At 44.8% G+C, this 61,422-nt stretch overlaps 4 protein-coding genes across 4 annotated transcripts; 1 reads left to right on the forward strand and 3 right to left on the reverse strand.

The window, feature by feature from the left end:
* Positions 1–19,664: 19,664 nt before the first annotated feature.
* Positions 19,665–22,601, reverse strand: LOC133923630 (SUMO-conjugating enzyme SCE1-like). Its single transcript, XM_062368910.1, has 5 exons — positions 22,472–22,601; positions 22,299–22,382; positions 20,466–20,612; positions 20,246–20,359; positions 19,665–20,123 (listed from the first exon to the last, which is right to left on the reverse strand). Exons 1-5 carry the CDS (start codon positions 22,541–22,543, stop codon positions 20,064–20,066), a joined length of 477 nt encoding a protein of 158 aa, XP_062224894.1. The 5' UTR covers positions 22,544–22,601; the 3' UTR covers positions 19,665–20,063.
* Positions 22,602–24,950: 2,349 nt separating this feature from the next.
* LOC133925590 (uncharacterized) lies at positions 24,951–25,901 on the reverse strand. The gene has a single exon (XM_062371464.1). The coding sequence runs from the start codon at positions 25,899–25,901 to the stop codon at positions 24,951–24,953; it is 951 nt and encodes a 316-aa protein (XP_062227448.1).
* A 14,870-nt stretch (positions 25,902–40,771) lies between these two features.
* LOC133924832 (MADS-box transcription factor 17-like) lies at positions 40,772–45,657 on the forward strand. The gene is made up of 8 exons (XM_062370559.1): positions 40,772–41,048; positions 42,912–42,993; positions 43,723–43,784; positions 43,912–44,011; positions 44,228–44,269; positions 44,829–44,870; positions 44,972–45,117; positions 45,219–45,657. The coding sequence occupies exons 1-8, from the start codon at positions 40,867–40,869 to the stop codon at positions 45,316–45,318; spliced, it is 756 nt and encodes a 251-aa protein (XP_062226543.1). The 5' UTR covers positions 40,772–40,866; the 3' UTR covers positions 45,319–45,657.
* A 13,632-nt stretch (positions 45,658–59,289) lies between these two features.
* LOC133924833 (E3 ubiquitin-protein ligase EL5-like) lies at positions 59,290–60,637 on the reverse strand. The gene has a single exon (XM_062370560.1). The coding sequence runs from the start codon at positions 60,626–60,628 to the stop codon at positions 59,780–59,782; it is 849 nt and encodes a 282-aa protein (XP_062226544.1). The 5' UTR covers positions 60,629–60,637; the 3' UTR covers positions 59,290–59,779.
* Positions 60,638–61,422: the final 785 nt, after the last annotated feature.

The raw sequence follows: 61,422 nt of genomic DNA on the forward strand, positions 1-61,422 counted from the left end.
GGACGGGATGGTCAACATAATTTCCCTACCCAGAGGAACAGGCATGATAGTCTCCTCACCTCCTCCTGAAGAATTCAATGGAGGTTGTGAAGCTTTCGTACATGAGGTTCGGTCGATACGGTGGCCTAAGAAGTTCAAGGCGTGCCTAATCCAGAAGTACGACGGGAAGATCAACCCCCAACGAGTGGTTATAGCTTTATACCATGATTATTCGAGTAGCGGGCGACAACAATAAGGTAATGTCCAATTATCTGTTGACTGCACTCGATGGACCAACCATGTCCTGGCTATTGAACCTATCTCCTAACTCGATCCTATTATGAGTCAAGTTGAAGGCTCAGTTCATATCCAACTTCTAAGGAACATTCGAACGCCCGAGTCCTCGAAGGACAGGGGGAAGAAGAACAGACTCGGTGACAAGCGCAAGGGTCTAGATACGACCATAGCCACGGTCGATAGGAGTAAGTTGCGCAACACTAGGGCTTAAGTTGAGGTGAAGGGAAGTGATGTCCTATTCATCAGACCAGCTAACTCGACTTCGACGAATTCCATGTCATCAACAAAGAAGGTTGATGAAAAGATCAAGGTTGTTGTTGCTGAGCATAACAACAAACAGGTCAATCCAAACGTCAACTATGATGAGCCCGAATTCCACGAGGCCGACCAAAGTCTAGCACACATCTTCAGAGGATTCATCGTGTATGAATCTAAGAGGCAGTACAAGGCGGTCGAATGAGAGGTCATTTGGCTATGACTAGGCCTACTCGATACCTCAAGTGGTTGGAGGTTCCGATCACTTTCAATCAGTTGATCATCCAACTACGGTTCCACATCTTGGTCGATACCTGATCATGGTCTAGCTGACTATCTTCAACATCAAAGTTTCATGAACCTTGGTCGACAAGGGTAATTCGCTTAACCTCATCTTCACCAAGACCCTAGACAAGATGGGGGTTCAGAGGTCGGAGCTTAAGACGGGAGTCAAGCCTTTCCATGACATAACCCCTGATTCATCGACCACGCCCCTAGGCCAGATTGAGTTACCGGTTACATTTGGCATGCCCGACAACTTATGTACAAAGAAGCTTACATTCGATGTCGTGGACATTGAGACCATGTACAATGTGATCCTGGGCTGCCCAATGCTAGGTAAGTTTATAGCAGTGGTGCACTATACGTACCAGACACTCAAGATCCCGGATCCCAAAGGGATCATAACTGTCAGGGGAGATCAGCATGCAGCAGTTAAATGCGTAAGGCGGAGTCTGGACATGGTCAAACACCTCAGTCGAGTGGCAACCACTTCTAAGGGTGCGGATTCCAAGCGTCAGAAGCATCAAGCCACCGTTGAGATCAAAGACTCCAAGCTTGTAAGTCTTGCTTAATACTTCCAAGTCCAACGATGTCGCCAAGGGTGAGACCAGCGACGGTGCCGACAAAAAAGGGTTGATGGTGGCGTCAAGGTAATGGCCCTCGATCTGTCTAAACTAGCCAAGATGGTTACGGTTGGGGCTAACCTCGACCCTAAATAGGAACTCGAGCTCATCACTTTCCTCCGAGCAAACCAAGACGTGTTTGTGTGGCAACGTCTGATATGCCTGGAGCCCCTAGGGAGGTGATTGAGCATCGACTATCTGTTAAGCACGACTCCAAACCAGTGGTGCAGAGGCAGCGAAGGTTTGCGGAGGATAGGAAGCATACCATCCAGGAGGAGGTCGACAAACTCCTAAAGGAGGGCTTTATTCGAGAGGTTCGTCATCCTACATAGCTCACGAATCCCGTCCTCATCAAGAAAACCAATGGTAGATGGAGAATATGTGTCGACTTCACTGACCTCAACAAAGTTTGTCCTAGTGATCCTTTTCCTCTTCCTCGCATCAACCAGATCGTCGACTCCATGACAGGTTGTGCATTACTATGTTTTCTAGATGCCTATTCGGGGTATCACCAAATTAGCATGATAATAGAGGATAAGGAGAAAACTACGTTTACCACTCCTTTTGGTGTATTCTGCTATGTAAAGATGCCTTTTGGTTTTAAAAACAATAGTGCTACTTATCAACTATGTATTCAGAACTACTTATAACCCTAAATTGGGTGCAATGTAGAGCGTATGCCGATGATATTGTAGTCAAGTCCAAAACCGAAGATGCATTGATTGCCGGTCTCAAGTAAACATTCGACATACTCAAAAAGTATCGTATGATGCTTAATCCCGAAAAATGCACATTCGGCGTTCAGTCCGGCAAGCTTCTCGGGTTTCTGGTGTCAAGTCGAGACATTGAGGCTAATCCTAGCAAAATCGAAGCACTTGACCAGATGTGGTCGCCTCGAACACTGAGAGAAGTTCAAAAATTAATAGGATACATTGCAACTCTTAGTCGATTCATCTCTAAGATGGGAGAGTGAGGGTGCCATTCTTCAAGCTATTGAAGAAACATGACCTGTTCGAGTGGACAGAAGAAGCGGAGCGCGCCTTTCAGGATTTAAAAAGGTATTTATCATTCTCGCTAATTCTTACACCACCTAACGAAAAAGAAGAGCTCATTTTGTACATTGCAGCTACCCCACAAGTTGTAAGCATGATCCTGGTGGTCGAGCGGGAAAGCCCCAAGAGGAAGGCCAAAGTCTAGAAACCTATTTACTATGAGAGTGAAGTCCAACACGACACTAAGCTACGATGCCCACAAGTGCAAAAGTTGTAATATGCAGTCTTGATTTCTTCCTGAAAGCTACAATACTATTTTCAAGCACACACGATCACCATCGTGATGACGTATCCGCTGAAGGATATCATACGCAATAGGGAGGCTACTGGATGAATCGCATAGTGGGCGATCGAGCTCAATGAGTTCAACGTTGGATATATGCCATGCATAAGTGTGAAGTCGGGAGTACTAGTAGAATTCATTGTCGAATGGACAAGTATTGAAGAAACAAGGCCAAATGTGGCCGAAGACTACTTGACACTCTTTTTTGATGGATCACTCATGCTTCAAGGCTCGAGGGTTGGCATTGTACTTAAATCTTCAACGGGCGATGAACTCAGGTACGTTGTTTAATTTGATTTTAAAGCTTGTAACAATGTAGCAGAATACGAGGGACTGGTAAACGAGCTTCGCATAGCTGAGTCACTTGAAATCAGGCGACTTCTCGTGAAAAGAGACTCACAGCTAGTCGTAAACTAAGTGCAAAAGGAGTACCAATGCTCAGACGATAACATGATATCTTACCTGAACGAGGTGCGGAAGCTCAAGTAGAAATTTGAAGGGTTACAAGTAATGCACATCATGAGGAGTGACATCTCCTGTGCGGATGAACTTGATATTGGTGATATCCCTAAAAGCGATCACATATGCAGATTGAATCTATGAATGGGATTTAATATGATTGAATGTCCATTAGGGTTTAGAGTCATAATGTGTTTAATTTTATTAAAGGCTCATTAGCGTACTCTATATAAGGGGAGGCAGGAGCCGTGAGCGTATGAGTTAATTCCACCACCAAAACCCTGGCCACCGCCTCTTCCCGAACTCCCTACGAAACCCTAGTCAGATGCGTGGTGCTAGCACACATGCGTACGACGTTCCATCCCTGTACGTGTGGATACCGTAGAGGCGTTATTGCTATTGCGGTGCTTATCTCCTTGGCATGAAGACTGTGGTGCTGGTCGTGCTCTATAGTTGAGGAGCATGACGTGCCTGCTTGGGCGTGGTTGAGGAGTGCGAGTACCTAATCGATGAGGTGGTCGACGAGATTGACTACTTTCTCTTCCTGATCGAGGACGTGGTCAAGGCCTACTCTTCGCGGTCAAGGACATGATGTACTTGCTCGGAGCTAGTCGAGGATGCGGTGCTCGTGGTTGGAGCTAGTCAATGACGCGTTATACATGGTCAGAGCTGGTCGAGGACGTGGTGCATGCGGTTGGGGCTGGTCGAGGACACGCGTAAAGTTAGATCGGTCTACTCCAACTCTTCTTCCGATGCGTTGCACATCTAGTGGTAGCGATCTATGATCCCCTACTCGCATGGTTCCTTAGTTGAACGTAGCAGAGAAAATTGTTTTATGCTAGCGTAGCCTACCTGTTACCCAACACTTGCTAGACTCTCTTCTTCTCGAGCTCCGATACCTATAGGAGTCTTCATTGAGAAACTCCCGAAACCATCTATCCCGACCGTTCGGTGAACGGATGCTGCCTAAGTCGACCATAGACACGGATGCTGCACTACTCAAACGTGAACCGACTTGGATGACTATGTACCAAGCCTATGTCGAAGGTTGAGACATCTCTGATGACTATGCATTTGCAGAGAAAATAGCTCGTAAGTTCAAGCTCTATGCTTTGGTAAACGACAAGCTCTACCAAAAGGGGAGTAACAAAATTTTGATGAAGTGCATCACGCAGGAAGACAACAGTAAAATATTGCTCAATATCCATGGAGGCATGTGTGGTAATCACGCGTCTTACCACCATAGATTCTATTGGCTGACTAGCCTCCAGGATGCTTCCGAGCTGGTCAAAAAAATGTAAGAGCTGCCAATTTTTTGGAAGACAAACTATTCAACCGGCCCAAGCTCTACAAATAATCCTCTTTCTTGGCATTTCTCCGTCTGGAGCTTGGATATCTTGGGACCATTCCTAAGGACCCAAGGTGGTTATAAGTTCCTATTCGTAGCTACCGACACATTCACTAAGTGAATCGAGGCTGAACCCGTGGGAAAGATAACCGTAGAAGCGGCTAAGAAGTTTATGAGGAGTATAATTACTCGATTTGGTATTCCACATCTGATAATTATAGATACTAGTAGCCAGTTCAGAAGTGGGACCTTCACCGTGTTCTGTGAAGAATTTGACATCAAAACCTATTTCACCTCAGTAGCTCAACCACAAAGTAACGGTCAAGTTGAACGTGCTAATGGTATAGTCTTGCAGGGTATCAAAATCGAGTCTTCGACAAGCTAAAGGCTTACTCAAAATGCTGGGTGAAAGAACTTCCCTCGATACTATAGGTCGTTCATACATCAACTAACAGGGGCACTAGTGAAACTCCGTTCTTCTTAGTTTATGGAGCAGAGTTGCAGTTCGGATCACAACGAGTGTAAAGTTACTCGGAGTAAGGGCAAGAGTAGTTACGAGCGGACGACATCAATTTACTTGAGGAGTATCACAATCGAGCATCTATTCAAATGACTAAGTATCAACAAGCGTTGCGTAGGTATCATAGTTAAAAGATTCATCCCATGAAACTCACTGCTAGGGATCTTGTTCTATGAAAGGTACAGAAACAGGCTAGGCGTCATAAGTGGGAAGGACCTTATATGGTGCTCGAAATTACCTGACCTAGATTAGTGCAACTATCTACTCTAAACGGTGAGATACTCGAGCACTCATAGAATATCAACAAAGTCTGAAAGTTTCATTCATAAGAAAAGGTAAATTACATATAAGTCAATTACATTTGATTCGATTAACTACTCGATTACATACTTTTCTGTCTAACCTGCATGGCTAGTGCAAAGTTGATAGAAAGCATTCGCCTAGCTGTTGCAAATAGTGCATGTCTTACTCCCCCTTGAAAGAGTCAAGGAACCTTCTATACAGATCCCTTGGACAGCAGCCAATCACGCCGGGGTCCAGATGCTGACTAGCATAAGGGCCAGGGAGAGTGGCTGAGGCGAAGATCCTACTAGAGCTGCTGACCGGTGTTGATGATGTCGAGTGGCCATCCGCAGGGCACGAAGGCAATATGACAGTTGTTGATGGAGAAGACGACCGCACTTTCCCTAGCACCAGAGGTTCGAAGGCTCCATCACTGAAGACTTTATCGGCAAACTAGTCAATGACCTCATCAAGATCACCACCATCTTCATCTCCCTCCTGCACAGTTCATGTCATTGACTCCTATGTCGCTCGTTTCACAATGTCGGCGTCAAGGAAACGCCAGACGTTGTGGGTGAAGGGTCGGTGACCTCAGATGGACATTCTGTTCTTTCTCCTCTTAGGCTTTTCGATTGATTCCTCCTCATCAGAAGAAAGGATGATGACTCCAAGAGGAACCATGGCGAGAGGACTTAGGATGAGAAATCTTATCTCTTCACTTTCTGGACTGGGATCGAGAGATGATGGTGGAGTGAAGGCCATGGCTTCAAGCTCTACAAGTTCTGCTGGGTGTGTGGGGAGAAAGGAAGGAGACAGGGTGCAAACCAACAACCTCGGTTTTTTTTCTCTATTTATAGTCATGGAAATGGGTCATACTATACACACGGAGCTGTTAAGATCTGATATTGCTGGGCTTGAGAGCAAGGCCGCCTCAGTTGCGTGGCACGTCTGGCGGAAGTCAAGGCGTTGCTGAGACTTTTTGACTTGTCCAATCTCTGTAAAGAGGGGTGCATGATTATTATTGCACGTCAAAACGAGCATGAACGGGAGTGGGTTTTTAATGCTCACCTAACCGGCTGTTCGAATACACCTAATGACCATAACATGATCTCAACCGCCCGCTTAGGGGCTGGAATCATCGAGTACATGGTCGAGAATCGAAAATCGATGCTTATGCTCTACTCTCCACTTGATCTAGCTATTGAATGGAGAGTCGGGGGTCACATCATACTTTTTCAGTGTTTCTTGCTTTACTTTCTATTTTTTTTGTTATCATAACAAACTGAGAGTTGGAAGTTATATCGTATAATGTCAGTGCTTATGTTCCACTTTCTACTCGAATTCAGTCACGGAGCAAAGGGACAAGGGTCACGTAGAGTATATGTTGGTGTATATGCTCTACTCTTTGCCTTAATTATCACATCAAACATAAAGTCAGGGGCTACATCGCATACTTTCGATGTTGCTTTACTCTTTACTTGATCCAATCATCAAGTAAATAGTTAAGGGCTACAACACCATACACTTTCAATAACACAGGTATGTTCCTTTCTACTCTTAGACCGAGTAATCTTCTCCTCGACCATGGAGTCAGGAGCTACATAATAATACCATATTTTTCGTAGATTTTGTATATGTCTTTTGCAAAAGTTTATCTGACTTTGCATCGACTGCTTTGGATAAGAGCCAATAGAGGTATATGTTGGGTTAATGTTTGACAACTACACCTAATAAAGCATAATGGCACAAGAGAATATCAAGCATCTCACGCCTAATGGCTAAAAAAGGTTGTGAGTTCTAGTCTATCCTATGTGTGTTCTCTAATGAGTACATATCCGTACGCTAGTCAAGTGCGCAAGTCAGTGAAAGTTTGCAAAAAAGGCCATCATGTTTTCTATTTCTAGTTTTACACTAAGTACTTTGTTTATTATTGCGGTTTCCTCGAGTATTAAATCGAGAGCCATACATCTAACAATTTATCTAGTCGAGTTTTCAGATATTGACATACATTCGATAGGTTAGTCAATTACGAGGATGATCATAACATTTGCTAGTTGATTTTGCATGTACTAATGCTGACTCTATTTCATCGATAAGGAAATAGCAAGCAGTAGCATATTGGACTAGAAAAATAATAACAGTGTTCATAAACATCCCTAAATTACGGATCCAGTTCTAAATGTTTTGAGTTAGGAATCGTGAACCATAAGTTAGAAGGGCTACCCTCGCTTCTGTAATCAAACAGGTCGAGCCCTAAAGACTTGACAAAGGCAGGGATCAAAGTTCGACACTTTCCATAATTTGTGCTGCCTCCTTTGCAGAGCATCCGAAACCCGCTGTCACCACTGAGGTGTTAAGATTTGGGTCGTAACACTTGAGGTGACCAAGCATCATTTTGGCGCTGATGGAAGCCAACTGGGTCATGCGGTCGATGGTCTACTCCCTCGGCTCTTGGAGTGCTGCAACCACAATATCCCAACTAGCGATCGTGGCATCTCAATCAGTCTCTGCCTTCTTTAAAGTGTCGGCCACCGCATCTCGATCAGCCTCTGTTTTATTCAAAGTCTTAACCATTGCATCTTGATTAACTTTTGCCTTATCTGAAGCATCTTTGAGCCCCTTCTAATACTTGTGCTTCTCGTCGAGGACTTTCATCGTATCATTGAGAAGGGTTACTTTTCTCTCCATGGAGGACTCAAGATCTAGAGATCAAACTATAAAAGTTATCATTAGTTGCCCAATGTACGAATCACATATTAGTGATCAAGGAGTAAACTAACCTTCAATTGTCTTTTGTCGAGTAGCTAGCTCGCTATATTTCTCTTTGAGAGCCTTCTGATAGCTCATGGGTTCAATTGACAGAAGTTAGGACCTGCCGCTGCTGCCAGATCATAAATAGCTTTGATATGAGACTTCATTGTTGCATAGAGATCGACAATAGGAAGGCTTGCATGAGCTTTAGGTCCATTGTGCTTCAAGCTTGGTGTGGGAACGTCTATAAGAGGTTATTCTACTCGAGAAGGCAGTGGTAGAACAACTATGGAAGATAGGTTCGGTTGGATGACAAACCACTTTCAATCTGTTCTTTGAACTTCTCCAGAATCAACAAGCTGAAAGAAATGGGATCAGGAACACAATAGAAGGATGCAGATTAATACAAACACTCGAAGCGAACCTTTTGGCAACTAGGATGAGTGCCTTGGCTTTTGATTTCTATCTCTTGGTTACTATCTTCCTTGTCGTACCAGCGGTAGGGTTTAGTTGCGTAGGAGTGATGATCAGGGGATTAGATGAAGCCAAAGTCGCCAGTGCCTACAAGAAACTAGCCCCATAATGATTCATCATCATTCTGGACTTATCGAACCAATGCTCAGAAGAATGGCTAATGTGAGGAAAATGAATCGCTAAGAGTTACCTCATTTACCGAGTCATCAGACGCGTCAGTTGCATGAAGAGGCGATCGAGAGGGAGTTCCAGATGTTCCCTGTCAAAGGACCACTCATACCAATCGGACATCAGCAAGTGAGTACTCGGTAACTAGAATAGAAAATACATAGTTATTTAATAACTCGATATCGATACCAGTTGGCTTCTTCTCCGAGAGCGCTTGAGGGGCTCTGAATCATGTAGCAGATTAAATGACAAGGACGATCTCTTTGATCGAAGAGACCCCTTGGTCGCAATCGACTAGTATTTTCCCCTTGTCACCGGCACTATAGGAGGAAGAGCCATCAAGCTCATGGACCTCGGTCATAGGGATGTTTTCTTAATGGAAAACTAGAGCTTGTTATCAGAAAAATGAGTCAGGATGATTATGGCAGCAATTAACACTACTCTTTTACTCGAGAATCCCCACCTCTAGTCAAGGATTTGAATGGAAGTAAGGTTGAATAGAGCACTCTTGAGCTTCATCGGAGGAGAGCTTGTTCAATCGAGCCGTAGTGTCCTGAAGAGACAAAGCTGAAAAAGACAAGGTAAAGTTACCCGAAAGAATTCAACTACGATAATAGATGCAGCAAAGTGCCATGTGCTCTTACTTCCAGCCGCATCCCTAGAGCTGTCTTTATCTCTAGAATACTCCCAGGCAAAGCGAGTTCACACTTTCAAAGGACTCAATCTTCGATACTGAAATCCTTGGCTACATGCCACCCGGCTAAGCCATTCTGCCCAAGTTCACCAATCTTTGTGACATAATAGGCAGTGTGGTCGGACTCACGGTGCTTTTTTTTTTGTCCAAGATGGATTTTGGCGGGGCAGAAGGTTCTTATATATTAGGGGATAATGAATTGGGTCAGGGTTGGAGATGTAAAACCAGAGTTTTTTTTCCAATCCTTCTGCCAAGAAGAGGTTAACGTAACTGGAATATAGTAGTTCTTCATTCCAGACTGCAACTGGAAACCACAACCTCGAACACATTTATTCTCCTTATTCCTCTTCAAATGATAGAAGTATTGGAACAGATTCAAGTTGAGCTCGATGCCAAGGAAGGCTTCACATAGGTGAACAAAAATGCTAAGCATTGGGATTTAGTTTGGATTCAAGTGGTGGAGCTCAATTTGGTACCAGTCGAGTACATTGAGGAGAAACTTAGAAGGGGGAAAGTTGAATCCACAGTGGAAAAACAATTCAAAAGCCACAATCTCATGATCAAATCGGTAGGAAGGGAATTCCTCACCCTCTGTAGGCCTCCAGCTGACTAGATCTTGACGAGGCACTATTCCTTTTGTTTCGAGTTCCTTCAACCTTGACTCTTGCATCGTTAAGATTGCCCAAGATTCGGTCAAGAGCTTCATCTCATCTAGATACTCAGGGGTGATATCTTAGGCCTTCATGCCGGATTCTCTCTGTAGTAAGGAGGAAGCAAAGGTCTTTGAAGGGGAACTTGAACTCTTGAACCTAAGTTTTTTTGGTGGAAGCATGTGTTTAGGGTGAGAGAAATTGAAGTTTGTATGAGAGGACTAGCGACAAGGCAAGTAAGAATTGCAACAGTTCAGGTTCGTACAATTAAAAAGCTCAGGCTTAATGTTTTTTTGGTAACCAGACCTATCACTATGGTGCTTCAATCGACGTGAAAAACGGGATGATGGCATCAAGTGAATCTCTGCACCCGCATATGCATTCTGGAAGCATTTAATGCTCCTATACCCGTTGTTTCAAATTTCAAAAGTTTTTTTTAACTTTACTCAGAGACAGATATCGAGAAGTCAATATTACTGGCCCTTATTGAGTCTCGAGTGTGGATAATAATAGGGCACTCGATCCAAAAGTGTTTCCACTTGATTCTTTCGACTATGAGTTCGATCTACCTTACTTGACCAGGCTTGGACTTAGCGGTACTCGAGTAGGCGCTTACAAAAATCCTCCCTGTTAAGTAGAGTTAGGGGGCTACTATCAAATATATAACTATGTGATATATACACATAAGGAGTATACCATATATGGACGGGGTATGCTATGTGCATACTTAATAACTGCGGATATTATAGAACTGAATCCACGATACCTGATACGCCCAAAATCTAGAAGGTGTATACTAGGAAGGCCTCAATTGTTTACCCAATTCGAGAAGATTAGTATCCATGATAGATATATCTACTTAGACTACAAGAAAAAAAACTCTTTATTGACTACGTATGGATAGGAGACGGTACATCACCTCTATATATAGCGGGGACCCAGATCCCCCAGGAGGGACTTCTTTCTTTTGGCTCGACTATAAGAGGCAGACATCAGAACCTTGATATAGGAGAAACTCGATGACTTTAGCCCTATGTTAGACTAGATCTGATCTACTCATTGTAATAGGTTAGCTATATTATCTGTACTCGATTGAATACGTATACAAAATCGTCCATACAAGACTTATGGTATTATTTCAATCAAAGACTTAAACCTGTATATATCGTGTGTGCTTTGTTTCATATTCGATTTTTTATTCATGAAGATAACTCGTTAGTTTCAAACATATTATCAGAAATAAATATTCAGCTCCAACCTTGAAACACTCTCGATCCCAGAACGCAACGCCGCAGCGGCAGGCTCGCTCAAGTAGTGGTCGGCAGTCGGCACCTTGGCTGGCCATGAACGGAGCCATCACGAACTGTGCACTTGACAGGGGCCAGGCATGCACTCCATCAGGCCCTGGAGGAGGGAGCTTTATTGAATGAGCCGCCGCATGTACTGCACCCCACTTGGTCCAACTTGGCCGGACACGGGGGGTCCGGCGCAAGGGCGAGGCCGCGTGCGATCGACTGGCCGGCCGGGCCTCGACCGACGTCGAGCTGGGACGTGCACAGCCAGATACCTGCGTCGCCCAAGCTGCCTTCGAACAGTCCCCATCGCGTACGGACCGAGCATTCATGGAGTGAGACGAAATAAAGCTTAACACCTACTGAATGCTACACACAGGCTATAGGTTGAACATATGCCGTTGCATGTTCTACCGTGTGCTTGGACGATCGCGTGCTTCTTGGACTGGATTGTGCAGGAGTAGTAAAAGAGAGTGGTATTTTCCAAACGACCACTTCGCAGCCATAGTCATGAATGAACTAGCTAGGTTTTCGTTGCCACGTACGGCGCTCCGGCTGAATTGGAACCGGTTCTGGAAGAGAAAGGCAGCGGCGACCGACGAGGAAGAAGATGCAAGGTTGGCGAGAGGCTTATACGAGTCAAGTACTCCAATGCGATTCATCTCGCCTTAATTGAAGCAGGAGTCAGTCCACTAATAGTGGGGAGATTCTTCCAACGGCTTAAATATTCCCTAGCTTCGTCGACGGCGTCTACCAACAAATTGTACGAGAGGATCGAATACTTATATCTCTGGACAGTCGGTGCTCTCGAAAGAGTCACATGCAACTTGCGGGTGTGGTACCCAGTCCCCAGTTCCCCACCCATTGCATCTCAAGCTTCTCAACAAAAACCATTCTAAGGAGTATCTGTAACGATATATATTTTTTCATTAATAATGGAAGTACAACTTTCATCTCTGCAGCACGCTACCGATATATATTTTTAATAATAGAAGTATACTTTTGGCTTTTGCACCAACAGGGCACTAGATATATTTTTTAATAATAAAAGTACAATTTCGGTTTTACAAGACGTCTAAAACATCCAAGATACACACATATATTTTTTAAAAAATAAACACTCAAATTCATGTTCAACAAAACTCAAATTTAGTGGTTTAGACATACATTTATATCCTCAACAACTAAGCTAGACTTAGTTCCTGCTTTACATATAGATAAGCTGCTATTTATAATAATTATATATGTTACCAATAGATAACACTATAGACAATATCTCAAATAGCTTAACTATATCAGTGTTTATAAAATTAATATAGGTACAAATGCTATAGACTGTAGTATCATTTTATTCAATAAGTAGACTATCTACTATATAGTAGCTAGTATTTCTCTCCTTTCATTCATTCATTCTCTCCTTCATGTAGCCAATAAAATCTAACCGTAGCCTCACTTATAATTAGCTAATATGGATTTGTTGAAGATTATCCAGAAGAAACACGAGTAATAAAGCAGGATCTATGGTTGTTGGAATAATTAACCACGCTAGTACTAGTACTGGTTTGGTGCAAGAGATATTGCACGGATGATAGCATAAATGAGAGTAGATCAGCATTCAGGTTAAGAGTACTATAAGGATAGCACAAAGTTGAGAGATATTGCACGGATGATAGCATAAATGAGAGTAGATCAGCATTCAGGTTAAGAGTACTACTATAAGGATAGCCGAAAGTTGCTGAAGAATGTGTGTAAACTTTAACATTTTCGCTTTAACAACCATGCTGCCCACACCTCTGAAATGAACCCAATAAAAATCTTCCTGGTTGGGTAGGACCATGCGCTCTCGATCGCTTTCCGCACTTGTTATTTTGGCGAATTGTACCCTTCATCCTGTTCTTTTTTTCTCTCCCGCCAACTATTAAAAGATGAAGGGTTAAAACAGCCAGCAGCCTGCCAAGATTCTATTCGAGATATTTGAAGGTATGCTTTGGAGTTGCGTTTTGGTTTCCAGGAAGTAACTTGCCAATGATGAAGAAACAAAGGTCTGACTTAACTTAGATTTATTTGACAGGAGTATCTCTTACAAGACTATAACAAGATGGAGGTGTTTGGCAAAAAATAGCTCATCCTTTAGAAAAAGAAATATCACTTTTATGATTCAGGAAACTCAACAGCGAGGTACATGTGCCTTATTCCTCCAGTACGTTACCTGAAGATTCTCTCGGAAACCCCAGCAGATAATTTTCTTTTGGGTACAGGGGGTTACACTTGTTTGGCTAAGGTGGTTAGTCTCAAAGTAAGCTGCCGCCCGCCCAAAATATATACTCCGGAAAATTGCTCAGTTATCTAGCAAATGAAGCATACCTTTCCACACTCATATCCACTTGAATAGGGAAAAGAAATGGACCATTTCTGATCTGCTTCATCGTGCTGATAGTAATAGCTCGGCTGCTGTTTCATTTCTGACGCAAGTGGTATCTCAGAAAATGTTGGGTTCTTTATTTTTGTTCGCTAGCTGGTCAGGAAAGGCCAACATATATAACTGAACGTTGTACTAGATGAAAACTATAAAAACAAAACTGCAAAGAGCTCGTGAATGTTCACTAAAAAAATAGTAATTAGTGCTAGCTCAAAAATATCATCAGAGATAGTTTTTAACTAACACTAATTATTTAGTACTGACAGTCATGAACTATCAATATCGATTTAAGAATCGGTATTTGTCGATGTATCAGGAACCGGGGGTCCCTGAGTCCCGAAGCCAGGCCAGTCGTCCGCCACGTATCACCATCCCGCGAGGTTCCTCCCGCAAGGTGAGGAAAGTCTAAGTTTCGGGAGAAGGTGTGTGGCCCCGAGCATCCTAGTTCTCCGATGACCCGCAGAGTCTAAGTACCGGGAAGAAAATGCTCGGGGAGGTGCCCGGTCACCCCCGAGCACCCTAGTCCCCCGACGATCAGAAGAGCTAAGTTCCGAGAGAGAGCTCGGGGGCTGTGCGCAGCAGTCCCCGAGCGCACGGTTCCCCGAGGGTCAGTGTGAAAGCGCTCGGGAGAGAGTGCTCGGGGCTGCAGCCCCCGGGCTCTCGGTTCCCCGAAAGATCTGTACAAAAAGTGCTCGGGAGAGAGTGCTCGGGGTTGCGCGTGGCAGCCCCCGGGCTCTCGGTTCCCCGAAGGTTCGTACAAGAGTGCTCGGGGAGGTAAACGGTACCCCCGAGCACCCGGTGCCTCGAGGACAAGGATAAGCATTCTCGTGAGAGAGTGCTCGGGGAGGTGAACAGTACCCCTGAGCGCTCGGTGCCCCGGCGACCCGGAGGGGCCCCCAATGAGGTGTCAATCAGTCGGATGTCTGAGGCCGCATTTAATGAGCTTGCGCGGTCTGACATTCCCAACTGCTCACGTCGCAGTGTCAGTTCCTGCCACGTTTTGGCAGAGAGGCGTGGTGCTATTAATTGCACGGGTCCCGTCCCGTGTCATCCGGTGTGTCTCTGGATAACATCGTCAGGATCAAGGCATTCCGCCTGCCGCCCTGCCGTGGCAGAAGAACAAGACAGGGCGGGCACGCCGGGTAGCTCTGTGGCTGCCCGATGGGCCCTCTCAATAGCGCCCGTTGCCAGGGCATTTATGGTGAGAAGTGATCGGGCGTGCGCCGCGTTTTCCACCTCCCCGGTCACTTCGGCCAGAGAAAATGATGACACCTTTCCCAGTCATGGTGTCTTGGAACTTGTGCCCCCTCCTTCCCGTTCGGGGCGTGTCGCAGCCGGCGAACGGATAAAAGAGTCGGCACACAGAACAGAAAGGAAGAGAAAAACGGACCCGCAAGCATCAAGGATAAAAGCACCAAGAATCAAACCGTAGTCCCTGCCAAGAACAAGGGACCTCAAGCTCTTAGTTAGACATAATATTCTTCTAACCAGCAACATCCTTGAGGGACTTCCTCAGGGCAGTTATTACATCCACACAGGAGTAGTGTATTACGCCCCTGCGCGACCCGAACCTATCTAAACTCCGGTGCATTTACTTCCTTTTGCACTAGGTCGATCATCCCCCACCACCGGCCGTTGTATTTACTTTCACTTCCATTTATTTCTCCGACGAACTTATTCAGGATTATCCCCCGACCGAATCTCTAAAAAAATGTCTCTTGGGATCCCTGCGACAGAAGTTAATCCTCCGACAGTATTGATATCCCTCCTCCCATTTTTTAAACGTCTCTTCCCCATTTCTGACACGAACACTCTGACCAACATATTCGATTTATAGACGCAAGAGATACAGCTAGCCACACACGTGTAAAATGGATAGACCGATCGATCTACTGCAAGGCCATCATTATCCAACTACGAAAGATCTATCAACCAACTCTAATATCTATTAATAGTCTAAGTGTGTAAGTTCACACACATACTCATGATTAACACTATAAGTCTTATTATCAATATATGTCATAAAAAATAAATAACAAAAAAATAGTACAACAGGTACCTCTGCCTTAGAAGGTGCTGCTGAACCACTGTTAACATGTTATTGCACTACTAATATGCTCTTGTACTGATCAGATGCTACTAAAATTTGTATAGTTGAGAACAAGACCACGCTAGACACAAAACTGCCGCTAAAATCTGTTTACTGAGACATGCATTTCCTTCTTTTAGACTGCAAGCAATTTTCATTTGTCTGGAAGGAAGATTTTGTAATTATTCACCCTTCAGATTGAGTTGATTGATACGTTAAAAACTGCACATATCTATACCAAATGACATGGAGTTGGAATTACAAGGTTGCAGCTTACAGGTACTCAATGGAAACCATGTTTGATAAAGAATACGGAAGGCTGCCAGAGAAATTGTTGTTTGCCAGATTCCTGCATCACCATTCACAGACTCACAGTGAAACTCCAAACACTAGCTAGTTACTTCAGAACAAATTATACAAGGAAGGGGACATACGGATATGTGAGGTTTGGTGGCAACTGGTAAGGGATCGAACCATGCAAGTTGTTATTGCTCAAATCCCTGCATGTTATGAAATTATGGATCAAAACAATGCATAAAACAAAAGAAGAATACAGACAAGTTGTTAGCTTTCACAATGTCTTCAATGAAAATAGGCTGGAGAGTTCGTATCCTAGAGAACCATCCAGCCCAGTCCCAGGAAGTTTGTTGTATAGTATGAGACAAGAATAGATGAGCGTCGGGTCGTTTCATTTCAGGAATTTCCATAGCCACACAAGTAAATAAAGGAGCCGAGACACCAATGAGCAAAATCACCAAGAAAGAAGCAAGTGAAATAAGAAATGTGCAGGAAAACATCAATTAAGATTACATCACAGTATACGAATCCCAATTTGTCATTACTTACTACGAAGCATGAATGCAACAATCAGTAAATAAACTTCTACAAAATGTATATACTAACACAGACCACATCATTACAGCAGGTGCTTCCAAAATGCACATATCTAGGCTCAGCTTATCGCATTTATCCGTTGTGCGTTGAACTCCCCTGACAGTTATGACCCCTTTAGGACATAGGATCTTGTGCATCTGGTATGAATAGTGCACTACTATCATAAACTTGCTCAGCATTGGACAGTCCAGGATCACATTGTATGCTAACTCAAAATCCTTGACATCAAAGGTAAACTTCTCTGTATGGAAGTTGTCAGGCATGCCAAAAGTGACCGGCAACTCGATTTGGCCCAATGGCATAGTCGATGAGTTGAGGGCTGCCATGGAAATGGTCGACTCCCGCCTTAAGCTCCGACCACTAAACTCCCATCTTGTCTAAAGTCTTGGTGAAGATGAGGTTAAGTGAACTACCCCTATCGATAAAAGTTCAGGAGACTTTGATGTTGAGGATAGCTGGTTGGACCACAACCGGGTATCGACCAGGGTGTGGAACTATAGCTGGATGATCCACTTGATTGAAGGTGATCGGAACCTCCAACCACTTGAGGTATCAAGTAGGCCCAGTCAAAGCTAAATTGACCTCTCGTTCGACCGACTTGTGATGCCTTTTAGATTCATACGCGGTAGATCCTCCGAAGATATGTGCTAGACTTTGGTCGGCCTCGTATAATTCGGACTTGTGACCATTAACGTTTAGCTTGGCCTATTTGTTGTTATGCTCAGCAACAGCGACCTTAAGCTTTTCATCAACCTTCTTTTTTATGACATGGCATTCATCGAAGTCGCGTTGCCTAGTCCGATAAACGGAATACCACTTTCCACCACCTCAGCTCAGGCCTTTGTTGTCCCCAGTGTTGCACGACTTGCTTCTGTCAACTGCAGCTATGGTCATATTTGGACTCTTGTACTTGTCACCGAGTTTGTTCTTCTTCCCCCTATTCTTCGAGGACTCGGACTTGTCCTTGCCAGATTGATGATTTTTAGTGCGTACCTAGGCTTCCGCTTGCTTTGCACACTTGTCGGCCAACTCAAAGACCTCTTTGACCGTGTGGATCTTCCGAGTATGCATCTTCCCGAGCAGATCCGTGTCCTGGATGCCTCGCTTGAAGGCGATGATGATTGACTCATCAGATATGTCTAGGATCGTGTTACGCTTGTCACTGAACTGGCAGAGGAAATCTCAGAGTGACTCATCCTCACCCTGGTTCAGCTGCTGGAGATCGTCCTTCGTTCTTGGGCACTTGAATGTGCCTTGGAAGTTGGCTATGAACTGAGCCTTCAACTCGGCTCACGATCAGATCAAGTTAGAATGCAAGTTCAACAACTAGGACCTGGTAGGTCCATCGAGCGTGGTTAGCAGATATTTAGCCATTACCTTGTTATCATCGCCCACAGCTCGAATAATCGTGGTATATATCTGTATCCACTCATTGGGGTTGATCTTCCCATCGTACTTCAGGATTGGGCCCGTCTTGAACTTCTCAGGTCACCGTATCGACTGAAGCTCGTGTACAAAAGCTCCGTAGCCTCCATTGAATTCTTTAGGAGGATGTGGGGGAGGACAATTATACCTCTTCCTTCAAGCATAGGAGTCACGTCGACCATCTCGTCTTGGAGATTTGTGATCATAACGATGGCGGTCGTCCTCGCAGTGTTCCTCACGACGGTTATCTATCATTGTACGTAGATCATGTAGATTGTGAGGAATGTGATTCCTCAGGTCTTCCTGGTTCTTGCGCCTGTGGATAGGGCAGTTACAGTTTGGCATGTAAAGTGGTGCTCATGCTCGATCACCTAAGCTTTCCACCTAGGATTCCTTAACTCAGGGATACTCGCGTCTATGGCTCCTGAAGTCGACGCCTTGCCGACTAGGGAACCTAGAGTTGCTAGGATTGTTTGCTCGAGCGGCTTGGATTTAGGCCGCATCGAGTATCATAGGGGTTAAAGGATTCGCCAGATCTAACTTTGGAAGAGATTTTAGAATCATATGAGTTCCCTAGACATTAGCATCCCAAGTGCTGAAAACATCGCTGCCCAGACTTGGCTGTGGTCGAGATGATGCTGCTCCGCGGATGTTATTCTAAGGGAGCTCGTCCCTTGATGCTGTTGATGGAGGTGGGCCCAACGGAAGTCATCATTGAAGACCAGGAGGTACTTGACCTCCCACGGTCCATTGATCATAGTTGTGTAAAGGATACGTAAGGCCCCAGATGCAGATGTTTCCAGTGGCATATGGCTGGCAACGCTGGTACCACGAGGGGCTGCTACTGCCACTGGATCCTTAGGGATTTTCGTGCCATTGCTTACACGGTGTTTAGATCTACCATCATTGGGTCAGCAGGTGGGGATCATGTCCTCTAACCATGAACACGAATCAATCTGTTCTGCTGCTCTAACTGGCAGTGGAGTCAACATCGCCACCCTCATCACTATTGGTGTCCATACATTGGAGTACATTGGGCTCCTTGGGATCCCACTCGAGATGTCCCACCTCAATATGCGTTTAATAGTTTGGACTTGATAATATTGGTGCTGATCAAATCACGTTGATAGTCCAAGCAATGATGATCCTATATCGGAGTGACTCATCCTCACCCTGGTTCAGCTTCAGGTGATCTCATGTCCATCACCGAATAATACAATATGTACCAATCCATCAAACCACTCTCATGCAACCTCTATGTAACAAAAGATCTGGTACTTTCTCCGGTGTTCATAATTACAGTACCAGAATATCCGACGTACATAATCAGACTTACACATGAATAAGAACAAACATCCACAAATACATGCTAATCAAATTCTAAATACATCAACTGTTGTCAATACCTCGTCACATGAAAACCACATCACTTTTCCACCTGGTTTCTCAGATTTTAACTTTTCTGTTGAGCTTTCAAGCTGCTAGCAAGGTACTTTCCGTAATTTCGGCACTCTGCTAATGGAATCCGGGGAGAAAACCGCTATAAGAAAATGGGAATTCCTTATATTTGCAAGAACAATATAAAGCACATTAGTACGAAAGTTTCCCGCTGTTTAGGCAGCGCAGTATGCTGATAAGCCATAATAATTATTTAAGATGTACTCAAAGTGCATTTAGCAGTTCCAAGAAGCCTACTGCTATGTTGCCAATTCCCCACACCGCATCATAATCACAGGATTTGAGTCCAATGATGAATGATAAGCACAATCACCGGTTCCACGAAAATGAGTAATGGTTAGCTGCTAGTATCTTGCAGGCGGTCCAAGGCTAGAAGTGAAGATAACGCTTGGCCTGCTGACGAACACGATACTTGTACTCTGGCAAATTCTGCAAATGACAGTAAATGGCACCAAAGAAAGAACACGGTGGTGAGCGCATAATCATATCGAAATTAAGAAAATTTCATCCTATATCTCAGTTTGTAATTTTAGTTTCAGTTATATTAAGACCTTCGCAAAGAACTGATAACAGAAATGCTGCGCAGCGGACGCTGGATTTGGGTTATCAAGCAGGTCCTGGATGCCTATCAGAATTTGCCGCACTGTGATGGAAGGCTTCCATGCCTGAAAGAAACAGAAAAGTCATGAAGGAGAAGTGATGCTATTTGCATGGTATAGAAATGTATTCATGCTGAAAAGAATGTAAAGTATCCACTCAGTTGAAGCTTACATCACCAAGGATAGACAGGCATACTTCCCCATTATCGTAGACATTGACGTGGAAGAAACCTGCTGGAAACTTGCAGATGGGAGGGCTACTTGGGTAATCTTCACTAAAATGGAGAGTGAGGGGGAAATATCCACCCTCCCAGTCAGTCTGCAAAAGATAAGTTGAACACATAGTTTTACTTACATGCTATGATTGGGCAGGAGGGTTACTGATAATGAGTTGAGAATGACAATTTGTTGTAAGAGGATAAGATAGGACAACAGTACACACCCACAAAAAAGTAGTAACACAAAAAATAGACCTGCAAGTGAATGGCAAAACTATTGAATTGTGAACCAGTAATTGTAGAACAATTAAATGTAGCTTACAAAAATTTCCATCGAATTTCTCATCGCCTGATCTTTAACGAAAGAAAAAACTTTCCAAAAGTGCATTCACAGAATTCTCTAAAAAAAATGTGAACAGTTTCAAAAGCTAAAGGTCACTTTTCTAATCATTCCTGAATATGGCGACTGCCAAAGCATCCCATTTACGATCTGATTAGTTCACATCTAAGTTTGTCACGTCTAAATTTAGTCAATCTTAGATCTTTAGACAACTATTTGATTGACTGTCACAACCGTGTCAAACCACAATTTATTAGCTACTAGCTCACACGTTATACACTTAATTTTTTACTAACTTTATCCCACTTGTATCTAATCTTAAACGTGACAAATTTAGACACGAATTTGCCCTTCTACAGGGCAAAAACAGTCCGCAACAGTATGATGTGTCGGATAGTTGATCCAGTCATGCTCAGATCATTTTAAACTCAATTATAATACATTGCCGACCAAATAGTGCCAGGATGAACTATGCAAATCCACGCTGGCGCCTGACAGCATATGCATCAAAGTACCGCGCTTAACATATGTATGGTCATACCTACTTGCCATAAAGATAATTCAATTGCTTTATAAATTTACTTCAAGAAAATTCTGAATCTTCGAACTCATTACAAACAATTAAGATTTAACCTATCCGGTAATCAATTTCTCAAAAAAAAAAAAACTGGGATGTCTTAACTAATAATGATAAATTGGTGAAATGTATCCTATATGTTGATCAATTTCTTAAAAAAGCAAAACATGAATTAGTGCATGACTTGCTAATCCACTGTTCCAGATAAAGTAAGTCTGTTGTCATATGAAAGCCAAAGACTAATGAGGTTTGAAATTTCTTACATCAAAAGGCTAGGAATTCTAATAGTATGTCACATTCTAATGCATCGCTTGTTTCTGTTTCAGAACAATAGCCCGAAATAGTTCGTTTTCTATCAACACATATCAAAGTCAAATACGATGTGGACCACAAGGAATTGCTAGTTGTAGCGTTATAGAAAGTTTAACTTGTACCACCAGAGTACGGTGGCACTACTAGCCACAATTTGAAACAATACATTTGGGCCCAAATCACGCAAGACGAACAAAGCACTGTGAACTCTTATATGACAGGAGAAACCCAAATTTGGTTATGCAAGATCTATAAAAGGACTATAAATATGTCTGCAAAAATAATATTCATTATATTCATTTGCTGAACTTAAACAATACTAATGCTCCACATGCAGTAGTTGTAAGGGTTTTGCATTGAGTCCAGAAGCAAGGGTTCCGGATCGAGTGCTGCAAAACCCTTGCAACTAGTGAGAAAACCCAACTATTTCGTGCTTTGGATTCACAAAATCATGATAAGATTTAACATCGTAGCGTACACAAGTGTTTGCTGAGATTGCAAAGCACAGTAGCAGCATCGAGAACAGATTTGGGGGTGGGGGCAGGAAGTTTTGCTTACGCCTTCCTTGCCGGGGATGATGCAGTTCCAGACCATGAGGTTGACGGACCCATCCGGCAGCGTCCTCGGCTTGGCCACGAAGCCCTGAAACGAAGCAAGCACCAATGCCCCAATTTTAAAACCGGAAGGATAGTTGCAGCGACGAGGCAGGAGTAGGTCGTGGCGGCGCGTACATGGGGGTGGCTCTTGCGCCATGACTTGCGCTCCTCGGCGAGGCGGCCGCGTGCGATGCCTCCGGACGCCATTCCACCGTACCCTACCGCGCTGTGCCCGTCGTCTTCTTTAAGTTGGGAAGGGGGGAATCGCGCGAGAGCAATGTGGGAAGGGATCGCGTCGCGTGGATGGTTTGCCGCTTCGTTTCAGCTCCCGGTGCGTTTACGAGGACAATGGAGGAGTAACTGCGGGTGGTGGAGTCCGTACTCCGAAGCGGCGACCGGCGACTGACGAGTGGCGATCGCTGTTCCCGCGTCGGCTTTTTTACTGTCTACTACACGGCCTATTTATTCTGATAAATGGGCGGTCCAATGTTGAGTTGGGACTTCGAGGGACAGAGTTAGCAACGTTGGATTTCTTCTGATAAAAGCAAACCTGCTAATCTTCCCTGTTGAAGTACATGATTTGGTTTCCCAAAAAAAAAGTACAGGATTTTGTTGAACCAACTCTACAAAATTGCAGGAGCGTACTACTCACAGGAGTAACTTAAATTCATCTAACGATGTGGCACTACCAAACGCACTGGAATCGATCGCGTAATACAAATTCATCTGAAACTGGTGAAGCAAGTGCTATCTATTCGGTCTGCAGCATCATGCTCCTCCTTCAGAATTCTCTGCTCGGGCCTTTAGTTTTTTACTTTTATGTCGAACTTGCTACAAGTAAGGTACCTTCTATAACTTACTCTGGTAATGGAATCCGGGAAAACCCGTTAAGAGAAAAATGTTATGGGAATACCTTACATTTGCAGGGACAGTAAAAGGCACAGCAGAACAAAAGTAGAGGATATACACCCTCCGGATATAAATATTTGATGTTTTGATGAAGATGTGATCAAACTTTTAAAACTTTGATTGTCAATAGTTTTCAAAATATTTAATTTAGAAATATAAAAATCACAAATGTAGATTTATTTTGAAAAATACTTTCATAATATTATATATATATATTATAACTATATTCTAATAAAAATTAATGATCAAAGTTGCACATCGAAGATCATAAAAAATCAAAAAAACGTTATATATTTTTGATCTGAGGGAGTTACTTTTGTTCGGGCTTACGTTGGTTACATGGAGTTATAGAAGGTAGAACTTAAGTTGGTTTTGTTTTGGATTTTGTAGAAGTATGTCAAGGCTATTGAATTGAGAACCAGTAGAAATGAACATATAAACAGATACAGCATAGAAACTAAATTGTACTATTAGCTTACGAGCATTTGCATCAATTTTTTTATTGTAAGACCTTTTATGGAAAAATCTATGTCATGGTAGGAGCATTTTCAGAGTTTTTGTTTTGTTAAAGAAGTAGTAAAATGTTTAGCGTGGGCTTGTGTGTTGCGTCTTCTGTTTATTGTCTGGTGCAGATAATGCTGACTAGCTCATGTCAGACTAATTGTGGAACCGGTTCCTCTGACGTTGGTGGAGCAACGTCAGAGATGTACAGTAACTCGTGAGAGGCGCTACAGTTCTCTGACGTTGCACAGTAACGAATTTTACCTGTCATCAATATACTGTAGCGATTTTACTGTTTTGCATACCTACTGTAGCGTCAGATCTTGTCTGCCCATTTGTGATCGAACGGCTCAAAACTGCCCAACTGCTCTCTGACGTCAAAATCTCCAACGTCAGAGGATCTCGTTTCCTAATTGTCGGCCCTAGTACTTTTGGATCACATTTAATGGGTTCACTATCTTAGTTCTTAAGAGAATCCTCTAAATTGTCTCAAGAGAGAGAGAGAAAATCCTTTAAAAGAAAAATCTTAAGAGAATATCCTCTAAAAATGAAAAAAATGCTATTATTCAATGCATGTTTGAAGTACTTGGTTTGCGAATACAATGTACAAAAACACATGAGTGCATAGTATTGTGGCAAGGCACCATGGCTGATACCAAACCACCCAAGGTTCCTGATAGCCACAATTTTGTCTCCAAAGAACTCCAAGTCTTCCCACAAATTGTTTTTAAAAAAAATACAATGTACCAAAATTGCAACTGTACATAGCCGTAATTGCAACTTAACAATTTCCGTGTAACACTACCCAACGCACTGGCTTGGATCAAGCAATGCAAATTCGTTTGAAAACTGATGAAGCAAGAACAACTGCTTAAATGGAGTACGGACCACGTATCCAGCATATTACACCTACGATGTTCCACAAAAGAAAAGGGAAATATGCGATCCATGAAAGAAAGGACAAGCTTGATAAGAGAGAATATACGTTCGACTAGTCGCAAGTACTCAAATATTTACATTCTCGTTCTATTATTTTTTTAACGATAAAGGCAGGAGCTCTGCCATTATAGGAGAATCCTCGTTCCATTATTTCAATCAAAGTATTACCACAGAGAAAATTACAGAAAGAAGGTTAATGGAAATTCCTAAACACAGAACCTTGTAAAAAAATCAATTGTAATTCTTCTCCTTCCAATCTACACTGTCACAATGTGGCACAGTACTCGCTCTCGAGCTCGTCCGGCGTGGTGCGCGATCCGGCCGCCGACGGCGCTCGGACGTGCCCGACCATGGACACGCGTAGCGCCTCATCCTCGTACGCCCGCCGCTCCATCTCCACCATCTCCGACTTGCGCCGCTGGATGCTCACTACCGCCACGGCTACCATCCCCAGCAGCACGGTGCCGCCCGCGCCCAGAGCCGCGCGGAACAGCGCCAGCTTCCACTTGTTCACTTCCCCGATGTCCGCCTCCCCGCCGGCGTCTCCTGCTCCTCCCACGACTAGCGCGAAGTGGCCCTGGTTCGACGCATGGTAAGTGTTGCTCCCGGCCTCCACGTCCGTCACGGTGACGCTGCCGTTCAGCCCCACGGCCATGCAGAGCGCCGCGGCCCCTGGCTGGAGCGCGGGAACGGCTATCGAGAAGTTGACGCGGATGGCGGCGTCCGTGAGGTTGATCTCCAGCACGGACGTGCCATTGCGCCGCACCAGGCCGTAGAACATGAGCACGAGCACCGGCGACGCGAGGCGGTACCCGGTGCCCGCCGTGTACTCGTCGCAGATGGAGGAGAGGTTCCCCAGGTTGACGCGCACGGCGATCAGGTGCGCGGCGCGGCAGCGCACGGGGAGTCCCGGTGGCACGGAGAACTCGCCGAACCGGCGGACGCCGTACCTCCTGAGGCTGCCGGCGCGGAACCGCGACACGCTGGCCTCGACGCCCGACAGGCTCCCGGGGTGCGAGAGCGGGTACGCGACGCCCGTCCTCCGGTGCCTCCCGTGGTACCACTCCTCCGCGGCCTCCTGCACGACGTCGTCGAGCAAGACGGTGTCCTGCAGCTGCAACTCCTGCTGCGGAACCGGTACGGCAAGCGCAACGGTCGCTGCGAGGAGCGGCGGCGGCGGCACGAGAAAAGCTTCGCGGCGCGCACTTGTCGTCATGGCAGCAGCTGGAAATAGAAGGGGTAGCGTAAGACAGGGACAGCATGGGGCCATTTTAGTTGGACGAGTGAAAGCTAGCATGATGGCCACGCGAAAAGCTTCAGCAATGGTGTAGCTAGAGCTAGGATTAGGCGGTGTCATTTTTAGGTCGACCAGGGCACCATATTTTTGTATGGCTTAAAGTACATCACGACATGAAATATTTTAGGTTAGATGGTACTGCATAAACATAAGAGCCGTGTCATGTCTAGGATCTTAGCACGATGGATGTATATGTATGTCACGATGGTTTGAGTTGTGTTCGTGTTGGCATGGTATGAAAAGGCACGACACAATCTGTATAATTATTTTCATGTTTATTTTTTAATCTCTTTAATACAAAGCGTGAGACACTAAGATCATATTTGTTTAGTGAGAGACGATAATAGATAAATATGTAAGTATAAAAGATACAAGTGTGGGATGATAAGAGATAAATATATGAGTATTGTTAGGCGACATAGAATATGAGAGATATGTATGAACATTAGAGACACAAGTGTGAAATAATAAAAGATAAATATGTAAGCATCGATAAGAGGTATATAGTATAATCGTACTTGACCGATACGGCATGACAACAGCATGACATACCGAGAGCTGTCACGCTCATGTCTAGTGAGTATAGCACGATGTGACATAAAAGCAGCCAGGACCAGGCGTGGGCGTAGCATTAGCCAGAGACGGACAGTTATCTTGTGGCTTGCGAGTGAAGCATGGCATGCATCAGGATGGCTAGCTAGATTTGATCTGAGTTAATAGGAGATTAATTTAGGCGTACGGGCGGGAAAGATTATGACAGGATGGTGCGATTTATTACCGGGCGCAAGTCGTAGGGGTGGGGTTTGTGGGGGCAGGATGGGGTTAGGGGCCTCGTAGAGCTGTTGATTACTGATTAGTCCCGGTGGTGAGGGGGCTGCGAGACATGGATTGGGGACGAAGGTTCTTCATCAGTCGAGTTATATATGTCTGTCTAGCTCTACCAGCAGGTGAATTGTCAAAAAGAGGCCTCTTTTTAGGGGAAGCAGTTCTTGTTCCTGCAATGGAACGTTCCACGAAGCTAGCAACTCTGTCACAGGTTGTATGCCTGAAACATGAAAAGAATATCTACCTTCTTCGTTCAGGCTTCAGAGAGTTCGAGTAGGAATCTCAAGCAGATTGGCCACTTAACACACCGTAAAAATGATCTAGATTGATTACGTTCTTCCACGAGTTAATTCGTTGCCTGATGTACTTATATGCTGGACGTACCTGCAGTTCGTCAGAATTCAGAAGCCTGACAGTACCAAGTAGTATTAACTACTAAGTTCATAGATAACTGAAATTATCCACAAAAATACAAAATGTTGCCCTCAAGCGCTTTACTTCACCAATCTCACTCAACCACTTGGATAGATCGATCCCCTTCTAACAGAAAAGGCAGTCGTTAATTTAACTTGCAGCTTCTCTGTCATGCTTTGCAGCACCGTTGCTCTGAATCTGAAAATCTACAGCAGACATGCAGGTTTTGTGTCAGTTTCAGTGACTTGGCGGAATGATTGGAAGGGTGTTCACAGGATGGACTCTGCTGCGAGATTTGACATGGGTGGAAATGATTGCCCGGGCATCGGCGTGCTCACGGCACCATTAGGCTTGCCCACGAATTGTCCCCTCAGTCCATATGGCGTTATAATTGAGGGCCCAAACATGCATTACTTCAGAACAGTATAATAGCCACGGAGCCACCCGACATTAACACATGGGTAAAATGTTCTTCTCCTGGATGAAGTTCTGCTTGCATCAGGAGCATCCGTTGTTTGAAAATACTTTTCTGCTACTAGCCTGTGTAACAGCAAAGTTAACTGGGCTCATGCTCGCATGGCCTAGTATCGATTATCCTTCTGTAATGATACTCTATGATACATAGTTTAAGGTAGCTGTAGCTACCCTAGTGACAGTGCAAAACTGCGAATGCTCAGAAAAAGAGAAGAATTTCCCTGCTTATTTTTTGTATATTAACTAGCTAAATATGCTACATTTGCATAGCAAAAACAAATGAACATTTATTCGTATGTATCCGAATTGTATAGGGAATACAACTGCATTTTCAAATCTAGTCATACAATTGTATGGTTTAGTTAGTTTATTATTATCTAAAATTGCATCAGATTACACTAATCATCTTATTTTGTTATCAATATACAATTTTCTCATTTTTCTTTCGTAGTGCCCTATTTTAGAGAAAATAAAAAACACTTGATTTATGCATTTAAGGCATCTACATAGAAAAATATTTTTGAAGTTCTTAACCTGTATTTCTTTTTACCGATTTTTTACATGTCATAGTAATTTGTGACTGTGATGGTCCAACCTCTATAAAGACAAAGGGAGCAAATGGCTTGGTCCTCTTTTTTAAGAGTCCATTTGAACCCCCTCAACTCTTACCCCACCCCGATTTTCCTCCCTGGATCGTAAAATTAGATATTAGACACCCTTAGCTATAAAAAATCAGACATTTTACCTCCCTAACTTCATTTGAAGGTGGTATTGGCTAATGTGGCGCAAACATGGCAGTGGTTTTTGTTACGTAGACTATTTTTCTGTAGAAGGTTGCAACCCAGTCAACAAATTGCAAATAAATAAATAAAAAATAATGATCCACGTGCCGACAAATATCCTCTTCTTCTTCATCCACTTCTTTCTTCCCTCTCTTTCTTTCTCTTTTGTGATGGTGGATTGAGGCAGATTGAGGACTCAAGGCTAGACGAGAGGGGGGGCGTCGACAAAGTGGGTGGTGTTGAGCTTGGCAATCTGCTTGAGCACGACTGGGTCAGTAGCCTCGGCGAGGATGGCGTCCATGACAGACAGCTTCCCACCGTCCTGACAGCATGAGTAGCGGCCAAGAACTACATCAAAGCTGGTGTTGCTCACGCACATAGGTCCGCTGCTTGGAGGCTCGATGACAGGTGGTCGGCGATAAGCTTCGGTGGAGACCATTGACGGACGAGGCACGTGGGGTGACCGCTGTGTAGTGGAGAGAGGGAAATTAGCGGGGGGTCCTAAGCAGGCTGCACTAGGTGAAGAAGTGGCAGGTGACTGAGAAGGGAGGAGAGTTGTGGCGCGTGGAGAGATATGATAGAACAGAGAAGATAAAGCGGAGAGGATGAACAAGTGCTTCGGATGGGAAGCCATGGCGAGATATGGGTGAGGTGGAATCTAACTGGTGGGCCCCTTAGAGGATGACATGTGAGTCCTAAATTTTTTCTTTTCTTTTGATAGTTGATGGTGTCCAATATCTAATACGGTTGATTGAGAAAAATCGGACTAGAGTAAGAGTTCATGAAAGTGACAATGGACTTGTTGTGGGCTGATATTGATAAACGGAGAAAGTTGGTGTGGTTATTCGGGCCACAAGCCTAAATCTACATTCAGTTGGACCTTTGGTATTCAGCCCAATATACCCGCTTCACTTGTCCCAGCCCGCATGCCATATGATCAAAGCCCGGCCGACTTCAAAACCAAATGTGTGAACTCGAGCAAATGAACTCAGTTATCTATACTTTTATACTCCTATAAAATACACAAATTATGACAGAATCGAACAATTCTTACCGTCCACTCGATTGATTAAGCGGTCACCATGCAAAGATTCTTTATATTCCTCTTTCCAAAAATAATTTAATCTTATATTAATTATCTTCTATATCTAGACGCCAAATATTTACCTTTCATATATTATAAAAATACATTCAATATCTTATTATTTGTCTTTCATATTTAGATGTCCAATATAATTACCTTTTGTACACTATTATATCCTGAACTGATTTTATGTGTGTAAAACACATATGCAATAACTAGTAAAGAAAGGGGATGTTGTCTGATCTCAAGTGAACTACGACTTTCCAGTTCTCACTGTTGTAACTGAACTAGGAGTCCGACGCCGAGGCTCTTTTTCTACGAACGAGTAAAGCCTGCTTATTCATTGCTTTTTAGAAGGAGTTACAAACTAAAGCAGCAAGAGAAGCCGGCCAGCCGGTTACATGTGGATAGGGTAATGATCTCCTCCTAATTTAATGGAATAATTGCTCAGTTATCACTCTAAAGAAGTGACAATTGCTATTGAAGATGATATTCGGATCACTCTAAGTCTATGCATGTGAAATATGGTGATAGATGAGCAATTGCCACTTTCTCATAGTGGCAAAAAAACGAATGTCCCTTTAATATATATGATAATTGTTAAGTGTGGGTTCATAAATAAAAGGAGCATCCCATTGTAGTATGAGATTGATCTAATAAAGAGAAGTGATCCACCTACATCTGTGTTCATCTATTTGCTTGTGTTAATTAGGACGGACAAAAAGGCTAAGATCCTAACTGGCAGTGACGGATACAGAAGAGTCAAGTAAAGAGCTTCCCTAGATTTTTCTCATTTTTCTTTCTCTTCCTTCTCTCACACTTCTTCTCCTTTCTATTTTTTTTCTTCACTCTCTCTCGTCCATAGTAAAATGTTGTTCGGGCCACTCTGAGGGGCATCCTTTGCTTGTGAACATTATAAACATCAACATTGCACAATAGCCACTATCACAATAGGCAACGGGCAACCCGAATAATTCAGTGCCTGTGGTTGATGCCACGAGACGGTTGTCGCACAAGCGCATCGGTACGCACATGTGAAGCGTTGCTCTTCCTGAATCCTGACACAGCACCTTCCAGCACTGCACAAGATCCCCTCCCTGTTGTCACCTAGCGGAACCAGAACTCATCTCACTCTCCCTCGCCGGCTCGCCCCAACTCCCCTCCTGCAGAAAAAAGAAAAGAAAACTCCCCGCCTGCACTTGTGACTTGTGGTTCAGCTCTAGTGATGTCAGCAGCCTGAAGGCTAATCAAATCGGACGTAACGCCAAGCTTCTTCTCTTTTGCTCCAGAATCTCGACGGGGTGCAGCTTTTGCCGCGCAGTTTGTTTTTTCCTTCCCAGATTGCGACAGGAACGAGCTGGCAGCTCACCAGCACTCATAGTATGGCCTAGTTCTACGCGCCGGCCGTCAGGCCATGACTGCAGCCTGCAGACATCTCGTCGAAGGTCGACGACGACCGGACTGCCCGAATTCCCGAAGGGTCGTCATGCATCCGCGCGTCTACAGGCAGCTCGATGGCCATCGCTCAGCCATCACCTGCGGCTTATAAATCACGTAATCCGAGTCCCAACGCCGAGCAAGATCCGCGCATGGCGGGGGCGTTAAGTCGATCGCTTATCGATCTCCTCTCCGCCAACCTGCGTCAGTGCTGTAACCACCGGTGGCAGTACAGGGCTATAGGCACAGGACTTGTGCATCGCTCTCGTGCTGCAGCTAAGAAGTCCCGTCACATGTTGGACTGGTGGTGGTGTTGCATGCATGCGCTGGGGTCGGGGCCAACAAGGCCAGGAACAGTGCCTCGGAGAAGGACGTCTCGTCATGGTCGTGGCGCGCCGTGCATCCCCCTGTTCTAGTGTTCCGTCGAACTGGCCGGCTGGTGCGATGATCTCATCAGCGGGTAGCTTGCACTATAGCTAATTAGGTTAACTTCTGTCCCCTCAGCCGCCATTCATTAATTCAAGCAAGTTTTATCTGTTTCTTTTGCCGGATATCATCTAAGGGCGACAAATTTATAGTGCATACATGCAAGCATGCTTAGAGTTAGTTCCCTGTGAGAAGATTAAGCAGGGGCTAACAAGAGGGATTAGCGGTTCCTCAGTAGTCTGATTGTTTCGATGCAGCATCTCTTATCTTTCGGTACATCTCGGGCAGGCATTTTCGAAAAAAGTCTTGCGCTCGGGTGCCTGTTCTAGAGTAGTTCGTGCCTTGGGTAAGGTTTCACACCCGTTCAGGATCGTGAAAATTGTTTTTCGGGGCTGTTAGGTTCTTGCCCATTTGGAAACCAAGCTAAAATTTGATCACGTTTAGAAAAATTAGCTTCCATTTTGGTTTAAAACCAAAATTTGGCTACGTTCACGATTTCGATGTTTAAAATAGCCGTCCCAATTTTTTGCTAGCTAAAATTTTAGCTCGATCTCAAATCAAACACTACTTGACATGACTAAATTTTAACATGATATGACCAAATTTTAACTTGGCTTTGTGATTTTCCTGTTCCACGTTTATCAACTTTCAACTCACTCAAATGCTAGCTTCGACAAGACAACTCGATCAACCTTTTTCCTCGGGACGTCCTTGGCTTGAATGGAGTCCTTCAGGAGTTGCACTCTTGCTGATGCATGTCGACGTTAAGTTTGGTTGACAGACACAGACGAATACAATATATATATATATATATATATATATATATATATTGGTAAGTTCTAACTCGTAGTATATATAGTATGTGCATGGACCTACTTTTTGTAGCTGAAAGGTTAGATATCACTGGAAAAGAACCGATGGATAGGCCTAACCCTAACAGTGCTCGACAGCACAGATGCAATGCGACACTCACGCGCACTATTGTACCATCCAACAGTACTATCAACACCCTCCAAACCCACTTGGTAAAAGGCTTCCTGACCTGCTTAGCCTGACAAGAATGGCAAGTTACCTTGATCCTTCAATTATCAATATCAGTAGCAGCCACAGTTCACATACATGCATCAGCTTAGCTCGTTCTGATCAAGAAGATTTTCAGTGGAACTGTTGACGGGTCTTGGTGACGACGAATAAGCATGTTCTGCTACAGAACCCAATTTTCAGCTTGAGTTAAAGAAAAGTTGCAAGTTCAACTTACATGTTTGGTCAGAACAATGCAGATGCCTCGTCTGATTAATTCCTGCAGGAAGATCTGCAAGCTGGGCTAGCTAGATTCTACCTCAGGTAGAATATATTATAGGATCATATCATATATATTTACTAATTGGAGGTTTCTCTAGGGGCTCCACGGTGATTCTTGGATGAGACATGCTAAGAAAAAAGAGATACTTAAAATCACAAACAAAAGGTCTGACCCTTGATTCGGTTGCTCAATAATCCATGACCGGTGGATCTTACCAGTAAATCGTGTGTAGCATGGAGATAGGCATTGGCAAGAAGATAAGGAATCCCGTCAAAATATACCATGTAATATGCAATCGTGTACGACTTGGAGACGATTTATGTAGAAGAGATGAATGCAACACACGATGTATTCATGATCTGAGTGTACATCTTATACAAGAGCTCTCAGGCTCATTCGTGCACAACTGCCGTCCTACAAGGACGCTAACGTGCGCGTGACGATGTGGCCTAGTGAGGCCGTGTGAATCAGGCGCTCGACAACGGAGTTGGACCAACCCTCCACGTGAACAGTAACATGCACATGCAGACCTTGGACTTAGTCCGTTCTACACTCCCCATCAGCCGGTGCGTCGGGTCTGGTGATGCACAGGCTGTTTCGAAAATCCTCGAACGTAGTCGTGGGCAGTCCTTTAGTCATAATGTCGGTATATTGGAGGCGAGTTGGAACGTGTAGCACCGGACTTGCCCGATGGCGACCTTCTCCCACACGAAGTGTATGTCGAGTTCGACATGCTTGGTACGTCGATGATTAACCGGGTTCTCAGTGAGGTACACCGCACATACATTATCACAGTACACGACCGTAGCTTTGCTCATACCGTGTCATAGCTTGCCAAGAAGATTTTGAAGCCAACAACATTCGGCCACCACATTAGCAATGCCTCGATACTCTGCCTCAGCGCTAGAACGTGCGATGATAGGATGCCATTTTGATGACCAGGAGATCAAAGACAGCCCGAGGAAGACACAGTAGCCTGATGTTGACCGCCACGTGTCTGGGCACCCGGCCCAGTCAACATCTGTGTATGCTACGATGTCAGTCGTGGACGAGGCATGTAGCTGCAGACCGTGAGACGTAGTGCCGTGGATGTACCTTAAAATCCGTTTGACAAGAGCCCAGTGCACGTCACGAGGCTCAAGCATGTGCAAGCACACTTGGTGCACCACATATGCAAGGTCTGGCCTAGGGATCATTAGGTACTGGAGTGCTAGCTCCAACCAGGTTGTGGTAGTGAGACGCATCAGCGGCAATTTTTCCTATCAACGATGAAGCCTTTGACTTTGTGTCCACTGAAGTCATTGCTGGTTTTTAGTTTGTCATCGTTGCACGCTGCAACAAGTCTTCAGCATACTATTCTTGGTTGAGGAAGAAACCTTCATCGGTCCTTTTCACTTGTATGCCGAGGAAAAAGTGCAATGGTCCAAGGTCCTTCATGGCGAAGGCAGAGCATAGCTGATCGATAATCCGATGGAGAAGAAGCATGCTTGAGGTAGTGAGGATGATGTCATCGACATACAATAGTAAGTATGCCATGTCAGACCCTTGGTGCAGGACGAAGAGGGAGGAGTCGGACGACATCGACATGGACCCATATGTGCAAAGATGGCCTGCAATCTTTTGGTACCATGCGCGGGTTGCTTGCCATAGTCCGTGCAGTAACTTGGAGAGGAGACACACATGATCAGGATGTGTGGGATCGACGAAACCGGTGGGCTGTTGGCTGTAGACGTGCTCGAAGAGCTCACCGTGAAGAAACTTATTCTTCACGTTGAGTTGGTGAATCAGCCAAGTGCTGGAGGCAGCAAGTTGGAGCACCGTGCGGATCGTTGCTGGCTTGATGACTGGCGAGAAGGTCTAGTCAAAGTCCACGCGCGGCCCATTGGGTGAAGCCGCGTATGACCCAACAGGCTTTCCATCTCTCCAGAGTGTCATCGGGGTTGTTCTTGTTTTGGAAGATCCACTTCCTGGTGATGATGTTGGCGCCTCGAGGTCACGACACCAATTGCCACGTGTTGTTGGCCTTCAGGGCATTGATTTCATCTTGCATCGCCGTGACCCATAGGGGGTCACAGAGAGCAGCACAAACGGAGGTCAACGCAGCTGGTGCAGGTGTTGTTGATGCAATGTAGGTATAATGAGGATTAGGAAGGATGATACCTACCTTTCCGTGAATGATCGTTGGGTGGCGAGATTGGTTGTCTGGGATAGGCGACGTTGCTGGCAGAGTGGTTGTCGATGGATCCGCAACTGACGATGTTGGGCAAGTTGAGGAAGTCATGGCGGATGGTGCTATCGTGTCGACCGAGAGAGTCGGATCAGACGGTGCTGTCGTTCGAGCTGAGGGAGTCGTGGCCAAGGTAGACGTGCGGGGTAGAGCTGGTGGAGCCGTGTTGATATGATGCTGGCTTGTACAGGCTCGATTGATGTAGGTGGTGGAGGCGCACGAGGAGGAAGCGACGCGCGTGGTGGCACCAGATGATGTCACGTCGCAGGGGCTGGAACTGGCACAAGTACCGGCTCCAGAAGAGCCAGTGGTGGTACGTCACGTGCTGCAGGTCACGTAGTGTGTGCCTGCTGAAAAGGAAAGACATGTTCGTCAAAATAAACATGCCTAGAGGTTAGGACACGATGCGACTCTGGATCGTAACACCTATATCCCTTGGTGTCATTAGGATAACCAAGAAAGACGCATTGAATTGAGCATGGTGCAATTTTGTGTGGTGAGGTTGCGGTGATGTTAGGGTAGCAAAGGTACCCGAAGGTGTTTGTAGTCCAGCAGAATGCCAAAGAGGAGATGGTGTGGGGTTTGTTGTGAGAGGGAGCTACAAGGTCAGAGATTGAGGATGTGAGTCACCATGGTGAGAGTGTCTGGCCAGAAGGAGGGTGGCACCGAGGAGTGAAACAACAAGGTCTGAATGCACTCGTTCAATGTACGGAGAACTAGCTTAGCGCGACCATTTTGCTGTGATGTATATGGACACGATAGTCATACAACAATTCCATGAGATGAGAAAAAGTATTGAGAAGTATGATTGTCGAACTCTTTGCCATTTTCCATTCGGAGACTAATGATAGGACGTTGGAACTGCGTATGAACATAAGCATGGAATGAAATAAGAATAGGAAGAACATCGGATTTACGATGTAGAGGGAATATCCAAGTATAATGAGAATAATCATCTAAAATTACCAAGTAATACTGAAAGCCAGAGTTACTGGTTATTGGAGACATCCATACATCACAATGAAGAATTTGGAAAGGGAAACTAGCAACGATAGTAGAGGTAGAAAAGGGTAGGCGCACATGCTTGCCAAGACGACATGCATGTCATGTGTGACTATCTGACTGGCTGGCAAACAAATTTGAGAGTTGCCGCCTAGAATTTGCAAGGCAATTTGCGCCAAAATCATGGCCATGTCTTCCTATACATAACTCTGCCATATCTTCTCCATGAGCATCTTCACTTTTTTCTCTCCTCTTGTTCTCTCATCCATTAGAATGATTTGAGTATGTCAAATTTTGACCTCAACCAGCCAATCAATTGGGAGTAGATTGAAGAGTTTGATGGACTTGTTATTGATCTCAACTACGATCTTGAGTGGGATGAAGGTATACATCATGTTCTTATTTCTATTTTTTGGTTTTGTTTCATGCTCAAGGTATACATGGTGTAGGTGATGGAGTTGACAATCATGGAGGAGGAGATGAAGGTGACGATCGTGTTGGAGGAGATGGACCCGAGGAACAAGAAGTTGTTGGCGATCAGGGAGAAGAAGATGGTGTCGAGAAACAAGAAGTTGTTGGCAATCAGGGAGAAGGAGATGGTGCTGGTGCACATGGCACGCTCGGGCTCGCCGGCCACGGGCGCACCAGACTTGGACTCACCAGGTTTCGCGTCTGAGGAGAAGGCAACGCCGGGCATGGCCACGGAATGCTCAGCCTCGTCAACCGCAGGCGCAGTAAAATAGGACTTGCTGGTTGCGATCATGCAGGCATTGCGGTATCAGGAGAAGGCAATGCTAGGCTAGGGCGCTCCGACCGCGATCACACCGGGTTCGGGGTACCAGGCGAAGGCACCGCCAAGCGTGGCCAGAGAACGCTCGGCCTCATCAGCCGCTGGTGCACCCGACTTGGACTCGCTAACCGTGGTCGTGCCAGCATCAGGGACTCAAGCATAATGAACGTCAGGCTTGGCCATGCTAGCCAGGGTGTAGCTAGGATGGCAATGGCCGGACACGATGTAGCCAAGATGACAGCGGTTGGAACCAAAATGAGTAAGTTTATCATTTCATGTTTACGCTAGTTGTAGTTCATGCATGTACTCACTGTTGTAGAATTAGGAATATGAGTAGTCTATCATGAATTAGTAATATTTCTATAAAAAATTGTACAGTCATTTGTAGCAAAAATATTTAAGCATTTGTTCACCTTAGTTTTCCAATGCAATTGTAGATCAAGTTGGGAATGTAACAAGGAGGAAGCAAAATAACGACGAGGAACGACTAGCCATTTATACCATGCTCTTAGAGCTAACATCATTAGGAATTCTAAAACATGGAGTGACAAATGCCGCGTCTTTTGAGACAGGCGTGCATGTGAGATTTATACAGCGCATATGGCTGAATGGCAAGCGCGCTGGTGGTATACATGTCGTGGACAGCAAGAAGCCAAAGAACTATGGCCGCAAAAGAGTTGCCTTCAATGAAGAGGCTATTAGGGATGTTCTTTTGTGTAAACGAATGACTCTGCATGACCTAGCTACAGAATCGGGTGTTTCAAAGAGCATGTTATTTAGGCGGTTGAAAGAGGGGAATTTAGAAAGCACATGAATGACATAAAATCTTCGTTAATGGATGAGAATAAAAAAGGTTGTATTTGTTTTTGCCTTTCGATGCTAGACCCACTAAGCATTCCTCACGAGCCAACCTTCCTCGGTTTGCATAACATTGTGCACATCGACGAGAAGTGGTTCTATAGGACCCAAAAATGTCAGAAGTACTATTTGGCGATTGACGAAGGTAAACCAGAGAGGGTCACAAAGAACAAGAATTTCATAGAGAAAGTTATGTTCCTCTGTGAAGTTGCAAGACCTAGATATGACCAAGAAGGTAATGTCACATTTTTTGGAAAGATTGTACGGAGGTAGTGCCTGCCAAGAGGAGTAATGTCAACTGGCCTGCCGATACCTTGGTAACCAAGGCAATGAATTAGGTCACTAAGGATCATAGCCGTGTGTATCTCTTCAACTATGTCTTGCCAGCGATCAAACAAAGATGGCCAGTAGATGATCTTGGTACCCCTATTTTCATCCAGCAGGACAATGCTAAGATGCATGTTGCAGTAGATGACGTCGAGTTTTGTAGTGTGGCATTGGCAGATGGTTTTGACATAAGGTTGATGTGCCAACCACCTAACTCCCCCGATCTCAATGTGCTTGACCTTGGTTATTTTGCGGCCATCTAGGCCAGGCCATGTTTCAAAACTCCTCTCCCACTAGTGTTGAAGACATTGTCGCCAAGGTAAGCTGATGACGAGTATCCAATTGATAGGAGTAACCGTATTTTCCTAACTCACCAAGCTTGTATGAGAGATATACTACGGCAAAAGGGAGGACAACATTATAAAATCCCACATTTGAAGAAGAGCTTTGGAGAGGAATGGTGTTCTTCCGGTTAGGTTACAATGGTCGTCATGAACTATCTATTATCCTCTTGGACACATACGTTTTCTGAGGGTTTGAAACCATCACAAATTTGTTTTCATGACGTCTGACCATCACGAAAAACATCTATGAAAACCTGACGATATCCTCTCTTTCTTGACGATGGCCGTCACGAACTCCCGCCATGAAAATAATTCCTAGTGGTCAACTCTCATGAAAAATATGATTTATGTGGTTTTCGATTCATGAGGGTTGTTGCTTGACTGTTTGCCCTCATGAATCATTTTTGTGGCGGTTTGTGGAATTTTTGTGAGGGTTTATAACCCTCACAAAATTTCTGTTTTGTGGTAGTGAATATAACTTCTAATATGAATATATGACCCTTAGTCTTCTTTTTACTTACCCTTTTGACATAAATACAACTTTTAGTACACCCCTTTGAAAATTATTTCTTTAAAACATTTGAAATATAATAATTAGAATCATCACAAAAAATACAATCAATATAATTTACTTTTGATACAATTCTACTAAAATTACTTTCATAGACAAATATGTCTACTTTAATTTATTGTGGCTATATGTCTATAAAATTTTTGGCTACAACAATTCGATCTAGGAGAACACATTCAGAGAGGAGAGGGCGTATATTTCACTACAGGTTTACCACATAATTAAAGTATACCTCTGCGTCCTTCAATTTATCTAGGATTTCAGACCAAACACCGAAGGCTCTCACCCTGTTTTTCATTAAAACATCAGTCTCTAGTCTACATGGATTTTCTTGGATTTATCTTTTCTCGCTTTCTCTTTTTCTTGGATGGCAATTTCTCCAAAGTATTTTCAACACCCAGAGAGGCCAGAGAAGACGGCCAAGGAAGGAGTGGATTAGGGTGTGTTTGGTTGGTTGAATGAATCGATATATGTATGAGTTGGTGCGGGATCTAAGTATGTCCTGATGTTTAGTTTGTTGAATCTCATCATTTCGTTCAGGATGATATAATTCAGATTCTTAAAATATACCGAGAAGATGTTGTACCGAGCCGTGCGGTAAAATCGACTAAGCGACCCTGTACAGGCTCTGTCAACTCCGCTAATTACTTGCAATTAGTGATGATTAGTGACTATTAGTGGTTATTAAGGATTTTTAGTTAAGCATTGATTATTGACAACTTAAGTTATGATTAATTGAAATTGGTAATGATTAGTACTAATTAGCATAGTTTATTGATAATAACAAATATAAAAATTATTATTTTTTAAAATAATTAAGTTATACACGGATATAATATATAACTTTTAAGCAACTAAATATATTCTCATATTATCCAATACATCTAACCAAACACATTCTCATAACATCCAATATCTAATCAAACAATCTACTTGCACCATCTCATCCAAAATCATCCCGTCCATCAAGAATAATTCCATCCAATTTAACTTCATTTAACCAACCAAATACGCTCTAAGTTCTCATTTTTTCTTTGTTTATCGCATAACATGTAGATTACTGTCCCACCTGTCTTTGATATGGCCTCATGGACTCATGGTATATATTCCGGCAACATAAGGTCTCGTTGATGGTTTTTGGGTCATTGCCCTCTGCCTGAATAACCACTGGCAGACGACGCCAACATCGAAGCACTAACACGACGTCGATCTCTCGATTCCATCTGGACCTGACCAACCAGTACGACGATGCCTACCTACATGGAACGCACAAAGCGACACTACTGTGGTAAGCGTAAGTAGGTACTTCAATGACACCAGCCGGTCAAATCCCGCGAAACGTGCTACACTCCTCTCACTTCTCACTTGCCTTTCAATGCACGAGTTCTTCCAAAATGTAAGAATCAATGGCACACAACAGGCAAAGCGCTACGTGCGTGACTGCGAGTACAACGGCACTCCAAGTGTAGCAGGCCAGTTCCCATACGTGCATACATACGTGCGCACACGTACGTACGTACGTACTCGTAACTCGTTGATCGATTACTACAAGCATGCTGTGCCTTTGCCTTGGTCTGGGTGTGCATTTGGCCTACAGCAGGCTGGGGCGTGGCGTTGGACTGGCTCCGTTTGGGCTCGGGCTTCCCAGTTAGGGCAAACTCGTAGTAAATATGCACGTTGTTCATCCCGAGCTACCCACCCCCTTGAAGCTGGCTGCTAGAGAGACGGACTGACGGACCAAAAGACGCAGGAAACAAGCAACCAATTAAACACTGCAACAGTACTGGCTCTGACAGGCTAGGCCCTTGTCCTGTCTCCACTAACATTCCTGATGGCTGATTCCCCTCTCTCTCTCTCTCTCTCAGCTAGCTAGCTCGTTATATTGCTGGGCTAGCGCACGTCATTGCTCAAAAGCAAGAGGAAGGGTGGGAAGCCTGCAAGGTTAAGGTAGTTTTGCTAGCTCCTTCTGAAGAGCTGCAGCTTGCCTTGCGCTGGGGCTGTGGATACAGGAAAGGAGAGGATGGGGAGGGGCAGGGTTGAGATGAAGCGCATCGAGAACAAGATCAACCGGCAGGTGACCTTCTCCAAGCGCCGGAACGGCCTCCTCAAGAAGGCCTACGAGCTCTCCGTGCTCTGCGACGCCGAGGTGGCGCTCATCGTCTTCTCCGGCCGCGGCAAGCTATATGAGTTCGGCAGCGCGGGGTACGGGTCTCCGTCTGTACTTGATCGTATGCAATTCTTGCGGATCTGCTAGCTGCTTTCTTGCTTCCTTGATTTTGTTTGTTTTTTCTCGCGCCTGGTTTAAATCTCATGTTGTTTACTGGTTTTTGGTAACAATTTCCATATTCTTCACCTCCACCTGGTTCGGCTACACGATAGTAGTATTTATTGTGCTCCGTTGCATATGTATGTGCAAACTCTAGGCTTCGGTGTCCTCCCAAGTGTGCAATGGATCGATGGAGACCTAGCTACATGTTTGGGGAATCTTCTCCAAAAAATTCCATGCCCACTTTCCCTTTCTTCCTTCTTCTCCGGGAAATTGGAGAGCGGTACTCTTTTTTGGTCTTTGCTTTTGGGGTCAGATGTTGTGTGTGCCTGTGTCAGGAGTCAGGACCGAGAATATATACGAGAGAACCAGATAAAACGCTAGTTTTTACGATAGCATGAGAGGTTTGAAGTAGAAGAGGGATTTTCCCCCCCATTTAGATCCTGGATCAAGTAGTCTTTATGTAAATCTTGCTCGAAGATGTTGCTTTGGTGCCCACTGCATTTTTCCCTCGTCAAGTACACATCATCCTGCCATTTCTTTCAGGTAAATTCCATATTTTGTTACACCTGTTTGATAATCTTTTCACCAGGTTTCCTTTTTCTTCCTTGCGAAGCTAATGTCTGTGTGATCTTGATTCTTATGATTTTTTTTAAAAAATACTAGAGATCTCATCAATGCAAACTGCAAACTAAGGACAATATTTTTTACTTGAGTTCATGTAGTACAAGTGTTGAGGACTTGAGGCTGATGAGGGTTAACATAGTTCATCGCACTAGTGTATTTTCATCTTATTTGCTTACTTCCAGCGTGTTTGTTTGTAATTTCATTTACTCAAACTAATGCATTAAGTTGTATTATACGATATGAAGGTTCATTAATCAGCCTTTGTTCTAAAAAAATAATTGATTGTCATCACCAGTTCACTCCTACCATGCTCACATTGTGAACTTATTTTATGTTGACAAGTAACGGTCAATTAGTTCATTGTCATTCTCTCTCAAGGCATAGCAATTTCACCAAGGATTCTTTGATTTTTGCTTAACAAATAGCTCAAAAACTGATCATCATGTGTTCTGTTTCTTTTTTTTTTTTTCAATCGTGATAAGTGTGACCTGCTACTACCTCATGCTTATACGAAGTAAAGTTATCAATCTGTTTTCTATATATGAACTTTGTTGGTAAAATTTTGTGCCAATGCTTATATCTTGTACATACTTGCTCAGCGAGAAAGACAAATGGTGTTACGACAAGTTTTACTAACATGCAAAAAATGAAAATGATAATAGCAAAGCATCAAATATAATATTCCGTCGATCGTTACATTTTTGTAAAGGGAATATTCAATTGTATGGATTGCTGAATGTAATGTGGGCGGCTTTTTAGGGTATTTTTTTATCTATACTCCATGATACAATATAATCTATTCTACACTAGACAACACACTTTTGTTTAAAGGAATGCATAGTGAGGAGTCTCTGTGGTACATAAAACATACTTAACTATTTCACAAGGCATGCCTAATGATCTCTTATTCTTTGGCTTTGTATGATGTAGAAACACATATTTCCAATTCCACCATTCATATGCACAGTTTTTATGATGAATTACATATATAGGGTTTATGGTTAGTCCTGAGAATTGAGCATCATCAAATTAAGTTATCTAGAAAGAAAATTTTGGCATGATCAAGATCACAAATTCCCATGCACAAGCCTTTCGACCATATAACGTAAGTATCTGTAATTTTGTACATAGTATCTATTTAGATTCAGTTTCATATCGATTACTTTCTACAGAGTAAACAAGACATTGGAAAAGTACCATAATTGTTGTTACAACGCTCAAAGTTCCAACACTGGTTTTCGTGGTGAGCCTCAGGTATAGTTAGCTTCATGCCTTGGTAACTTATCCAAATTCTTGAGAATATTTCATTTGCAAAATGTATGACAATAACTTTTTCAATGCTTGAGATCAGACTCTACGAAGCGACTCTCGTATATCTCAAAGATCTTATTGTTCATTACTAGGATGCCATGATAATAGTTGTACTTGCTAAAACAACAATCAATTACAATTTTCTTTTCTAGACATTCAAAAGCACTTCAACTTCCTTCGGCTACTGCAATGAAAATGTGTTAATTTCAAGCTTGTGTTGCTTGCAATTTTGCTACACAATATGTGGCTAAGAATTTACTCAAACACATGGTTGTAGTCAAAATATGGGACCAAAAAAAAAAGGTGTGAATTCAGTCTGGTTATCTGAAAGTTTTATTATTGTGGATCGGATATGTTTCTTCCAATAACTTCTGATCCCCATTAAAATGGTGCGTATCTCCTAGACTTCTCAAAATGTAAGGGCTTCTAGTAAAATCAACCGAGAGAGTAGTAAATTTAAGGAACTAATGTATTAGCCAGGCATTTTACAAAGATCCGTACGTAATATATATTTGCAGCCACTGAGATCAATTAAATTTAATCTGAATGGTCAACACGCACACATATTATATTGCATTAATGACCATTCAGATTACATGAATGTTAGAACAGCCCCTTGGTGTTGTATCGTCACGCCATCATCTCTCTAATTTATTTTCGTTTGATATACAGAGTTGGTACCAAGAAATGTCAAGACTCAAGGATAAGTTTGAATCTCTCCAACGCTCCCATAGGTATCAATATTAATCCACTCAACCTTTGTTATCCACGTGCACATGATCAACTACATTATGCATTAACTGGGTCAAATTACTTTTCATTGCAACTATACTCACATAGTAGTGCTTGTTAATTTGAAAGGCACATGCTTGGTGAGGACCTTGGACCACTGAGTGTAAAGGAACTGCAGCAACTGGAAAAGCAACTGGAATCTGCACTATCACAGGCTCGACAGCGGAAGGTCCTCCATGTACATCAATACCCTAACATGCTAAAGTATAACATAGTAATGCACGCTTAATTGATTTTATCTGTTACACAATAGTGCAGGAATTGTCCAGCGTAACGAAGCAGGGATTAATTTAATTTTGATTTGTTATAGGTTTAAGCATTGTACTAACGTAGTAATTAATGCATGTTTAAGCATTGGAGCCTGAATCCTTTATATTTGTTTCAGACTCAAATCATGATGGAACAGGTGGATGAGCTTCGCCGAAAGGTATGTCGATCCAACGGCCTTTGTTCTAACCATACTGGTAGTCATATTTGGTAAATTTATATATTTCTATTTAAAATGTACATCATGCAATTTTTTAGAAAAAAGCAACATAAATTATGTTTATAAAAAAGTGCACTAGATTAATTGCTGTATGTCATTTGTTACAAGTTCTGTACATACTGTTTCTGTGTGATATGTTAACAAAAGGAGGAATTATTTGTTCTATCAGAACATCATTATCAATTCATGAATTACTGTACGACATTTGGATAGTTGGCATAGGTGCATTTTACAAGATTGGCTGTTTTCAAGTAGTTGACATCCATGCTAATATATGTCACCGCAATTTCCAAATGTCACGTTATGAGACTGAAGTACATGCGCGTTACCAGATTATCACAGATACACAGCAACATGAGCTACCTAGCTTGCTGAAGTTTGCATATGTCACAGATTGCATCTAGTAGAATTTCTATTTTGTAGTACCAGTTGATAGGGATTTTGCTTAAGTTTCCCATTCCTTTTCACCTTACATACATCCGTTTTGGACTGCTCGCAGGAGCGCCAACTTGGCGAACTTAACAAGCAACTGAAAAACAAGGTTTTGTCAATTAGTTATCGACCATGTCCTTGAATTGTCATTTCGTCCACTGCATATCAAACCAACGCCTCACTGTTATGTTACTTTTCCAACACTTTCAGCTGGAAGCAGAAGGTTGCAACAACTACAGAGCCGTCCATACTTCCTGGGCTCCTGCTGCCACGGTGAGCGCCAACGGCGGCGCCCTCTTGGTGCCAAATGCTCACCCACCAGCTGCTATGGACTGTGGACCCACTCTTCAAATCGGGTACGCTAGGTTATAAAGCCAGACTTATCAAGATCATTACATGAAAAATCTGAAAGTACGCCACTAATCAATGGAAGTCCTATGATATGTGCATGCTACAGGTATCACCAGTTCGTTGCTCCTGAGGCAGTAGCAGCCATGCCAAGAAGCAGTGCTGAAGGAGGGGAGAACAGCAACTTCATACTCGGTTGGGCCCTTTGAGCTGTTCTCTGTCGATGAAAGCAAATAATAAAGACGTACGTATAGTATGGCAAACGATGAAACATGTATATGGTCAGTACTACTCCATATATGCATGCCGGCCCTAGCTCATGGCATGAACTGTGCGCTACCTATTATGACGGTTCCTGATACTCAGAACTGTGGTAGCCTTTTTAATTTCTTGTCCTTGATTCTTGGATTAGAATCAAAACCTGAGATGAAGGTCTCCCTAAATAAAGGGACTGTACACGCGGTTCTTCATGTGCCTTCATCTCAAACGTCCAATTTTAGATTGGACAGTAAAAAAATATGCGTTTGCAGTACTATATATTTCAATTCCGGAACTGTATCTTTGTAAAACCTAAAGCTGCCCTTGAACGTCAAATTAATTTCTAGAAGCCTGAATTTGTTACGAATGTTTGCATCGACTGTTCAGGTGATTGATCAGTAGGCGATAGAGCTGATCAGGTAGAAGTGACAGTATCTTTCCAACGTTCATCCCGCAAAAAAAAAAGGCCCATACGTCATATTACCTAGCTAGTCTATTTTTCCAAATCTCAAGGCTGAGGAACGAAATTAATTCAACTGGATGCAATTATAGGCAAGCGTTACTTGAAAGGCGAGTCCTTCAATACGACAACGCATGAGGTGTTGTTAGAGGATTCACTCATACCCATCGGTATCAGTCAATTCCTTGCAAAATCTATGGTGTGGATTATGGTGCCACTGATCGATTGTTGCGTGCAATCTATAGTCAGGTGCAGTGCGCCGTCATGCGAAATACAGGGAGTAACCTAAGAGGAAAGCACCTCCTTCTACAGACATGCAGCTAACAATCAGGTGACAAGAGTGCCAACTTCCGCTGCTGCATGATTCAAGATCAAAGTTGCTGCCACCACCCAGCGCACTGCTCGCCGCTGCCTAGGAAATTAAACAAGGAGAAGGAAAGAAAAAAGAGAGGAAATGAATAAGAAAATAAAATGAAAAGGAAGAAAAAGTGAAAAAGGAAGGATAAAAGAAGAAAAGGCAAAAGAAAAGGAATCAAAATACAATTTACATTTTATAAGTGTGAAGAAAAGAGGAGAAAAAAGGAAATGAAGAAGAAAAAGTCCAGCCCAAAAGGGAAAGAAAATATGCGTTGATGTAGCTGCAAGTAAAAGATTTTTTTTTAAGAGAGAGAACAAGCCATGCTGCAGCTCCCCGTGGAAGGACAAGAAACTAGCTAGTAGTAGCTGCCATCCAAGCACCGATCACCACTAATTAAACAAGCAGGCGGACCCTATCACTCCTAAAACACGCATGCGAGCTGTGATTGAAAACATGAAAGCATCCTGGAATCCTGGTCAGTTATTAGGAAGTGACCACTACTTAACCAACTAGTGGTTAACCACCAATTAGCAAATACCTGATCAGTCATTAGGCTTGCTGTTAACCGATGACCTGGCTTGGCTAGCTCCTCATGTAGGTCAACTAGACAGCATGGCGCGCTTCGCTGCGCTCATCTTGAAAAAATTTGACAAGAATGTCACAGCATCTTTACTCTATATATAATATGTCCATTATATATGCATGATTCATGGTTTGATGCTATTAAGCACAACACAACACTAAGATCATAAAGCTAAGCGTCAATGAGCAATGAACATTATAGCAGAGTGGCACCTACCTTGTACTGGTTGTGAAGACCGAGAACTTAGATGCTCAAGTAGTCGAGTATCTATAGGTGGGTGATGGAGGTCTGCATGATGGAGGCAAAAAATAAAGCATCAGAGAATAGTTAGTATAAGAAGAAAAAAAAGCATAACATAGGTGGAGAAAATAGATCATACCCTTTTACTGCTATGTAGATTTGATTTATGGGGAGTAGAATCAAGGAAATTGTGAACCAAATCAAATGAGAGGGATATAGAGGGTAGAACCCCTCTTATACCAACCGCACATGCTAACGATGCTAGGGTTTTGCTATTTAGGAGAAAGGGAGAAGCAGTACCTTGCAAATTAACAGCTTGCTCTAATTTAAGAAAATTTGCAAACATAGAGTAGTTGTACATGCAAACCAGATTTTAGTCTCAGGTTTAGAAATGACATGATGTCTCAGTTTTTGGCATCCATATGTTAGACTAAACATTTGAATAAAAGAAGGTAAAATGGTAGTAGTGATTAAGACTAAACCACTCTAGAGTCTCATATTTCCATGGAAAACAACACCTATATTCAGCATTGTAAGCATGAAAGATTAATGGAAGAAATATGCTAAATGAGATAGAATACAAATGCCATATATATTAGTCTCAAGTTTAGAAATGCCGTAATGTTTCAGTTTTTGTCATCCATATATTAGGCTAAACATTTGAATAAAAGAAGGTAAAATTATAGTGATTAAGATTAAACCACTCTAGAGTCTCATATCCCATGAAAACCGCACCTATATTCAGGATTGTAAGCATGAAAAATTAGTGGCAGAAATATGCTAAAGAAGATAGAATACAAATGCCATATATACAGATATGTGTATACCTTTCTTGATTAATGCACACTAGGTATAATTTGAAAAGCATGAACTCTATATTCAAACTATCCAGTTGAAAGTTCAACTAATGTGTAACAAAATGGATGGTGAAGAACAGGGAGTTGTTGAGGCTGGCCTTGAGCACCGCGTTGGTCTCAGACCACTCGCAGTCTGGTGTCCTGTGGAAATAGTTGATCCCTACAGAAAGTGAGAGGAAGGAACGAAATCTCCATGAAAATCTCGATTAAGGAAGCCGATTTCATGGCTAGGCACCGCCAGAGGCTGGTGATTCCTTCACATGGGAGGAGGAACGATGGGAGGAGGGACGTACCGGTGACGGATTAAAGAGGTGGACTCCGCACCACAGGGAGAGATCCCTACTCACGCATGGCTCCCGTAGGGGACGCTGCCCTCGCATGCCGACCCGCCATCGTCTTCCTTCGAGCACGGCCTCCGGATGACCCGCCTCCGCCTCCCGCTCCAGAGAACACGCCCGCACACATGTTGCCGGTTCCCTTCCTCCAGGGCCTCGGACGTGGGAGGCATAATGGAGGTGAAGATGGAGGCGGCTCGTGGAGGAGCGGTGCTTCGGGGAAGGCTTCGACAGGTCGGCGAATGGAAGCAACGACCCGTGGGGGGCATTGCGTTGGGGGAGGGAGACGAATCAACGTGGATTTGGGCGGCAGTGGCTTCATTCCGGTGTGGTGTGGCTGGCTCCGGTGGCTTTGGCCCGCGGTGGAGGAAGCGGATCTGGGAATGAAAAGGTGGTGGTGGCTCGGATTCGGCAGTGGCAACATGGATTCGAGGTTGCGCCGAGGGGTCGAGGTATCCCGACTAGTCCCTATCTCATTTCGATCGTCGACGAATCCTGGCTGGGGAACACAAAGGAGCGAGGTGGAGGCGGACGGAGGGAGTACATGAATGAAACGCAGAGGAAGGAGGTGGTGGGGATTTTTTCGCTCATGGCTAGACTCTATGATGGGAGGTGCTGGAGTCTTCTGGACGCACGCGGGGTGGAAGCTGGCACCGAAAACGGGTCCCACCTGCCATAGGCTTGCTACAGGAGCTATAGGAGCCAGAGGTGCTGAGAGCTCGTCGATTCCTCCATGCATAGTATATAATATTGATTCGTTGCCATGCTTGCATCTTGAAATAATCGTTGTGCTTCAGCATCTGAAGCATGCGAATGGGCTTTGCAGGAAATAAAACTCGAGACTCACGAGCTAGCTTAGGCTTGAAAAGGCTTGGCTCGACTAGGTGGCCAAACGAGTCGTAAAAAAGCAAGCTCGAGGCCAACCACATCGCTGAACTCCAAGAAACATTTGACAACCTCTGGGTTGCGGGCGTGTGGCTCAATCCTGAGAAGTGCGTGTTTGGTGCCAAGGCTGGCAAACTACTAGGATACCTTATCTCCTGGAGAGGCATCGAGGCCAATACTTGCAAGATCCGTGACATCACGAAAATGTCACCCACCGTCAACACGAAGGAAGTCCAGTGCCTGGCCGGGCGCATCGTAGCCCTTAGCCGTTTGCTCGCCAAATCTGCTGAGCACAACCTTCCATTTTTTTAAAATGCTGAGGGGCTCTAAGCCTTTCAGGTGGACCCTGGAGTGCTAAGCCGCCTTCGAGGCCCTCAAAGCCCACCTTTCTGACCTTAAGACGCTCACGATACCCATTCCCAATGAAGGGATCCTTCTATACTTATCCACCTCAGCATCTGCCATAAAGTGCCATGCTGATACGGGAGGGGGACAGTGGAGGTCGGTCTGTATAGCGAGCCGTTCCCAGTGAAGGTCTTCGGGCGAGAAGTCTGGCCCTCCACATGAAAGTCATGGCGGGGAGCCACTCTGCCACTCAGCTTCACACGAGCTTCCATATAATGCAGCGTCATGGTCCGGTCATGCTTTGCCCATACTCCCCGGCGAAAGTTATCCAAGGCCGCTTGAGCTTCCATCGGGGCCTCTCCTGGCTGGAAACCCTTGACCACAGAGTCCGACACTGCCTTCTCCAATGCCTCGAACTGGCAGAGCCCCGCACGATGCAACAAGGTTAGCTGGAGAGCCAAGGACATACGTAAATTAGACCTCACGTAGGCCTCAACTACGATGGTCATCCCCGTCATAGCCGACCAAAGCCAGCGAAGCAGCTGACGCCTCCAAGATGGAAGAGACAGTGGGCCTTTCAGCCCCAAGTCCCCTCAGGGCACCACAGATAGCCTGGGCAGTCCCTCCTCGCTGCCCTGGTCTCCTTCAGCTCCCGCTGGACTTTGGCCATCGTCGCCCGGAGGGCCTCAGCGTTACCCTCTACGGTCGCACGGGCCGTGGCGGCTGCCTCAAGGGATACCTCCGCTTCTTAGAGGGTTTTGATGGCCTTCTGCTCCTCAGCCTCCGCATGCTCCCATCATGCCACCTCTCCCTGTCGAAGGGTCTCTTCACGCTGGCGAAGTATTGCCTCCTCCTGCAGATGACGCTGCGCAGACTCGGCCCATTTCTTGGCCTCCTCCAAGGCCTGTTGGAGCCCCACCACCTCGTCTCGGGCCTTGTCACGGGCTACAACAAGGGCATGGCGTTGCGCGCGCTCGGTCGACCTTGTCAAAATCCATTATTGCAGGGCACCGCATAACAAAGATAAGATGTGCCACCTAAAAAATAGATATCGGGTCTTGGAAGCCCCGATCAACCTCCCACCTGCATCGCTGCCTCTTCCACGCACACCTCCAAGTCCTCTAGGAGACCCCAGGCTACCAACTACTATATCCATCTACTCTTAAGGAGAGACGAATCTGAGACGAAGGCCCTCAATGCCTCCGGGCGCAGTACAAAGTCATATGGAGTCAGGGCCTCCAGGTCGAGGCCCCTCTCCACCGATGTGGAGTCAGCCCCCATAGAGGGTTCAACTCTACTGGAACCAGTCGTCAAAGCCAAAACGTGAATCAACTCAGCCTCACATGGTGGCGGAACCACACCCTTCGAAGTGACCGTCGGGAGTACCCCCGGTGGGATCATCAATTTGCGGTCGAGTGAGAGATCTTGCAGAGTGACCTCCGAGGTGCATTGGTATTACCACCAATCAGTCATGTGTAGTCCTAGGCCAGCCAAGCAAGGCTCAACCAGCTGACCCCTGTGAGGTTCGCGACTTGTTTTCTTGGTTAGCTTGTCGGGATGAGCTGCTCACGACGCATAAAGATCTAGAGCGGATGACCAGAGAGAGCAACCAACAATGAGAATACTTCTACGACCGCCTTGGTCGGGCTTTTACACCCTTTGACTCGATGTTGTGGTACGCCAGCATTTAGGTTCTCATAACTCATGGAGACATTGTGACTGGTCACGTCGACTGGTTTTTAGCAGCCTCCGAGGAGGCCGGTGATCGTGAGCAGAGGCTTTGCGAAACTGTTGGTGACCATCTTTTCGAGGTTGAAGTCATCGACGCTTGTCTTTTCCTTGTCTGCATCCGTGATTGTATCCCCGACTTGGACCTTGCTTTACTAGTTGCTACCAGATGTGGCAAGACTTAGAGGACCACAGAGGAGCTCGACGCTCTCGCAGACTCATTTCTGTATGCAGCTTGCTCCCTCCTTTGGACTGTTTGGTTTGACCCGCTAAGGAGCATCTTTACATCCTAGGGATACTGAATGAAAATGTTAGAAACAACCCCCGGGCAATACTTGGGCTGTTATTTTATAATGTAAGGACCTGTTTTTATGTAAACTTTCTATGTGTTCAAGTGGCGAGTAAATTCTGAGTGGCCATAGCAATCAAGAGGGACCAAGGCTTTCATACCGCTCACTAGTTAGGTTTGTGGTGCCTAGGACAACCCTTGGCACGACAAACCCTTAAGTGGCGACCAATGCTCGACCCGAGTTTGGACTTATGGCTTCGAGGTCGTTATCCCTGGCCACCCATATCCTAGAAACTGTGCGAGTGGCAACTTGACTCCCCTCTCAACAGTTTGGTACTCACCATAAAAATGAATAGGCAAAGTAACTAGAAGTTCGGAAAAGTAGGGAAGAAGGACTATATTTAAACTGTTCTAGCCCCTTGCACTCACCAAGCTCCTTGTCGATGATGCCCTGCATGACTTTGCATTCGGTCAGGTCATGAGCGTCGATATGGTGTATCGGGCAGTAGCCTCGACCTTTCCTTCTATCCTTTTTCTCAAAGCATCAGCGTGGTTGGTCGATCTGCTCAACCTCCATGACGTCAGGCGGTCCTGCCTTGTGTTTGTTCCTATTTTTCTCCTTCTGGCCAACCCCTTAGAGGAGGCGAGCTGGTCGGATGGCGACCGTTGCTTTGCGTCGATCTAATGCTCTCAGGCCTCGGTGGCCTGTGCGCACTTATCGACGAGCTCGAAGAGCTTGACAGTGCTTTAGACTTCCTTGGTGGCCAGCTTCTTTATCATCCTCTGGTCCCTGAGCCCCCCATTAGAAGACTATGACCACGGACTTATCCGTGATCCTTGGAATGGTATTCCAGCGTTTGGTGAACACCGGATGAAGTCTCGCAGCGACTCGCCCTGTCGCTACCTGACCTAATATGATTCATCCTCGACACCTGGCTGTGCGTAGGTCCCATAGAAGTTGGTGATAAACTGGTCGCACAAGTCCTCCCAGGAGTGAACCAACCCGCGGGGGAGGTTCATAAGCTAGGATCAAGTTGAACCGGTCAAGGTGGTCGGGAAATAGTTGACCATGACTTTCCTATGGCTTCCCGCAGCCTGCATTATGATGGTATAGATCTGCAGGAACTCCTCGAGATTGGTCAAGCTGTCATATTTTTCAGCTAGGATCGGTCAAAACTTGTCTGGCAAACGCACCTCTTGGCGCTGGGAGGATAGGGCATTGCACCCCATCCTATAACAGGGGGGAGGGGTTGCTCGCTAATGGGCGGCGGCACATGCTCGAGGAGAGATACGATGGTCTCGCGGCCTGGACGATAGGTTGGAGGAATATGACGCCTCCCTACAAGAGGAAGGTGAGTGGTAGGGCTGCTTGCCCTTTTTTAGCTCACACCGAGCGCGATCTCCCTACTCTCGGTTAGCCCTTTGACACTGGATCACATAGCGGAGGTCACGTTGGTGAAAAGAGTCACGCGGGTCGGTGGGTTGGCTGTCCCAATGTGACGGGGGTCTCCGAGCATTTCATGCCATGGAGGGAGCACAAGATCTTTGCTACCTCGGGGTTTGCTGCAAGTCTTGGTGATCACGACCTCCACCAGCCCTTGCTACGGATGTGGCATTTGCCGCCACAGTTTAGCATCGGGCGGTCTCAACTAGGAGGCCAAGGTCTCGCAGCTAGTGGGCTACTAGCGAACCCTCCGATACAGCTATTGGCAGGTGGCTTAGAAGTATTCACACGGTCTGCAGATTTTGTGCGGGTGTCATTGCCTCGTAGTTAAGCTACCGAGTACGGAGCGATGACATATTATAAGGAGGGGAGCCCCAACACTCACATGGTGTGGTGACCTAGGTGACGGCGCTGCCACAAACTGCGCCCTATGTGAAAGTTCCTCTGGATGGCGCTATAGTTGCAGGGGCTATATCGGAGTGCCTCCCTATTTGGTGTCAGGTCGATTTCCCTCTGGGTGCAAGGCCTGGGGCTCATTTTCAGTACCCGGAGCATGAGGGCTTCCACTGCCCCTACTGCATGGTCAGCCATGCAAACTTCACATTGAATCTCGGAGTCTTCATACTCCAATTCGGTGTCCCATGCTTGGAGCACACCGAACTCATCTGGGTTGTGCCCGATGATGAACACCTCGCAGCAACCGGAGTCCTTGGAACGAGACTTAGCGATTGCTATAGATCTGGCCATGGGTAGCCCAATCAAGTTATTAGCACTTACTGAAATACGAAAACGAGCCCCCCTACCTAGCGCGTCAACTGTCGAGAGCTAATCCCTGATAATACTTTTGGGGTATACCGGACGATGGGTGCGTGATCGACGTGTTCAGTGTGTGTGTGTATGAACTCAAGAACACTAGGGTTATCCAGGTTCAAGCCTCCCACGGGATAACACCCTTACATCATGTGCATTCCTTTATGGATAGTATGAAATTATTTACAGATGTGTTCCTCTCCTTCTTATAAGTCTGGTCTCCTCTATTTATATAGCAAGAGTGGTGTACATACAAACAGACCGTGCCAACTGCGTGACCGGTCTAACCCTGACGGAACCAACTACCCTTAGCTAGGGTAGGTATGCAGACCCTACACTGGTCGACCAGCCTGCCTTGTCATGTCGCCCCACACCGCATGCCTAGCTGCGATGCCGTCCATCGGTCGTGCGGCGCCATTCCTGTTTATAACGCCATTCCATCGCATTTAATGCTACGGGACAGGATAATATCCATCTGCACTGGCCAAGACTTTGTTTGGTGGAGGGGGTGCTTAGAGAAGAAAAACACTTAAGTAGATAGCATTTAATGTGACTTGATAGATTTTAAGATGAAATATCTACACTGTGACCAGTGAGAGTTTCTACGATGCTCGAAAAACCGTCTAAATCCAAATCACTAGCAATAAATGACTAGCATTCAGTTTGTAGCTCTCCAAAGGCTACCCTACTTTGGTCGATATCCTCCTTAGTGTTGTAGGCGACCTATGTTGATGGCAGGGCTTTGTTTTGGAATGTTCTCCGATTGTGTTCTTTCCAAATATTCCACCAAAAGTATATTGTAATCCCATTGAAGTCCTTCCTCATATGCTTGTCCACTCTCTTATTTGCCTCATGCCACTAATCCTTTAATGAGTAATGATCATTGAAATTTGGCAAACTTGCCATGTCGTACCATGCAGCGATGCACACCCAAACATCTTTTGTATAAGTGCAGTCCTTGCATAGATGAAATGGTGTTTCATTATCTTATCCACATAGTTTGCACCTTTGGTCATGTGGCCATCCCCTTCGGGCGATGTTATCCGCCGTTAGAATCTTATTTTGTAGGAGAACCCATGTGAAGAACTTGCATTTGGTTCAGTTTTCACCTTCCATACCAGCTGCATGTTAACTCTCTGTGTGGCTCCTAAGAATTGGATGTTGTAAGCGCTCTTGGTAGTGTATTCCCCACTTGCTGTCCATCGTCATGTCATTGTGTCATAGACCTCCATGTTAAGCTCAAACTCTTGCAATTTCTCCCATAGAAGCACTAGTTGATCAAGCTGTTGTTGTGTGTTTGTGTGTACCACGCTTCGCAACCAATGGTGGCCAGGAATTTCTTGGCTTACTATTTGATTTTTCCTCCTGACAATGGTGTATATCACTAGGGCTATGATCTTCGGAGCTTGGCCATTCACCCAGCCGTGGTGCCAAAACAATGCCTTCTTTCCACCACCTACGGTGACCACTATAGAGGCATTGAAGAGGTCTCTATCAGTTTGGTCACAAAGGTACTTGCGTTCCAGTCCATGGTCTTTCTTCTTCATGCCATTGGAACCATAACCAGTGTAGATGCAATGCTCGTGCAAATTTCTGAAGGTCTGATACCCTAACCCACCTAGTTTTTTTTGTCTGCTTACCATGTCCCAGTTTACTAAACAGTGACCGCTGCCAACTTTCTCTGGTTCTTCTCCTTTCCATAAGAAGCTGTGGCGAATGTGATTGATTTTTTTATAGCCATTTATGTAGTGGAAACATTGTTAGGTGGTATGTTGGCTATGAGGAAGGCACTGTCTTAACTAGAGTTTCTCAGTCTGATGGTGTTAACAATTTCCCCGTCCAACCTAGCAGTTGGCCACTTAGTTTGTCAATGAGAGGCTGGGCATCTACTCTGCAAATTTTCCTCGTGTGCAATGGCAAACCGAGATATTTACATGGGAATTGGTTGATCTTTCTAGGATAATTTTGTAGGATTTGCTCTATAGCCTGCTCTGTGCTTCTGATGGGGGAATATCTCAGTTTTATTCAAGTTTATTACCAAACCTGAACATTTTCCAAACACACTTACAATTTCATTTAGTGCTAAAAGCTCTTTCCAGTCTAGGTTGGCAAAAATAGCGGCGTTATCTACATATAAGGCGCATCTCAGCTGTGCTGCTCTTGGGAGGACATGTTTGAATAAGTTGCCGCTAAAGAATGATACACTATAGTGGATTAATTGCTAAAATAAAAAGCATCGGCGATAGAGTCTCCCTATCGCAGGCCTTTGGCATGCCAAGTACTTCCATGGGTATGGTTTAAAAGAACACGAGACCAAGAAGAATCTAGTAGGATAGATATCCAATCTCTCCATCTTTGTTCAACTCCTAGTGCCTCTATGATCTAAATAAGTATGCCTAATTGATTGAGTCAAAAGCTTTTAAAATATTAAGTTTAATAGAAAGTGCTGGACATTTTTTCCTTTGTAGCTCTCTATTCTCTAACCACATTTTGGACCTAAGTGTTGACTTGTTCGGTAACTTCTGTTGTACCTGACTTGCTTTCCTGCCTTCCTGACTCCTGCTGTAGTGAGGGGCGTCTAGTCAGTGGGAGACGGCTGTCTATACATCAGTGCATGGCCTCCAGGCTCAAGTAGCAGTCTTGGCTCGCGAGCCAAACTGAGTCGGCTCAAACCAGCTACGAGCTTAAGTCGAGCCTGTTTTTCAACTCGGTCAAGTACTCCACGGAGATGTACGTGATTTCCAAGTTCCAACTGCTACTCCGTGCAGCAGAAATTCAGAGGAGATGCGTACTGCGAATCTGCAATAAGGTGCGGAGAACGTGACCTATAACCAAACAGGACTAGAAGAGAGTGCGTGGAAGTGCATATAGCCTCCCCTTTCTTCTTATTCTAACATCGATCAGGTACCAGCATTAAGGCGTGATCCGGCCGTCAACGGGAAGATATCCTGCATATATGCATAATATGTGGTTGCGATCCTGAGTATAATTAATATATTCTGGGGTACAATTAGCTAGACCATATTCCTCTTGTTTATGCCAGCAGTTGGGTGGAATGATTTGGCGCGCGGGTCCGGAATTAAGCATGCAGCACGTGTGGGTCATGTTGAAGTAAGGTGGGTCGACCTGATTATAAAGTGAGACTGTGAGAGTGAGACCTTGTGAATGAAAGAGAGCAAGGTTAACTGTAAGTGCCATAAGGCTGCAAATCTGCAGGTCTAGGTAGTGCTGTTACAGATCGATGAAGGGAAACTTTCACTACTCCACCACAAGGTGCATAGGCTGATTTCTAAATTGGCACCCATTCCATGAGTATAATTAAACAGAACCAACTTTATTCCTTGCTAAAGCAGGAACTCACTACTACAGAACAGATACAAAATAACGTCTTATCAATGTCGGTTCAACAATAACTGCGATAAAAAGTGTATTAGTGCGGGTTCTTAATCTCCTACACGTGAACAATGAGAAAGACACTAAGAACTGGTATTGATAGTCACTATCAGTACCAGTTTGTGGTTAAAACCGACACTGATACTTTAGTGCCGGTTCTTAATCTCCCACGCGTGAACAATGAGAAAGGTGCTAAGAACCTATCAGTGCCAGTTCATGGCTAGAACCGATACTGAAGTATCGGTACCGGTTCCGGCCATGAACCGGCACTAATACCGACCATCAGTGCAGGTTACAGCTCCCAACCGGTACTGAAACATAGCCGGACCCAAAATTACCGTTCAATACAATTTTGTTTCTCCGGTTAGTCCTCATGCCCAGTGCTATTATTATCTCTTCCTCACTTGTGCTCTCTCTCCTGTTCACACAACATAAGACAACTTTATCTCGTTCCCACTAGTGCTATAGGCAGAGACTGAAAGAGGGGGTGCTGCGCGGCACCTTACGGAAGAGGTGGAAGCTGAGGGAGACCTGCACGGGAGGGGACGAGCTCTAGAGCGCGGCATTGAGGTCCTGGACGGAGGCATCGGTGGCGATCATGACGACCATGGACCGCCCGTCAAGGACCCAGAATTGGAGATGCGCTCGCAGGGGGGCACATGGGGAGGGTGGTGGACAGGGGCATGTGTATGTAGAGGTGCGACGAGACGAGCTTGAGCACGCGGAGCACCTTCACCTCATTCTGCAGCCACCAGTTATCCTTCGATAACATGTGAGTACCCAATCTCTCCCTTCCTGTCGTCTTCTAGCAATTCATTAGACTGGATTAGATTGGATTGGATTTGCTGCTGCTTGTAATGGTATGCCTTGATTTGATCCCATCCCATCTTATCCTCTTTGATGTGTTGTGCAGGCTGGATGTGTACATCTACTACTACCAATCCCTTCACCGTCACCAGTCGAGATGAGGTGCCAGACGAGCTCGCGGGCAGTGGAGTGAGCTCGGTCCGATGCGGCGAGCCCGGGGTTGGCGTGGGCTCAAGCTCAACTTGCTGCGAGGTCCTAGGCGCGATGGATCTGTGGTGGCGGCCTTCGAGCCATCGCATTTTTCTCTCCAGGGCGCGCGTGGCGGAGCGGCTGCAGTGACGAGCAGGTGCGGCGATGTCGCACCCGCGGATCATCTTTTTCATTTTTTTGTTTTGTGAAAATACCATCAGTGTCAATTTGTGGCTCAAACTGACACTGATATTGAGTTACTATACTGGTTCCAGATTTGGTATTGATAGTCGGTGACTATTAGTACTGGTTAAAAAAACGACAGTAAAATTATTTTTTAATGGACACTGATATGCCTTTTTTAAGTCGTGACTACAGCTGAAAGTACTAAAGCTTCAAACTCCTTGCAAACTACTCTACCAGGCTACCAATAAAAGGAGTATGACTAGCTCCTATACTCCATAGAAAGTGGAAAATAGTAAATGTTTAGACAACAACACTTACGTGCTAAAAATTATAACAAACTATACTTTTTGGAACCCCTATGACATTATCAAAGAACTACACCTATTTTTCACATTTTATTATAAAATGACTCATTTTACAAGCTGCTGATAATGATGACCCACATGTCACGCACATGTGGCTCTGCTAACTTAACAGTGGCAAACATGTGTAAACTATGTGTACTTTTATGATAAGGACTTCATAAAGCTTAGCGCGATAATTTTGAGCACATAAATGTAGTTCTCTAAAATTTACAAAAACAAAAAAGAAGACAGTAATAACAATTAACATACTAAATTCTATTTTATTTTTATTGGAATTTTGTTTTTGTCGCTTGAATCCTCACTGGAATGCGGACTCGAAAGTGCTCCATCCAGTCACAAAAGCATGACATTTTGGATACGCTTTGGGTTAAACTTTCAAAAAATTACTATCAATATCTTTTAAAATTTAGTTGAAAAATATGTAAATCATATGCGCATACTTGTCTTAAAAAGTATTTTATAATATCATAATTTTATAAATATTATCTAATAGAAAATAATAATCAAACTACACTTTGAAGATCTTATTGTCATCCAAAATATCAAGAATTTGTGAGCGGAGTTAGTAGCATAAGCTAGATGTGAGTTATAGAGCTGGTGGAAAATAAATAAACTAAAGACAGATCTTAGCAGCCAACCGAAATTCCATTGGCATATCAAAAATGTCAAAAGCCTATTGCTAATGGACAACTCTTCTATATAACATGTCTTATAATCATTTTAACTTTACACCATATTACAACATCCACATCAGCATGCACAAGTAGTACAGCATATATCTTGGTTAATTACACGTTCATGACGCTCGAAGTGGATCACCACTTGAAGCTGCACACAGCAGGCACGAAAACGGGTCGATACTGCAAGCACCCAATTGATCGTTACTGATCACTTCCCTCAAGTACACTTTATTTTGCCCTCCAACCTCCAATTTATTTTGCGATCGAGCGACCATTGATTGACACTAGGGTACTGCATGGTGGTTAGTCGTCCTAATCTCAATCAGTCCGTGGTTGGTCCGCACCCATCCAGCAGCAGTTGCACCTGCACATACCGCCTGAGGTGACGAAACTGCCCCCCAGGCATGCACTTACGTGGCAAGGGAATCGGGACTCAGGATCAGTGCTCTGCTCGAGGATCATGAGCCCAACCGTGCCCTGCCAAGTAGGCCGGCGCGCCGACGCGGCAGCAGGTGGGAACGACACAGCGGGCAAGTCACCTCGCCCAGGTCGATCCAGCGGTCGATGCAGCCCGTGTGGAACGCGTGGGTGCAGTTGCCCAGCCGCCGCACCTCGTCCGTCGCCTCCAGCGTCTCCAGGCACACCCGGCACGTCGGTTCCCCCGAGGCCTCGTCTTCTGCCACCGCCAGCGACCGCTTCCTCGATGGCGAGCGCTCCGTGAGGCTGAGCTCCAGGAACTCGACGGGCGGGAGGCGCTGCTTGACAGCCTCCGGCGGCGGGCCGTCCCCGCGCGGAGGGCGTTGGGGGCCGTTGATGAGCGGCGCGTGGTCCTCGGGGGTGTAGGGGAACTCGTAGAGACCGAGGAAGCAGAGTAGCAACACGAACACCAGCGCGACGGCGTGGAGGACCTTGAACAGGGCCGCGATGGGGCGCGGCACCGCGTCGCAGTAGCACACCAGGGGGAAAGTCATGACGGCCGCGGCGGCACGAGCCGGAAGTAACGGTACGGAGGAAGACGCTGCAGCTAGCACGAAGGCCAGGAGGCCGCCGTGGTCTCGGGCACGGGGTGCATGCGTCTGTTTGGTTGGTTTCAGCGGGGCACAGAGGCGAGGGTACGTCCGTGTGGATATTAAGGGACGAGCCTCCCGAAAAGAGGAGAAAGGTGGTTCGTTTTCTCGTGCTTTGCACGACGCGTGGCTGCGGAAATTGAAGGGGGTGGACCGGTGAAATGGTTGCAGCGTGGCTGTTGTACGTTCTACAAGTCGGCCCGGACTGCATATCTCGGCGCACCGCGCGCGTTGTATCATCTCATGGAAATTAAAACGCGAGCACAAGGTGAAAGTTGTCGTCTTGGCACATGAATATTCGGAGAAACTGGTGCATCGCACGGCCGGGATGGGGCGCCTGCTTTTTTCCTGATGGGACTCGTCTGGAGAGACAAGCCATGCGTATGCCGTCGCATCCTACACGGGTTCGGCGTGATCCGAGTTCCGGTATGTCGTGTGACAGGTTTTATTCGGGTTGGTTGGGGCCGTGTGGCCATGATATGGTTATGCGTCGTCCATTGTGGTAGCTGTGAGTTAGGCTCATGCGAGTGCGTGATAGCCCTCCAAGCTTACTTTCCTTCCAAGTGCTATCTTTTATTTCTTTTAATATATTTTTTAAAATTTATATGAGTAATTTTTCTTTATAAAAAGCTAGCTAGCTCTCTAAGATTCCCTTCCGTGCCAGTAAAATAAGAGATAGCAGCGTGCTCTTATCATCCGTTGCTTGCAATTGTGCATGCCAAAGGCTTCATCAGAGCATTTATCAAAAAGATTTTCATCGGTTCAAGGGAAGATGGAATTATACACGTCGGATGGTCCAATGATTGAATGGACGCCGGATGCTTCACCAGAGCATTTTTCAGAAGTGTTCCTTCGGTTCGATGACAGAAATGGAGTTATACACACCAGATATTTTGGTACTTGTACCACTGCTAACACCGACACATCTGGTGTTTACGATTTTTTTTATGAGCTTTCAATAGAGAATTTTAATTGTGACTAACTGGAGATGGAGACAAATGGAGTTGGAGAAACTTGTGTGCTTGTCTTATGAT

The sequence above is a fragment of the Phragmites australis genome, chromosome 7, assembly GCF_958298935.1.
Source record: "Phragmites australis chromosome 7, lpPhrAust1.1, whole genome shotgun sequence".
Classification (NCBI taxonomy): domain Eukaryota; kingdom Viridiplantae; phylum Streptophyta; class Magnoliopsida; order Poales; family Poaceae; genus Phragmites; species Phragmites australis.

What these genes read in the sequence shown, in the direction of transcription:
- LOC133925590 (XM_062371464.1), bottom strand. Translation starts at nt 25,901, where the DNA reads ATGACGACAAGTGCGCGCCGCGAAGCTTTTCTCGTGCCGCCGCCGCCG.
- LOC133924833 (XM_062370560.1), bottom strand. Translation starts at nt 60,628, where the DNA reads ATGATACAACGCGCGCGGTGCGCCGAGATATGCAGTCCGGGCCGACTT.
- LOC133923630 (XM_062368910.1), bottom strand. Translation starts at nt 22,543, where the DNA reads ATGGCGTCCGGAGGCATCGCACGCGGCCGCCTCGCCGAGGAGCGCAAG. An exon ending in GGCGCAAGAGCCACCCCCAT is followed by an intron (nt 22,383 to 22,471) that starts GTACGCGCCGCC and finishes GCTTCGTTTCAG; the next exon opens with GGCTTCGTGGCCAAGCCGAG. An exon ending in TCATCCCCGGCAAGGAAGGC is followed by an intron (nt 20,613 to 22,298) that starts GTAAGCAAAACT and finishes TATCTTTTGCAG; the next exon opens with ACTGACTGGGAGGGTGGATA.
- LOC133924832 (XM_062370559.1), top strand. Translation starts at nt 40,867, where the DNA reads ATGGGGAGGGGCAGGGTTGAGATGAAGCGCATCGAGAACAAGATCAAC. An exon ending in TGGATGAGCTTCGCCGAAAG is followed by an intron (nt 44,270 to 44,828) that starts GTATGTCGATCC and finishes GACTGCTCGCAG; the next exon opens with GAGCGCCAACTTGGCGAACT. An exon ending in ACAAGCAACTGAAAAACAAG is followed by an intron (nt 44,871 to 44,971) that starts GTTTTGTCAATT and finishes CAACACTTTCAG; the next exon opens with CTGGAAGCAGAAGGTTGCAA.